Source organism: Ranitomeya imitator, chromosome 5, assembly GCF_032444005.1.
Source record: "Ranitomeya imitator isolate aRanImi1 chromosome 5, aRanImi1.pri, whole genome shotgun sequence".
Taxonomy (NCBI): domain Eukaryota; kingdom Metazoa; phylum Chordata; class Amphibia; order Anura; family Dendrobatidae; genus Ranitomeya; species Ranitomeya imitator.
Genome location: NC_091286.1, coordinates 117,429,456 through 117,501,544, shown reverse-complemented (window position 1 = coordinate 117,501,544; position 72,089 = coordinate 117,429,456).

The following is a 72,089-nucleotide window of genomic DNA, read 5'->3' as shown; positions in this document are numbered from 1 at the left end:
CCTCCCATCGACTACAAACCCTTTAGCCATGCTACATACCTCCCCCCTCTGCCTAAAGCCGTGGGGCTTGGCACTTTCCCCCACTAAACAAGGGATTCTCGATAGGGCATCCGCATTACCGTGCAGCTTTCCGGCCCTATGTTCCACATGGAAACTGAAGTCCTGCAGGGCTAAGAACCAACGGGTGACTCTAGCATTTCTTCCTTTCGTTTCTCTCATCCACCTAAGCGGGGCATGGTCAGATACCAGTCTAAATTTACGTCCCAGCAGATAGTACCGCAATGTGTCCACTGCCCATTTTATGGCCAAGCACTCCTTCTCAACGACTGAGTAGTTCTTTTCAGATGAGGACAGCTTCCTACTCAGATAGAGAACAGGATGCTCCTCCCCATGTAGTTCTTGGGAAAGGACTGCTCCCACCCCAACATCTGAGGCATCTGTCTGAAGAATAAACTCTTTCTTGAAGTTTGGGGCCATCAGAACGGGTTGCTTACACAAAGCGTTTTTCATTTCTTGGAAGGCTGACTCTGTTTCTTCGGACCACTTAACCATTACTGATTTTGTCCCTTTTAGCAGGTCAGTCAGAGGCGCAGCCATCGTGGCGAAGTTTGGGATGAACCTCCTGTAATATCCCACGATTCCCAGGAAGGCTTTAACTTGTTTCTTGGAAACTGGTTTTGGCCATGTTTGGATTGCCTCCACTTTATTGATTTGGGGTTTTATTTCTCCATGACCCACTATGTATCCAAGGTACTTAGCTTCTTCTTTACCCAAGGCGCACTTCTTCGGGTTTATAGTAAATCCGGCCTCTCTTATAGCATCCAACACCGCTTGGACTTTCTCCAGATGACTCTCCCAGTCCGGGCTAAAGATGACGATATCATCTAGGTACGCAGCAGCGTAGGCCTTATGGGGTGCAAGGACTCTATCCATAGCCCTCTGGAAGGTCGCCGGAGCTCCCTGTAGGCCAAACGGCATCCGGGCATATTGGAAGCATCCATCAGGTGTCGAAAAGGCCGTCTTCTCCTTGGCTTCCTGTGCCATGGGGATCTGCCAATACCCCTTTGTCAAATCCAAGGTGGATATATATCTGGCGTGCCCAAGCCTTTCGATGAGCTCATCAATACGGGGCATGGGATAAGCGTCGAACTTGGAGACTTCATTCAACTTCCGATAGTCGTTGCAAAACCTCCACTCTCCATCAGGTTTTGGGACCAGGACAATTGGGCTCGACCAACCACTCTTGGATTCCTCAATGACCCCAAGCCTCAACATACGCTCCACTTCCTTGGAGATAACTTCTCGACGAGCCTCAGGAATACGATAAGGTTTCACATTCACCCGCACATGTGGCTCTGTTAGGACCTCGTGCTCTATGACCTTCGTGTATCCTGGCAATTCTGAAAACAGGTCCCTGTTTTTCTGGAGTAACTCCCGGCACTGCTGTTTCTGGGTCTTTGATAGCGTCTCTGCTATAGTAACCGCTCCAACCTCACCTTCTGGGTTGCTTAACAATGACGGAGTTGCTGTCGGCTCTCTATCTTGCCATGGCTTGATGAGGTTGACATGGTAAACTTGGAATGGTTTCCGTCTTCCTGGTTGGAGAATTTTATAATTTACCTCACCAAATTTCTCGACAACCTCATATGGCCCTTGCCATTTGGCCAAGAACTTGCTTTCCACCGTTGGAACTAACACAAGAACTCGGTCTCCCGGATTGAACTGCCTCACTCTTGCAGACCGGTTGTAGACCCTGGCTTGAGCTTCTTGTGCTTGGAGAAGGTGTTCTTTCACGATAGGCATCACCTTTGCAATCCTCTGCTGCATCAGGGCCACATGCTCAATGACGCTTCTGTGGGGTGTGACTTCGGCCTCCCAGGTTTCCTTGGCTATATCCAGGAGTCCTCGTGGATGTCGGCCATATAGAAGCTCAAACGGTGAGAACCCTGTGGAGGCCTGTGGAACTTCACGAATGGAAAACATCAGATAGGGTAAGAGACAATCCCAGTCTCTACCGTCTTTCTCTATAGCTTTTCTCAGCATGCTCTTTAGTGTCTTGTTAAACCTCTCAACAAGGCCATCTGACTGGGGATGGTACACCGAGGTCCTCAACTGGGAGATCTTCAGGGCTTTGCATAACTCCCTCATCACCTTGCTCATGAAAGGTGTACCCTGGTCAGTCAGGATCTCCTTTGGCAGACCTGTCCGGGAAAAGACATGGACCAACTCGCGGGCTATGCTTTTTGAGGAAGAATTTCTCAAGGGAATTGTCTCAGGATAGCGTGTGGCATAGTCCAGGATGACTAATATATACTGATGGCCCCGAGCTGATTTAACTAAGGGACCGACCAAGTCCATGGCAATTCTCTCGAACGGTACCTCAATAATGGGCAGTGGCACAAGGGGGTTCCGGAAATGAGGAGTAGAAGCAGTTAGCTGACATGTAGGGCAGGACCTGCAATAGTTCACTATTTCCCGGTGACACCCAGGCCAATAGAACCTCTGCACAACTCGTTCCTGCGTTTTTTCCACCCCCAGGTGTCCACCCAAGATGTGTGAATGGGCCATGTCCAACACTTTCCGTCTATACGGACCCGGCACTATCAACTGCTCTACCAACTCCTCCCGTATTTTCGTGACACGGTACAACAACTCCCCCCTCAACAGAAAATGGGGAAATCTTGTGTCTGCCCCCGGCTCCTGTACCACCCCGTCAATAACTGTGACATTATTAAAGGCTTCCCTCAGAGTGGGGTCCCTATGTTGGGCAGTCCCAAAATTTTCACCGGTAACTTCTAACTCCAGAATGTCAGATGTAGGGGATACTTCCTCCTCATCCCCAACCAGAACACAAAAAGGAAAACTGTCTGCCTCTGGGTGTGGCGATACCCTTCCAGGGTTCACTGGTTCCCTGCCAGGCAGCTCAGAACCATTTCCCCACAAATCCCAAAACAAACAGAAATCCCGGCCAATAATTATAGGGTGCAACAAGTCCTGGACCACGCCGACTATGTGGGACTCAGTGCCACATGCCGTTTCAATGTCCACCCTGGCCATAGGGTAGTCCTTTGCATCACCATGTATGCACCGCACTCCGACCTTCTTTCCTGGGAGCAGGTGGAGAGGAAAAGTGGCCCTCACCAGGGTCACTAGGCTCCCCGAGTCTAATAGTGCCGTTACTGCTCGACCGTTCACCTTTATGGGACACGCTTGAGGTCCCTCGTTGGATGGAGAGTTCACACTACAGGCTGGATACGCATAGTATGAACAATGGCGTCCCATGCTGCAGTCCATCTGCTCAGTGGTTTGGGAACAACGGGCAGCTATATGTCCTGGCTTGTGGCACCCCCAACAAATAATATCACCCGTGGGGACCTTGGGCACCATCTCCCCCGCCCTTTGTGACCTTGGACGCACCACCCCTTTTTGGGACTCAGCTGCCTTCTGGGACCCCCAGTACGGCATGGGCTGCCTCCCGAAGGAGCCTTCCAACCCTTGGTATCTCTCAACCAGTCCGATCAGCTCGTCGGCATTCTGGGGATCACCCTGGGCAACCCAAGACTGTATAGGCCTCGGGAGGGAATGGACAAACCGATCCATCATCACCCGTTCTACCATCTGTGCAGGCGCAGAGGATTCTGGCTGCAGCCATTTCTGGACCAGGTGCAACAGATCAAACATTTGGGAACGAGGTGGTTTGTCCCGGTGATAGCCCCAGGAGTGAACTCGCTGTGCCCTGACAGTCAGTGTCACCCCCAAACGTGCGAGAATCTCGGCTTTCAATTTGTGATACTCTTTAGCATCCTGCAAGGTCAAATCATAGTACGCCTTCTGGGGTTCTCCCGTCAGGTATGGCGCAAGTACCTCTGCCCACTGCTCTGGCGGAAGTTTTTCCCTCTCAGCGACCCTCTCAAACACCGTCAGGAAGGCCTCAACATCATCCCCGGGAGTCATTTTCTGCAATGCGCGTCTTACCGTCTTCCGGACGTGGGTGTCATCAGCCAAACCTGGGGATGGGGCGCTCGCCTTGCCCTGGATGGCGGTTGCCAGAAGCTGCATCTGCTGCTGATGCTCCTGCTGGCTCTGCTGCATCTGCTGCCGTTGCTCCTGCTGGTTTTGCTGCATCTGCTGCCGTTGCTCCTGCTGGCTCTGTTGTATCTGCTGCATCAACAGCCTGTTGGTCTCTTGCTGCCTTTGCTCCTGCTGGCTCTGCCTTTTCTCCTGCTGTGACTGCATCTGGACCAAGTGTTTCAGCAGGTCCTCCATTTTCTCCGGCAATGCTTGCTGGCTTGCAACAGCCTTGACCCAGGACATTCAAAAATAAACTCACGTCTCCGCTGGGAACGCTGCCCGCATTCTCCACCAATTGTAAGGATTTCACTCACTCAGCTGTGACGGCTGACACTCAGGAGACGTGTTCCTTTAAAGTTCACTGGGTTTATTGCTTCATAAACCATGTGGCACATAACAGAAAGCAAAATGGGCCTTTGGTTCAGGCAAAGAAAAGCAAGTGTCCAGTTCTTCCGGCTCAGTCCTGAAGCCGTAACACACTCAGGAGGGTTTCACCTCCACACATATCTGCTGTGTAAAGGATTAGCCAGTCTTATAAAGAGCTAACCCCACCCAGTAACCCATCACATGATTAGCCATGTGGTCTGACATTACCACAGGTCCTGAAACACATATACCAGATTATGTGCAAGAAAGGAATACTCCGGGCTACATTACAGCAACCAGGCACTTATGTGGCACATACCTCCCATCGACTACAAACCCTTTAGCCATGCTACAATGTATATATATATATAGACTGTATATATGTTTTCATGAATATTTGAGCCCATGGATTCAATGTATGTCCGTTTTGCAGGCCGGAGAAAAAATCTCGCTGTACGGATACCATACGGATTACATACGGAGGATGACATGCGTAAAATACGCTGCCACACCCTGCCTATGGATGACATATGGATCAGTATTTTGGGAACATTTCTGCGTATTACGCATGTAAAATACGGACTGTATTTCCCTACGCTGAGTGTGACTCCGGCCTTACTCTACACATTTTTAGTCATTTGACTCTCACTGAATAACTGTTTTCAACTCTGATTGTAAACATTGACCAGAGTCAAAACATTTTAGCTCCACCGTGGTCAATGTGTAGTGGCCATTGTCTTGAACTCAGGTAAGCTCCTAATTATTTGAAGTGAGAGATAATTTAGTTCTTGAAATATGATATTGAATTAATAAATTAAGTTGCTACAATGCTACAGATCACAGTAAAATTGAAATCAGAATCTTTTACCCACATCGCTTATAATAAGTAGTTAGATATTCATTGAAATTCTATTCTGAATTACCCTGCATTTAATTACAATGTCATCCTGAATAAAACATGTTTAATCAGAATGTCATATGATGCATTGTTATTATAGGCTACTCAACTGAATGATTTACTAAAGCCGAATTAATCCTTAACTGAGAATTAATAATGCAAGAGAAATATATTGTCACTCATGATAAACACACACATCATGATACAATTCAAAGAACTTCAAAAGCATTCATTTAAAATAAAGACACATAAAAGAATCACATGATTTTTTTTTCTTTTTGCTCATGTCTTGGTTTAACTGGGATTAGTTAAAAGGCTGCTGATTGTACCATTAAGAATGATATTTTATATCCTGTTTTTGACCTTAATCAATCCCCTTAATTGATTTCTTATTAAAACACACATATTAACTTATATTCAGTTACCTAAAAAGTTCCAATAATAAGGATGCAATTTGTATATGATCATACATGAAAAATATTCCCATGTTTACTTACATGAAAACCTGACAGTAAGGGCACACTCACACTTGAGTATATCACAGCTGGCTATGTAGCAATGCAGATCTGCAACTATTTTCTCATGCAGATTCTGCAGGCAATATTGCATGTGTTGTGGCTGTCGAACAGCTGTGAGATATGCAGCCATGTGAACTTGAACATGATTTTTAAGCACTCCGAAGTCACTCAGTTAGCACACGGGCATGCTCGGATAACACCTTCTCTGAGCACGATCACTGATCACTAGGGTTGAGCGACTTTTAGTTTTTTAGCGTCGGGTCGGGTTTCGCGAAACCTGACAATCTCAAAAGTCGAGTCGAGTGGAATCGGCCGATTATCGCGAAAAGTCAGGGATCGACCGAAACACGAAACCCAATGCAAGTCAATGGGGGAGCATAGTCGGCAGTGAGTGGAGGCCAGGAAAACACCTACAGTGCCCATTTTAATGGCAAAAACATCCATTCTTGCTACTGAAGCTTGTCAATCTTAATTTACCTTATAATAATAGTAAGGCATTGGAAATTGGGGGTCATTTGGCTAAAGTTGTGGGGGGTAGGGCTGGTTCAAGTATTTAGTGGGCCCAGGAAATCAGGAGCACGTCACGGCAGTGGAGGAGGGAGAGGTAAGTATTTAAACTTTGCAAGTGCTGTGATCCTGAGCAAGCAGGGGGGGGCCCACTCATTGGCATTGGCACTGGCACAGGGCCCCTCAAAGTATGGCGGTGTGTTTGCATGGCGGGGGCGCCTCCCACCGGCAGCGACACTTTTGCGTACTATGAGGGGCCCTGTGCCAGTGACGTCACCAGCGAGTATTCTTCCCCCCACCTGATGAAGGAACCTGCACTTTCATCTGCACCTTCCTCTTTGTCCCCGTGTAAGGTGGTATGGTATGCGGGAAGGGGAACCTGACTTTCAGCAGGGTCACAATCTTGCTGTGTAGCGTGCACAGGGAATGTTGCGTTATGGGTCAATGTACCAGCAGACTCATCTATCACTGACTGGGCAATGGGCAGGATGAGGAGGAAACACAAATATAGGCCCAAAGAATAAAGTGGGCTAAATGCAGTTCAAAATTGGTAACAGGACTAACCAGGGGGCATTGCTTTGTTCAGTGGAGTACAACTGTAATGAGAGGCTGACACAGTAAGTAGGCCCAAATCAGTGAGTAGGCTAAATGCAGTTCAAAATTGGTAACAGAAGTAAACAAGCGTCACTGGTTTGTTCAGTAGAGGAGAACATCAAGGAGCGGCAGACACCGTTAGTAGGGCCAACAAAACAAGTAGGCCAAATGCTGTGTTTAATTAAAAACAATTTAACGAGAGCCTGAAGATAGAAGCTAGGGAAAGGCAACCTGGAGAACACCTTGGAGCGGAAGACACCGTTTGTAGAACCCAGACCCAACTTGTAGGCCTAATGCAGTGTTGTTTCAACAACTACTTAACGAAAGCTTCAAAGATAGAAGCTAGGGAGAGGCAACCTGGAGAACACCTTGGAGCGGCAGACACCATCCCTACAACCCAGACCCAACTTATAGGCCAAATGCAGTGTTGTTTCAACAACTACTTAACAAGAGCTTGAAGATAGAAGCTAGGGAGAGGCACCCTGGAGAACACCTTGGAGCGGCAGACACCGTCTCTACAACCCAGACCCAACTTGTAGGCCTAATGCAGTGTTGTTTCAACAACTACTTAACGAGAGCCTGAAAATGGAATTTCAGGACAGGAAACCTGGAGAACAGCACGGAGCGGCATACACCATTAGTACGCCCCAACCAAACTAGTAGTCCCACTGCAGTTGTTCGATTAAAAAAACTATTTAACAAGAGCCTGATGATTGAAGCTCAGGAAAGGCAACCAAGAGAACACCTTGGAGCGGCAGACACTGTTAGTAGGCCCCAACCAAACTTGTAGCCCCACTGCAGTTGTTTGATTAAAAAACTATTTAACAAGAGCCTGAAGATTGAAGCTCAGGAAAGGCAACCAGGAGAACACCTTGGAGCGGCAGACACTGTTAGTAGGCCCCAACCAAAGTAGTAGCCCCACTGCAGTTGTTTGATTAAAAAACTATTTAACAAGAGCCTGAAGATTGAAGCTCAGGAAAGGCAACCAGGAGAACACCTTGGAGCGGCAGACACTGTTAGTAGGCCCCAACCAAACTAGTAGCCCCACTGCAGTTGTTCGATTAAAAAACTATTTAACAAGAGCCTGAAGATAGAAGCTCAGGAAAGGCAACCAGGAGAACACCTTGGAGCGGCAGACACTGTTAGTAGGCCCCAACCAAACTAGTAGCCCCACTGCAGTTGTTTGATTAAAAAACTATTTAACAAGAGCCTGGAGATTGAAGATCAGGAAAGGCAACCAGGAGAACACCATGGAGCGGCAGACACCGTCTCTACAACCCAGACCCAACTTGTAGGCCTAATGCAGTGTTGTTTCAACAACTACCTAACAAGAGCTTCAAGATAGAAGCGAGGGAGAGGCAACAGAGAGAACACCTTGGAGTGGAAGACTCAGATTGTAGACCACAACGAAACTTGTGGCCCCAATGCAGTTTTATAATTCTGACAAGCTGAAAATCAGCCTTTTTTTTTTTTTTTAGAGGAGGACAGCTGTATTAAGTGGCGCAGACAGACACTGCTAGTAGGCCTTACACCACAAAGTAGGCTCACTGCAGAATGAAAAAAGTTACATGGGTACACGGTTGGCATTGGTGTGCTCAGCGGAGGACAATTGGAAGGAGGGACCGCAGACAGACTTAGTAGGCCTAAAATAAAAAAAATTAGGCTCAATGTAGTTTGAATTATCTTGCAGGGGTACACAGGCAGCATTGGTGTGGTCAGCGGAGGACGATTGGAAGTAGTGTCTGACACAGTTAGTACTCCCAAAACATAAATAGATGTTAATGTCTCGCAAAACAACAAAACCAAAAAACAAAAGGATGGCATACTTAGGTACAGGGGTGGGCTCCTCTGCTGAGTTTCAGACATAGTAATTTGGCGCTAAGTATTTACTGGTGTCAATATAGGACACTGACCCTGACTATTTTAACTAGCATCATACATGTCAACAAATTGGTATTGTCAGTGCCAGGCATTGAAGGATGTCAGCACATAGACTAAACATTGGTGGAGCTGTGAGAGATAATTTTGCAAGTGGTAGAACAGTGTTTGAGCTGGGGAACTCTCTTGTGGCCGGCGGTACAGGCCCAGGGCCCCTCATGTTACAACGGTGTGCCTGACGTTGGTTGCGCGCCACCACCGCCAGAGACACTTTATTGTACTATGAGGGACCCAGTGGCAGTGCTGTCGACCAAAAATGGGCACACCCACCTCTTCAGACAAACGGGTGCTTGCACCAAGTGGCGAGACCACGGCCCCGTGGGGTGAGTTAGCCCATTTAGGGAGGTGTAAACATGTCGTATGCTGGACAAACATCTGCTGCAAATTAAGAGATTGGAACAGTCAGTAAGACCAGTCCACTAGCTAGGTGTCAGCCGGGAAAGGTGGGGCAAAATAATTCAAAATCCATGAGTGGTTCATTTTAATGAAGGTTAGATCATCAACATTTTGGGTAGCCAGACGAGTCCTTTTTTCGGTCAATATTGAACCAGCAGCACTGAATACTCTTTCTGATAGCACACTAGCTGCTGGGCAAGCAAGCTCCTGCAATGCATATTCTGCCAATTCAGTCCAGGTGTCTATTTTGGATGCCCAGTAATCAAATGGGAATGACGGTTGAGGGAGAACATCGATAAGGGTTGAAAAATAGTTAGTAACCATACTGGACAAATGTTGTCTCCTGTCACTTTGAATTGATGCTGCAGTACCTGTCCTGTCTGCGGTCATTGCGAAATCACTCCACAACCTGGTCAGAAAACCCCTCTGTCCAACGCCACTTCTGATTTGTGCAACTCTAACACCTCTGCCCTGTTGCCCCCTGCAGCTCGTGTGAGAACCATCACCGGCGCTGTGTGCTGGGAATGCCTGAATCAAACAGTCTACAAGAGTTGCTTGTTTGGTTGCTAATATTTGTTCGAGGTTCTCATGTGGCATGATATTTTGCAATTTGCCTTTATAGCGAGGATCAATGTGGCAGGCCAACCAGTAATCGTCATCGGTCATCATTTTAATAATGCGTGGGTCCCTTTTGAGGATACATAAGACATAATCCGCCATGTGGGCCAAAGTTCCAGTTGTCAAATCAGCGGTTGAGCTGGGTTGAGGGGCAGTTTCAGGCAATTCTACGTCACTTGTCTCCCTCAAAAAATCTGAACCCGGCCTTGCAACGCCACCAGTTTCTATTGGCCCCGGAGAAGCTTCCCCATTCAAAAAATACTCATCTCCATCATCGTCCTCGTCCTCCTCCTCTTTGCCCACTACCTCGTCCTGTAGATTGCCCTGACCAGACAATGGCTGACTGTCATCAAGGCTATCCTCTTCCTTGGCTGCAGACGCCTGCTCCTTTATGTGCGTCAAACTTTGCATTAGCAGACGCATTGGGGGGATGCTCATGCTTATTATGGTGTTGTCTGCACTAACCAGCCGTGTGCATTCCTCAAAACACTGAAGGACTTGACGCAGGTCTTGTACCTTCGACCACTGCACACCTGACTACTCCATGTCTGCCATCCAACTGCCTGCCCGTGTATGTGTATCCTCCCACAAATACATAACAGTCCTCCTCTGTTCGCACAGTCTCTGAAGCATGTGCAGTGTGGAGTTCCACCTTCTTGCAACGTCGATGATTAGGCGATGCTGGGGAAGGTTCAAAGACCGCTGATGGTTCTGCATACGGCTGGAGTGTACAGGCGAACGGTGGATATGGGTGCAAAGTCTGCGCACTTTGAGGAGCAGGTCGGGTAACCCCGGATAACTTTTCAAGAAGCACTGCACCACCAGGTTTAAGGTGTGAGACAGGCAACGAATGTGTTTCAGTTGGGAAAGGGCTATGGCAGCCATAAAATTCCTTCCTTTATTACTCACTACATTGCCTGCCTCAAGATGTACAGTGCCCAGCCATGACTGAGCTTCTTGCTGCAAGAACTCGGACAGAACTTCCGCGGTGTGTCTGTTGTTGCCCAAACACTTCATTGCCAATACAGCCTGCTGACTCTTGCCACTAGCTGTCCCATAATGGGACACCTCGTGTGCAACAGTGGCAGCTGCGGATGGAGTGCTCGTGCGACTGCGGTCTGTGGACGAGCTCTCGCTTCTGCAGGAGGACGAGGAGGAGGAGGAGGGGGGGCGAACGCCTACAGCCAACTTTCCTAGACCGTGGGCTAGGCAGAACTGTCCCAATATTGCTGTCCCCTGTGGACCCTGCATCCACCACATTAACCCAGTGTGCCGTGATGGACACGTAACGTCCCTGGCCATGCCTACTGGTCCATGCATCTGTTGTCAGGTGCACCTTTGTACTCACAGATTGCCTGAGTGCATGGATGATGCGGTCTTTTACATGCTGGTGGAGGGCTGGGATGGCTTTTCTCGAAAAGAAGTGTCGACAGGGTAGCTCGTAGCGTGGTTCAGCGTAGTCCATTAGGGCTTTGAAAGCTTCGCTTTCAACTAACCGGTAGGGCATCATCTCTAATGAGATTAGTCTAACAATGTGGGCGTTCAAACCCTGTGTACACGGATGCGAGGATGAGTAATTCCTTTTCCTAACGAGAGTCTCATGTAAGGTGAGCTGGACTGGAGAGCTGCAGATCGTGGAACTAGCGGGGGTGCCGGTGGGCATGGCAGACTGAGAGAGGGTTGGAGATGGTATTCTGGCTGGTGCCCTACATGCAGTGTTTCCTACTACGAAACTGGTGATTCCCTGACTGCTTTGGCCTGGCGACGAAACCTGCAAATTTACTGCAGGTGGTGCGGGACATGGTGGGCTTACAGTGAGGGAAGGAATGTAGCGTTGCTGACTAGCTTCATTGGCCGAGGGTGCTACAACCTTAAGGGACGTTTGGTAGTTAGTCCAGGCTTGCAAATGCATGGTGGTTAAATGTCTACGCATGCAACTTGTATTTAGACTTTTAAGATTCTGACCTCTGCTTACGGTAGTTGAACATTTTTGACAGATGACTTTGCGATGATCATTTGGATGTTGTTTAAAAAAATGCCAGACTGCACTCTTTCTACTATCGGATACCTTTTCAGGCATTACAGACTGAGTTTCTTTAACCGGATGTCCACGCTGTCCTACAACTGGTTTTGGTTTTGCCACGCGTTTTTGGCCAGATACGGGCCTGGCAGATGGAACCTGTTGCGATGTTGATGCCTGCTGTGGCTCCTCCTCCTCCACTTCAGAGCTACTGCCGCCTGCACCCTGTTCCCCCAATGGCTGCCAATCGGGGTCAACAACTGAGTCATCTATAACCTCCTCTTCTATCTTGTGTGCAACTTCGTCTGTGTCACCATGTAAGCCTGTGGTATAGCGTTCGTGACGGAGCACCATAGTCTCATCAGGGTCTGATTCTGGATCAGTACACTGCGAGGGCAATGTTCTGGTCTGAGTCAAAGGAACAGCATAGTAATCTGGCTGTGGCTGTGCATCTGTGCACTCCATGTCCGATTCAACTTGTAATGGGCATGGCCTGTTAACTGTTTCACTTTCTAACCCAGGAACGGTATGTGTAAAGAGCTCCATGGAGTAACCCATTGTGTCGCCTGATGCATCCTTCTCTGTTGTTCTTGGTGAAGAAGACAAGGAAGCCACTTATCCCTGACCGTGAACATCCACTAACGACGCGCTGCTTTTACATTTAGCAGTTTCAGAAGAGGAGGCGAAAGAGCTAGAGGCTGAGTCAGCAAGGAAAGCCAAAACTTGTTCTTGCTGCTCCGGCTTTAAAAGCGGTTTTCCTACTCCCGGAAAAGGGAGCGTTCGAGGCCTTGTGTAGCCAGACGACGAACCTGGCTCAACAAGTCAAGACTTAGGTGCTATATTGCTTTTCCCACGACCACCTGATGCTCCACCACCACTACCATCATTACCAGCTGGCAATGACCGCCCACGGCCACGACCTCTTCCAACAGACTTCCTCATTGTTTGAAAAATGTAACCAAACTAACGGTATTTGTTACTGTAAAACCAGTTACAAGGTGAACTCAAACTTCTGTTGGATTTATATATCCCATTATAGGTGGGTGAGACTGCAGGAAAAATCAGGCCCAATGTATAACAGTACACAGCTTCAGTGGCAGACAGATATGCCACTAACAGGACTGACGCTGATGCAGACACTACCAATAAAAATTTCCCCCTTTTTATTTTTTCTGGGAGAATATTGAAGAAATGTGGCCCACTCTTATACAGTATATGTTCTGTGGCACAAAATTAGAGACAGATGCCACACACAGCACTGGCAATGAGGCAGAATTGCCAATCTTAATCTCCCACTACTTTTTTTTCCTGGGATAATTAAAAAAAAAATGGCCCAGTATTACACACTAGGTTTAATGTGGGACAAAATTAGAGACAGGTGGCACACACATGACTGGCACTGAAGCAGAGATGCCAATCTTAATCTCCCACTATTTTTTTTTCAGGGAGAATTTAAAAGAAATCTGGCCCAGTATTACACACTAGGTTTAATGTGGCACAAAATTTGAGACAAGTGGCACACACAGGACTGGCACTGAAGCAGAAATGCCAATCTTAATCTCCCACTATTTTTTTTTCAGGGAGAATTTAAAAGAAATCTGGCCCAGTATTACACACTAGGTTTAATGTGGCACAAAATTTGAGACAGGTGGCACGCACAGGAGTGGCACTGAAGCAGAAATGCCAATCTTAATCTCCCACTATTTTTTTTTTCATGGAGAATTTAAAAGAAATCTGGCCCAGTATTACACAGTAGGTTTATTGTGACAGAAAATTTAAGACAGGTGGCACACACAGGAGTGGCACTGAAGCAGAAATGCCAATCTTAATCTCCCACAATTTTTTTTTTCAGGGAGAATTGAAAAGAAATCTGGCCCAGTATTACACACTAGGTTTAATGTGGCACAAAATTTGAGACAGGTGGCACACACAGGACTGGCACTGAAGCAGAAATGCCAATCTTAATCTCCCACTATTTTTTTTTTTTCAGGGAGAATTTAAAAGAAATCTGGCCCAAGTATTACACACTAGGTTTAATGTGGCACAAAATTTGAGACAGGTGGCACACACAGGAGTGACACTGAAGCAGAAATGCCAATCTTAATCTCCCACAATTTTTTTTTTCAGGGAGAATTTAAAAGAAATCTGGCCCAGTATTACACACTAGGATTAATGTGGCACACAATTTGAGACAGGTGGCACACACAGCACTGGCAATGAGGCAGAATTGCCAATCTTAATCTCCCACTATTTTTATTTTTTCAGGGAGAATATAAAAGAAATCTGGCCCAGTATTACACACTAGGTTTAATGTGGCACAAAATTTGAGACAAGTGGCACACACAGGACTGGCACTGAAGCAGAAATGCCAATCTTAATCTCCCACTATTTTTTTTTCAGGGAGAATTTAAAAGAAATCTGGCCCAGTATTACACACTAGGTTTAATGTGGCACACAATTGGAGACAGATGCCACACACAGCACTGGCACTGAGGCAAAATTGCCAATCTTAATCTCCCACTATTTTTTTTTATTTATGGGAGAATTGGCAAGAAATCAGGCCCACTGTTAGACTGTATGTTTTCTGTGCCAGAAAATGAGATACAGATGCCACACACAGGACTGCCACTGATACAGATTTGCCAATTTTAATCTGCATCCTTTTTTTTTTTTCTTCAGGGAGACTAGTGAATATATCTGGGCCACTGTATTAGAGTATATTTTCTGTGGCAGAAAGTGGCTTGAAGAGATATAACGAAACAAAAAAAAAGGGACTGTCCTACAATTACTATCTCACTGCAGTAATCTCAGCAAAGTATGGCAGGCAGCACTAACAAGGAGTGGACTGCTGCACAAAAAAGTCAAAAGTGTGGACAAACAAACAAGATAGCTGTGCAGAAAGGATGGAGCAACAGGATTTGTGCTTTGAAAAAAGCAGTTGGTTTGCACAGCGGTGTACAAACAGCAATGCAGCTATCAGGGAGCCTTCTAGGGCAGCCCAATGAGCTACAGCGCTGAGGAAAAAAAATGTAGCCTCCACTGTCCCTGCAAACAAAAGGTGGTGTTGGACAGTGGAAATCGCTACAGCACAAGCAGTTTGGGGGTTAATGTACCCTGCCTAATGCTATTCCTGCTTCTGACGAAGCGGCAGCAACCTCTCCCTATGCTCAGATCAGCAGCAGTAAGATGGCGGTCGGCGGGAACGCCTCTTTATAGCCCCTGTGACGCCTCAGAAAGCAAGCCAATCACTGCAATGCCCTTCTCTAAGATGGTGGGGACTGAAACCTATGTCATCACACTGCCCACACTGTGCGTCCACCTTCATTAGCTGAGAAATGGCGCTTTTTGCGTCATTGAAACATGACCGCATGGCCGACCCCACACAGGGATCGGGTCGGGTTTCATGAAACCCGACTTTGCCAAAAGTCGGCGACTTATGAAAATGACCGACCCGTTTCGCTCAACCCTAGCTGCACTATGCTATGTGATAGGATTGTTACTAAACTGCTCATTGAGTGTGTAGCATAAGAGACATGGTACTGGGCTTTTTTTTCAATTGTCAACTGAATAACTACAGCAATTGTTACCATCCACCTCTCGTGTCTCCCCTTTTTCTCATAGTTTGTAAGCTTGCGAGCAGGGCCCTCATTCCTCCTGGTATCTGTTTTGAACTGTATTTCTGTTATGCTGTAATGTCTATTGTCTGTGCAAGTCCCCTCTATAATTTGTAAAGCGCTGCGGAATATGTTGGTGCTATATAAATAAAAATTATTATTATTATTATTAACTGTGAATCTTATCACTGGTTATTCAAATCACGGATTTCAGGAAATTCGACTTGAACTCAATCCTCAGCATATCAATTCGCTCATCTCTAGTTACCACTAGTTGGCTGTTTATGGATTTTACTCAGCTAACGGTAAACTAAATGTGAGCTCTAGTGAGCTACTCCTAGTCGTGGTTTCAAGCAAATAAAAACTATGGCTGGCTGAGATAAAACAATTTAGTGCCTTAGGCTTAATACAAGGAGCTGTCTTGTACCTTGTCTCTGTGGTAAATAAGTGTTGATAATGTATTACGGTATGAGGGGCAAACACCTGGAAACACGTCTGCTGTGACATCCGCACCTGTCCCATCTACTCCTGCTTTTCTCTCTGCCAATGCAGAGTGACTATTCAGTAGCCTTTATTAATCCCTGGGACTTGTGGAATTTGCCATTACAGTAGCTATGGAGTAAATTCTGTTAGACTGGGTTTTTTCCTACTGTCAGCACTTAGTGGGGCAGCTCTTTATTTAAGGAAATCTGTTCTCACTGCCAGGCAATTGTTTTAGCTTCCTGGGTTCCCTGTGTTCTGCCTACTGTATCTGTGTTTCCTTTCTGATTTATCCTGCTCCCTAATCGTAGTTCGTTTATTGATGTTTCTTCTGCCTGACAATTTTGTACCTCTCGTACCGAATGGATCTGACCACCTGGCTAAACGGCTACCCTTCTTGCCAACTTGCGCCACCAAACAGCAGCTGACTAGTTATTTTCCAGGGACTCTGTGTAAGTCCGGATATCTGTACAGGGGTTAAAGGCAAACCCTGGGTTCTGGGAAACAGAGTAGCTTGCACCAAGCCTGTTCTTGGTTTCATTGTTGGACTTGCCAGATGACTATGAACAGTGCCCATGTGGCAACTCCAAATGGAGTCTCTGGTTTGGCATGCTATGCCAAGTCAAATGGCAAGGCCTATTAAAAGGTTGATGTTGAATTTTTAGGATTGCTAATTCCAATAGGCTACACTAGAGTTTGTCTTCCTCCTCACTGAAGAGATTTACTTGCAGTTGTATATTTTTAAGTAAATAACATTTTTAACTGCACAAAGTACTAAAGGCATGTAAGACATGTAATTTATTGATAATAAAACTGATATTTTTTAAAAATTTGAAATGATTTATCTCCAAAAAATTGTTTTCATTTATATGCAAAAATATTTGTTTTGTAGATTGCGGATAAACACATTTTTAAATAATTTTCATCTTATGCAGGAATGGAAGCATGAAGATTTCTTTTGGAATTAACATTCCTTATTGTTGTAAGCATTATTTTATCACATTTTAGACTTGTTTCTATTATGATTACTATTCTTTGTGTTCGTTTACATTGGGAAACATTTGCATTGCCCTTTGGTTTGCTTGTTCTTTAGTCTCTGTGCTGAAATGGTGGGAATGAAGGTCATGCTTCAAGAGTATTTTAATATTCAGCAAAGCTTCATGCAGTAAGATTTGCTTTTTATTTATTTCATAGTTTGTAGAGAAAGGTTATCATTCTTATATTCAAATTTATACATGCGTTTAGGCTTTTTAAATGTCTTGAGGGTAAGGATAAGGGCTGCAGCAGCTGAGCACTCTTTCAATTTTATGTCTTACATTGAACACCCTTAGAATAGCCTGAATCACAGAAGTAAGGTACACATATTTCTTTTGAAAGGGGATGGAAGTTCTCTTTCATTCATGGAAAAATGTTAATCACTAAATGACTGAATCGGTCTACCATGAATTGACTTTGACTTGAATTTCATGAAATTTGCAGGTCCCAGCCATTAAGTGTGGGGTAAGATGTGAGCATGAAAGCCCACATTAAAAGCAGGGAAATGACCTTTGATGTATATATACGTCAAAGGTCATGAAGGGGTTAAATATAAGTACATATTTTGCTTCTTTGCATGAATGTTTTACAAGCCCAATTTAGCAACCATAGATACCCACAACAATGCTGAGGGTACCTGCTGCATGTTGTTGAAACCTCTTCACAATATATAATGTATATTTTTGTCATATGTTGGGTCCCCGATTTTGATGCGGGCACTGGCACTTAGCTTGAATCTTTCCTCTGCACATAACAGTTGATTTAATCAGCCTGCAAATCAGATAAATCTCACTGTCAATCACTGACAGCGGGATTTAAAACGTTCCAGCAGGATGCGAATCACAAATCCTGCCCATTGTTGCCTCATCACATGATGGTGGGGCGCTGATGGGTTACATTAACAGTCGGAGGTCTGCATGAGGTCCCTGTACCTGTCATTGCGAATATCCTGTGAACGCCTGCTTATGAGCAGAGTTCAAAGGAGATCGGAATTTCAGCTGCACATACCAATGCTGAAACAATGCTATATATTGCACAGGCGACCGGACTATCCCAGCTTCAAGTCTCCTAAGGGGATTTTTGAAGTTAGTTAAAAGTGTGAAATAAAGCATTAAAAATATGCTAAAAATAAAAAACTGAAAATTAAACTCCTTTTGCCCCATTGAAAAAAAAAACAATTAAAAAAACATATTTGGCATCACTGCTTTCAGAAATGTCCGATCTATCAAAATATAAAGTAATTGAATCGGTAAACGGCTGAACGAGAAAAAAAATTGAAAAGCCAGAAATACATTTTTGTGGCTGCAATAAAATGCAATGTAATAAAACATCAGCTCTACTCCAAAATGGTAGCAATAAAAATGTCAGCTTAGGGTGCAAAAAAGAAACCTCAGGCCCAGATTCCAAAAAATGAAAAAGCCACAGGTCTTGGAAGATGCAGAGAAGCGCAAAAACATTTTTTTTTCATGTGAATTGCATAATTTTTTTTCACCACATAAATAAAAAATAAACTATACATGTTTGATATCTGCATACTCATACTGACCAGGGTAGTCATAAGTGCTAGGTTAGTTTTACTATACAATGAACATAATAAATAATAATAATAATTTTGGAATTGCACCGCAATTCACAATTCACAATTCACCGCACTTGGAATTTTTTTCCTATTTTTCAGTACACTATATCGCAAAATCAATGGAGTCATTCAAAAGTACAACTTGTATTGAAGAAAAATTTAAAAAGCTATGGCTTTTGGAATAACAGCAGGGAAAAAAAAACAGAAAATGGCCATGACATGAAGGTGGTAAGGGAACTTTGTTGTAAATTGTTTGTCATGAAGGAAACTGAAAAAATAACTAAATAAAAAAAGATGAAAAAGAAGTCTAACTTTTTGCATACCATGGCTTTTTTTGTCAGTGGGGGAGGAGAAATACTGTTTAAAAAATAAAACTAGAAAAGTACACATGCATTAATCTTTGTGTACCTGTTTTATTTGTTCAGTTTTGTAACTGTACACCACACAACCATACGGTGGGCTGTTGCCGTGTCTGGAATAATAGTAAGGACATTTTTAGTGTTATCCTAGCCAGGCTAAATCTTAAGATATAAATAAGAAGGGCGGTATGGGGCGGGAGGGTGGGTCACAGAGCTCAGGCCACTTTCCACACAAAAGCAACTTTAAGATGAGTCAGTGACTTTCCCAACAGATGAATCTTTGGCAGCCTGCAGACTCTGCAATAGGAAAATAAGGCTTGCATAGACTAGTGTTAGGCACATGGAAGATCCCACGCCTCGCCTACATCTGCGGTCTCCCATTCTACTTTGGCCCCTGCTGAGCATAGACATCAGTCTCAGCGTCTTGCTTAGGCTCGCGCTGTTCATCTGGTTACTGCTGGCTCTTCATCAAACCCTATGGTAACCAGTGGTAGGCAGCGATGAGTGAACGTGCAGCGCCTCAGGGTCCTGGCCGTTGAAGTAATATCATTTCCCTCTAGGAGGAGGTGGTGTTACATTTGGAGGCAATAAAGGAGATCTCTTTACCAGGTAACACCAACACACAACACACTTCACACTCCAGTCCACCAGGGGGAGCTATGCTCCCATTTATTAAGGCACTCTTCACAATTAGGTAAAACTGGTGGTGTGGAAAGGAAGTAAGTCAGATGCTGGCTGGGCTTCTCCCAGTTAGCTGCTATCTGAGCTCCGCTCAGGTAGTTGGTCCCTGACAGGGGTGGGATCCTGTCAGAGGCCTAGACAGAAGGCCACGGAGCTGCGCCTGCCCCATATGCGGCAGCTTCCAGAAAGAGACACGAACAGAGAACTGTATTGTAGAGAGTGAGAAGAAGTCATAGCAAAGGGAGAGGAATCTAGAAGGAGTTCTGCCCTACACAGGCTGCCTCCTTCTGAGGTGCAGGATCCCGGTAGCCAGAACACTGAAGGAGTAAGGATCTCTACGCTTTACTTCAGAGACCGGCAGGACAGCTAATTCCACGTTACCTGCCCGCCCTACACCCAGGAGGCAAGGTGGCACCCACGAGAGGCTGGGGAATGATAGAGTCCCTGTAAAAAGCCTCACGCCACCGGTCATACGGGTTTGTCCTATCCATCTGGGGGACGGAGAGAGACACAACATCTAGAACACCAACAACAGTTGTGAGGACCTTATGAGAGGCTCAGCAATAAGGTACTACAACACCCAGGAGCTAGAGGAAGGCTACTGATTTCCACCTGGATAAGGGGACTCTGGATTTACCTCCAAACCGGCCGGACTCTCCCTGCCCTGAGATCTGGTGCTCTGGACTGTGGAAGCTGCAGTCTTCAGTAAAAAGGTAAAGAGACTGCAACCTTGTGTCCTCGTTCTTCACTGTACCTCACACCATTCACCATCTATACATTGGGAAGCCCTGGTGACACACTTCACCTGTGGGAAGGTATTCCATCTAGCTGCCATAACATCACGACAGCAGACCCCTAAGCAGCATCGGTCACCCTGACTGAATACCACAGGTGGCGTCACGAACATATCCCTTTAAAGACCTTCCCTTTTTATTAACGGACCTCCCGAGGGCCACGGACCGGGTCTGCCATCGTGACATCCCTCGTGAGAACCGAAGGACCCGGTAACGAGTACCCCACAGCCTTTGGGGCGCTCCAAACGCTCTGGAGACTAAGTCCAGAAATCACTCTACTGAGCATGCTCATGATGTGGCGACGTCTCATTGATGGTTGGTTGTCAGCTGCTCTAGTCATGTGGCAGCTTCGTATTGGCCCTCATGCAAGGTCCTGTCTGACTGGACATGACCTGAACATATAAAAGGGTCTCAGAGGCACACGTGGGTGCGCTATTGTCAACCTCTTTCCATGTGTGAATGAGTCATTGCAACAGTGTGGTCTTTGTCAGCATATGCTCGAGGTCGGCAGTAAGCCGTTAGAATTGCCGCACCTATGGAGAGGAGTTGGCTGTGTAATGGTTTGCCTGGGATGCTTAGGTCTGAAGCTGCTGGGGTTATTCTTGGGAGCCTCCCTTCTGTTTTAGCTAGGCTATTATAGCCTCTTTATGGTTCTAGGAGTTGTCTGTTATACTTTTGCCCTCGGCTGAGTATGTCGACCCCTGTGTGCCTGTGCTTTAGTGCCTGAGTCATCTTCTGTATGTTTGGTTTTGACCTGGTTTGTTCCCCGTTGTGATTTTGCCTACTGATTCTGTAACTCATCTGCTTCCCTGGTTTCTGACTTCGGCTGTGTTGTAGGGTTTTTGCTTCTTGTCTTCTGATTTGGTACTTCCTTGTCTGACCCGGCTTCCCTGATCCCGGCTTGCCTTGACTATTCTTCAATGTAGCCCTTCCCTCCCTGGTGTCCCGTGGTTACCATTCCCCTTTGAATCTTGGGATTTTGCTGTGCACTCCGCTGTCTCCTCTGGCAGCTTTGCGCTAGGCTCCGCCCCCATTCCTTGTGACCTGTGGTCAATTAATCGCAGGTCCTGTTCCTGCATTCTACTCTCTCCCGGCTGCTCTGCCTGCACTGTAGGCACCACTGTCACTGCCCTCAGTTCTTGGACAGAGTGGGAGCCGCCGTCCATCCTGGGGAATCTGTGACTCCGGCCTCCCGCAGCTGCCTCCCGCAGCTTGGACTGCTCATGCTCCTGGTGAGTGTTCACCTGGCAGGTCATGATAGAGTGCTTTTTGCTGACTGTGTGACCACTGTTTGCTATTTAACCCATTAGTGAGCTTTTTTCCTGTGAGGTTAACAGGGATCATATCTAGCATCATATCTACTTCGTTACTGTGTGCGAGTGGCACAGCTCTCTTGCTGAGTATCTACTTCATTACTGTGTGCGAGTGACACAGCTCTAATGCAGAGCACTGACTTCATTACTGTGTGCGAGTGACACAGCTCTATAGCAGAGTATCTATTCTGTGTTCTGTGTCAGCTTCCTGTGCTGTTCACTGAGTGACGTTTTAACTCACTGCAAGATAGCAATCTCTCTCTGTGTGTTCCACCATTGTACACATTAACTGCATTTTTACATCTGCACAGTGGACCCAAGGTTGCAATTGCACTTCTTTATTAAATTTATTTAGTGCAATCCACCAAACCCTAACAGTACACTAGCGCCAGGGTCTTGCTCGCAATGGCAGATGAGCTGGAGTTTTTGGCCTCACATTTCTCATCTGAGTGAGCAAACGTGGGATTTGTGGCATCCTTGTTAACGGACAGAGCTTTGGAGTGGGCTTCGCCACTGTGGGAACTCTTGGCACTCAGAAACAGGTCTTTCTTGGGCCCCAGGTTACCCATGATGCCGCGCTCCAACTCTTTGCATCAACTCAGGGTTCTTCCAAGGTCAGCCAATTCGCCATCCAGTTTCGGACTTTAGCAACTGAGCTGGAGTGGTTGGATAAGGTTCTAATCCCCGTATGTTGGAGGGGCCTTGCTGACCATGTAAAGGATGCACTGGCCACTAGGGAAATTCCTACCACACTGGAAGACTTAATAATGGTGTCCACTCACATCGATCTTTGGCATGCCGAGCAAAGTTTGGAGTGAACTCAGTGTAAGCAAAGGATTCGGCTAGCTCCAAATTTTTCCAATCCTTTGAAATGTCCAGCTCAGACTAGCGAACCTGTGGTATCAACGGAGGTATCTCTGCTGAAATTTAAATCCCATCCTGTATGTGTCCAACCAACCAGTTTTGCTTGCAAGCAGGCTGGACACTACGTTGATAAGCGACACAGACATCCTGAGAGACAACCGCATCCTGCAGCTGTCAGGGGAAGTTCTTTAGGCACGGCAGATATGTCCTCCCAGATAACCTTTAAAGTATCCCTATTCTATGGGTTGACTACCCTCTCTGCAGAGGCCTGTGTGGATTCTGGAGCTGAGGGCAATTTTGTGTCTGCTGCCTTTGTTTTGCAGCATGCCATTCCCTTGGTCAGTCTCTATAGCCCTGTAACCATTTGCATGGTAAATGGGTCCACACACCCCAATCAAATAACACATCAGAAGATACCTCTTACCCTTCAGGTGCCTCCTGAACATCAGGAGAACATCTCATTTATGGTGCTCTCTGAGGGCATAGATGAAGTACTTTGGGGTCTACCCTGGTAATGTCATTATTCCCGCCAAATCGATTGGGCAATGGGTACATACTGGGTTCAGGTAATTCATGCAAGGGACACTGTCATGAGGCCCAAGTTTCCATTGGGTCATCTGAGGTCACCGTAGATCTAACTTCTCTTCATAAGCACTATTGGCAATATGTGGACGTGTTTTCTGAAAATGCCAGAGAGATTCTACCCCCTCATCGCCCTTATGACTGCCCCATAGACCTAATTTCAGGGGCTGAGTTTCCTCTCCTCATGGGCATGTCTACCCTTTGTCCCTTCCAGAGACTGAGGCTTTGTCGGAGTATGCCAAGGAAAATCAGGCGAGGGTTTATTAGGAAATTGGTCTCTCCTACTGTGGCTGGGTTCTTTTTCATCTAGAAGAAGAATGGGGAACTTCGCCTTTGCATACATTACAGGGGTTTAAATGCTATCACCATTAAGAACAAATACCCTTTGCCACTTATTTCTGAGTTATTTGACAGACTACGTGGTGCTTGGATATTTTCTAAATTAGATCTGCGTGGTGCCTATAACTTAATACGTATCCGTGAGGGAAACTTATGGAAGACTGCATTTAATACTGGGGATGGACATATGAGTATTTGGTAATGCCGTTAGGTCTCTGTAATGCTTCTGCCATCTTTCAAGATTTCATCAATTACATTTTCCAGGAGATATCCTCCACATCCATAGTCGTATACGTGGATGACATACTTATTTTTTCTCCAGATCTGGATATTTACCGTAGAGATGTGGCCTGAGTCTTTGAACTCTTGTGCACCAACTCTCTCTACGCCAATTTAGAGTAGTGGGTGTTTGAGCAGGAGTCCTTATCATTCCTTGGGTACATCATTTCTGCCAAAGGTTTGGCTATAGATCCTGCCAAGGAGGAATCGATGTTGAACTGGCAGCAGTCTCATTCTCTTAAAGCGGCACAGCGCTTTATGGGGTTTATAAACTACTACTGGCAGCTCCCTTGGTAGAACTCACCAAGAAGAGAGCTAATCCTAAGCAATGGACTGAGGAGGTGTTCAAGGCCTTTGCTTCCTTGAAGTCCCACTTCGCTAGGGCCCCTGTACTACATCGCCCAGATGTGGATAAACATTTCATCCTGAAGGTGGATGCCTATTCCATTGGTACAGGAGCTGTCCTATATCAGAAGGATGCTCACGGACGGAAACATCCGTGTTTCTCTTTCATCAAAACCTTCTCGTTGGCGGAGAGGAATTATTCTATCAAGGACAGGGAGTTTCTGGCCATGAAGTTAGCCTTCTTGGAGTGGAGATATCTCCTAGAAGGAGTTTGGCACCCTTTTTAAATATTTACAGACCACAAAAATCTGCTCTATCTGCAGACGGCCCAAAAGGCTGAATTCTCGCCAGGTCAGGTGGTCCTAATTCTTCTACTGATTTAATTTCACTATTCATTTTCTTTCTGGGGAGAAGAATTTGTGTGACGCTCTATCCCATTCCGTAATCTCATTCAAGGAGGGGGACGAGCCACGGCTAATCGTGCCTGTTGGAGAGTCTTCGATGGTGGCTCTGGTCTCGCTCGAGCAGATACCTTTTGTATCAGCTAACCTGTGGCCGGAGGTTCTCTCTTGGGCTCACACTTCTAAGTTAGGTGGGCATTTGTTAGGTGTCGAGTTCCTGCCGCTGCACAGGGGGAATCTCGAACCATGTCCGCAGTGGAGCCTGCTCAGCGGAGACGTCGGTGCCAGCGCCTGGCTCGGACAGATACTGCACGTTTGGTTACTGCTGCCCTTCCAGGTTCAGCCATTATAACAGTAATGTTCAGCGGCGAGCAGGTGCTCCTGGAACTAAGTCCTGCTTTTCTCTTTCTAAGCATGCCCAAGGTAAGACCTCTCATTGGGGGTCGGGGGTCACACGCTCAGGTCCTGTAACAGATCCTATAGGTCCACTAGAAAGGTCCTAGAGAGCTACAACTATAAAAGGTTTGCATGGCCGCACGGCCATGCGCTAGTATCATTTGTGCTTGGCTTTTGTCAGTGGATACTCTACCACTCAGTTTATATGTGGTGTGAGTCTGTTTAGCTTTGGGGCTGTACACTCAGGCAGGCAGCTAGCGTTAGTGCGGGCAATTAGCCTTGGCTTAGCATCTGGTTCCTTCATGTGTGCGGTTAGCACAGAAGAGTTCCAGAGCAAGCACAACCCTAGTTAGGGTATTATATTCTGTGAACAGCGCGACTCTGTGAGGCAACAAAGCTTGCTTTCATTTCATACGGGGTGAAGTTTAACCCACGTGTGAGCTCAGTGTCCATCCGCCATTACTTTGCAGCAGGTATCTTTGCACGGTGGACCCTGGGCTGTGAACACACCTCGTATCAATCTCTATTACTTTGTGCTCCACTAGCCCTAACAGCATTTTGGCTTCAAGAGGACCTCTGAGCTTTTGGTGAGGTCTTACTGGTGGCTGCGGATGGTGCATGACATGAAGGACTACATTCAGGCTTGTGTTTCTTGTGCCTGGAATTGGCCTTCCCAGCTCAGACCCGTGGGTTTGATTCATCCCTTGCAGGCAGCAGATAGGCCCTGGGAGATGGTTGAGATGGACTTTGTCATTTGGGTAGTCACCGACCATTTCTCTAATATGGTACATCTGGTCCCCCTTACACGCGTACCATCGACACGGGCTCTGGCAGTACTCTTTGTGAAGCATGTTTTCCATCTTCACGGAATGCCTGATAAGATTGTCAGTGCCCGGGGTCTCCAGTTCGCCACTCAGTTCTGGAGAGAGGAGAGAGCTAGGTTGGTTGCTCAGTATTGAGCTCAATCTTTCTACCAAGTAACATCCCAAGACGAATGGGCTGGTGGAGATGGCAAATCAGCCTGGTCACGTACCTTCAGCATTTTGTCTCTGCCAGGCATGGTGACTGGGCATCCTTACTGCCTTGGGCAGAGTTTGTCCTACATAATGCCATCTCCAATTCCATTGGCCAGACGCCGTTCCCCCTTATCTACGGCCAGCATACTCATGTTCCCGTGCCTATGCCCATCTCGTGTTCTGACCCTATGGTGATGGACTGGGCAGTGGAGGCTCATGACATCTGGGACTGCACTCAGGATGCCATTAGGGATTCTAAGAAAAGAATGAGGGTCTCTACCGATGTGCATCATTGTCCAGCTCCGGTCTTTGCCCTTGTCGATTTAGTGTGGCTCTCAGCTCGTAACATCAGGTTGCATGTCTACTAAATTTGCTCCCCGCTATCTAGGTCCCTTCAAGGTCCTGGAACAGGTGAACCCTGTAGTCTATTGTCTAAGCCTTCCACCACATCTTAACATCACCGACAACTTCCATGTGTCTTTGTTGAAACCCGTATATATGAATCTGACTTCTGGGACTCTTGCCAAGAGCTGAGATACGTCATCATACGCATGCGTATTTTGAGGTCAATACCATTGTTGGGTCCAAGGTGGTACATGGCAAAAAATTTTTTGGGGTAGACTGGAAGGGTCATGGTCCTGAGGATAAGACCTAGGAGCACATAGAGCAGATTCATGCCCCCCCAGCTTGTTGCGGCTTTTGAGCATGCCGAACATAGATGGGGGATGCTAGCGGAGGGGTAATATTAGGTGCTGGGATTCTCCCACTGCACAGGGTAGATCCCAATCCTCACCTGCATCTGCGGTCTCCCTTTCTTTTTTTGCCTCTGCGGGTGCTGCTGAGCATAGAAGTCGGTCTCAGCGTCTTGCTCAGGCTCACATTGTTCATTTGGTTACTGCTGGCTCTTCAGCCAAGCCTAGGGTAACCAATAGTAGGCAGCAATGAGCGAATGCTCTGAAGACTAAGTCCAGAAATCACTATACTGAGCTTGCTCGTGATGTGGCAACATCTCAATGGTGGTCGGTCGTCAGTTGCTCTGGTGATTATTATTTATTATTATTATTATACATTTATATAGCGCAATTTATTCCATGGTGCTTTACATGTGAGAAGGAGTAAATATAGACAAGCACAATAAACATGAGCAATAAAAGACATGCCCAAGTACAGAAGGAGAGTGGTGATGTGGCAGCTCCGGATTGGTCCACAAGCAAGGTCCTGTCCGACTGGACATGAACTGAATACATAAAAGGGTCTCAGAGTCGCACGCAGGCGAGCTAGTGTCAACCTCTTTCTATGTGTGAATGAGACATTGCAACAGTGTGGTCTTTGCCAACGTGCTCAGGGTCGGCGGTAAGCCATTAAAATTCCAGCACCTCCGGAGAGGAGTTTGTCTGTATGGATTCAGGGCTGGCATCTAGCCATTAGAATTCCAGCACCTCTGGAGAGGAGATGGTTGAGTGCTTATGCTAACTGCATGACCACTGTTTGCTACTTACCCCGTGAAGTTAACTGGGATCATATCTAGCATAATATCTACTTTGTTACTGTGTGTGAGTGACACAGCTCTATTGCAGAGCATCAACTTTGTTACTGTGTGCGAGTGACACAGCTCTATAGCAAAGGATCTATTCTGTTTATGTGTGCGAGTGACACAGCCTCGTGTGGTGTTCACTTCGTGACGTTTTAACTCAGTGGAAGCTAGCAATGGCTCGCTGTGTTTTCTCCATTGTACACATTAACTGCAGTTTTACATCTCTGCACAGTGGACCCAGAGTTGCGATTGCACTTTTGCTTGTTGTACTAACAGTATTCCTCCCCCTTAACTGTTGCACTACCAGTTAGCCACACCTATTTTGTATTTAGTAAACAGGTATACATTCCAAGTCATTTGCTGTGTGCAAACCAAACTTCCATCAAGTAATGTTGCTGGTGGTGCAGGATATGCAAAATACCTCTACATAGGGGAACAATAATTTAACTCCTAGTGCCATCTACTGGAAATAGCAATCCCAAAAGTAAATACAAACCACTGATTCCTGTAGAATCCTAATGTTAACTGATCCAGTCAGAGTGTGTTCCATGATTAACCACCCTCTCTTACTATCATTGAGCCAGTTATCTCAATTACATATATTTTCAGTACTTCAGCGCTCTTATTTTAAGTACTAACCTTTTATGTGGTACTGTATTAAATGCCGTAAGAAAGTCCAGACAAATATTACCTATGACATTACCCTTGTCCAGTCCAGTTGAAGTCTCCTGTAATAATTACTTCTCCTTGATTTGATACCTCATCTATTTGCTTTACGAGGATATACTTGGAGCCTTATAAAAAAAACTTTATTAGTATTTTATTATTCTTCCTCCCTCCCCTTATCGTCACCCATAGGTACTGTACATTTTCACTTGCTTCACATGCATTATCATGCAGGGTAGGTTTGGGGAAACTTTTACATATAAGCATACCCCTGCCCCTTATTTGCGAGCCCTTAAAATAGTATAACCATGCAAATTAACATCATAATTTTCTTCCAACATTATTCATTTTAATGCTTCTGGCAATATTATACTTGTATTTTACTTATTTTTCTGTATCTCTATTATTAATAATATTATTTATTATTATTATAGCACTGTTTATTCCATGGCACTTTGCATGTGAAAAGGGGTATACATAGTAAAAAACAATACCAATAATCCTGAACAAAATGAGTCACCGACTGGTATAGGAGGAGAGAAGACCCTGCCCGCGAGGGCTCACAGTCTACAAGGGATGGATAAGGATACAGTAGGTGAGGGGACAGCTGGTCGTGCAGCAGTATGATGGAACAGACAAAAGGAAGAAAGGTAATGCCAGCTCACCATTGAAATAAGTAGAGATCCAGCATGTATGGAACCACTCATGTTAGCAGTGTAGGAAAAAGAGAAAAAGTTCCAGTTTCTGGTAAAATTTAAAATATAATGTATTCCATCGAAGTTTGTTTTAAAACAAATGTGGACAGCATGGTCAGCAAGTAACGCGTTTTCAACACGGTTGTTCTTTTTTCAAGCTTATTTGGAAATGACCAAACAGTCTTAAATACATACAGTTAGGTCCATATATATTTGGACAGAGACAACATATTTCTAATTTTGGTTATAGACATTACCACAATGAATTTTAAATAAAACAATTCAGATGCAGTTGAAGTTCAGACTTTCAGCTTTCATTTGAGGGAATCCACATTAAAATTGGATGAAGGGTTTAGGAGTTTCAGCTCTTTAACATGTGCCACCCTGTTTTTAAAGGGACCAAAAGTAATTGGACAATTGACTCCAAGGCTATTTCATGGACAGGTGTGGGCAATCCATTCGTTATGTCATTCTCAATTAAGCAGATAAAAGGCCTGGAGTTGATTTGAGGTGTGGTGCTTGCATTTGGAAGGTTTTGCTGTGAGTACACATGCGGTCAAAGGAGCTCTCCATGCAGGAGAAACAAGCCATCCTTAAGCTGCGATAACAGAAAAACCCATCCGAGAAATTGCTACAATATTAGGAGTGGCAAAATCTACAGTATGGTACATCCTGAGAAAGAAAGAAAGCACTGGTGAACTCATCAATGCAAAAAGACCTGGGCGCCCACGGAAGACAACAGTGGTGGATGATCGCAGAATTATCTCCATGGTGGAGAGAAACTCCTTCACAACAGCCAACCAAGTGACCAACACTCTCCAGGAGGTAGGCCTATCAATATCCAAATCTACCATAAAGACAAGACTGCATGAAAGTAAATACAGAGGGTTCACTGCACGGTGCAAGCCACTCATAAGCATCAAGAAGAAAAAGGCTAGACTGGACTTTGCTAAAAAAACATCTAGAAAAGCCAGCACAGTTCTGGAAGAACATTCTTTGGAGAGATGAAACCAAGATCAAGCTCTACCAGAATGATGGAAAGAGAAAAGTATGGCAAAGGCGTGGTACAGCTCATGATCCAAAGCATACCACATCATCTGTAAAACACGGCGGAAGCAGTGTGATGGCTTGGGCATGCATGGCTGCCAGTGGCACTGGGTCACTAGTGTTTATTGATGATGTGACATAGGACAGAAGCAACCGAATGAATTCTGAGGTATTCAGACACATACTGTGTGCTCAGATCCAGCCAGATGCAGCCAAACTGATTGGTCGTCATTTCATACTACAGGTGGACAATGACCCAAAACATTAAGCCAAAGCAACCCAGGAGTTTATTAAAGCAAAGAAGTGGAATATTCTTGAATGGCCAAGTCAGTCACCTGATCTCAACCCAATTGAGCAGCATTTCACTTGTTAAAGACTAAATTTCAGACAGAAAGTCCCACAAACAAACAGCAACTGAAAACCACCGCAGTGAAGGCCTGGCAGAGCTTCAAAAAGGAGGAAACACAGCGTCTGGTGATGTCCATGAGTTCAAGACTTCAGGCAGTCATTGCCAACAAAGGGTTTTCAACCAATTACTAAAAATGAACATTTTATTTAAAATTATTAAATCTGTCCAATTACTTTTGGTCCCTTTAAAAACAGGGTGGCACATGCTAAGGAGCTGAAACTCCTAAACCCTTCATCCAATTTTAATGTGGATACCCTCAAATGAAAGCTGAAAGTCTGAACTTCAACTGCATCTGAATTGTTTTGCTTAAAATTCATTGTGGTAATGTCTGTAACCAAAATTAGAAAAATGTTGTCTCTGTCCAAATATATATGGACCTAACTGTAGGTGAAATCAAACGTCATACATGAAAAATAATTAGCTAACTAAGAACAACAAATACTTTGAAAAAAGATATCAAAAAAGGGATTATCAAAATAAAATAACATTGCGAAAGAGTCAAATATACAAAACAAATGTGAATTAATATCAGAAGTAAAAAAGAGGGAGACAAGAAATAAGTGGCAAAATGTGAGAACATGAAAATATCCAAAATTCTAATAATGATAAGCTGTTTAATTTCTAAAATTTAATCCTAGAGGAAAACAGGTGCCCAAATTAAAGATCCAGAGCATTTCTCTCACCAATAAGCACCTTTGCATGTCACTATCTCCAGCCTGTCTAATAATTTTTTCAAAACCAAAAGTTTTTAGAGATGAAAGATTGCCACTGTGTGTATCAATAAAATGTTTAGATGCAGAAGATATCTGTCTGTTATTGTAATTGTTGTTAATAATATTATTGCTATGTTCATTAATACGAACTTTCAGCTTGCGAGACGTACGTCTAATGTACAGCTTGTTACAGGCTATACCTTCAAAGGCATAAATGATATGATCAATATTACAATTGATAAATTGTTCAATGCTAAAATTCTGACTATTGTCACAGTTGGAAAAAGAAGAGCACTGGCAGGCAATACTACATGTTCTGCATCGCCGGGCTCCACCACGATAAAAGCCTTTAAAATTGAGCCAGGTGCAACCTGCAGATTTGGCTCTAGAAAAGAGGCCAGGAGAAAGTCGATTAGCCAATGAAGGTGCATTTTTGGCAACCACTGGACATCCAGATTTTGAAAATAGAAGAGAGGATATCATCCTCAAAAAGTAAAGGCAGGTGTTTTAATACAATTAAATACAAAACTGTGGACTGTATTGTGTAGAAAAAAATGGTTTGTGTGAATAAGTGGTAGCGTTATCATTGGGCTTTTTGGAGCCAAATAATGAAGATCTAATTGTTTTAGTATCCAGGGGGGATATTCCCGTTTGGCGAGTCTGCAATTCAACTGATTGATTTGGAAACTGCAGTCAGTGGGATTGCTACAATTTTGTTTGATACAAATGTATTCATCAGTGGGAAGTGGGAATTGCATTAGCCACATGTTTAGGATGACTACTTTTGTAATGCATAATAGTATTGCCTGTTAATGGTTTTCTAAAAATAGAAGAGACAATAAATTCATTCATCACAACAGTGAATTCCAAGTTCAAAAAGGTTATCTTAGAGGGATCATGGATGATGGTGAACTGCAAATTGAATTCCTTTGAATTGATGTATTCACCAAAGAGTGGTATGGCATATACATCATAATAGAACAACCTCCAGCACTCTCATGAGAGAAAAAAAGATGTCTTGTATCAAATGTTCAATTCTTTATTATAGTCATTTGTTCTGGGAGTTCACAGCCATAACAACGGGATATAACAGAAAATTTTCCCAACGTTTCGACCATAAAATGGTCTTTGTCAAGGGTACAATCTGTATAAGAAACAAAGTTCCAGACGGCAGTCCCGGACCGCTCTGGGACTGCCGTCTGGAACTTTGTTTCTTATACAGATTGTACCCTTGACAAAGACCATTTTATGGTCGAAACGTTGGGAAAATTTTCTGTTATATCCCGTTGTTATGGCTGTGAACTCCCAGAACAAATGACTATAATAAAGAATTGAACATTTGATACAAGACCTCTTTTTTTCTCTCATGAGAGTGCTGGAGGTTGTTCTATTATATTGTACTATTTTTTCCTCTTAAGCACCAGGACTTTAAAGTGTGCGATTGACCCTGGTCATTTATAAATGGCATATACATCACCATCCCAAATGAGGAGTGTATCATCGATCGAAATATCTGCCATACCATGCAATATATTCCAAAAAAGGATTGTTAGGAGATTACAAAAATAATTTCTCCCAATAAGATATTACCAATTTTGCCAAAGAGAGGGAGAATTTAGCCCCCATCGACACTACTTGCTGTAAATAATAAGAACCATCAAATCAAAAGTAATTATGAGACATGAAAATCGTAGTAACTTGTCTAATAGAATTTTGAAGAGTTGGGTTGTAATTACTATATTTGTTAAGGTGGAAAGTTAAAGCCTCTAATGCTATGCATTGTGGATTGGAGGTACAGAGGGAAATTATGGAACGACCGCCAGGGCCATGAAGTACTGGGTACTGGGTTGGGTACTTAAAGGGATGTGTCACAGTGGCGGTGACCCGGTCCGTGGCCCTGGGCACCCAAGTAAAAGGGACGGTCTTTAAAGGAGTTTTTGAAATAAGAAATGTTCGTGATGCTGCCTATGGTACTCAGTCAGGGATGACCAATGCTGCATAAAGGTGTCCGCTGGGGTGATGTTATGGCAGCTGGGATGGTATGGCTTCCCACAGTTGAAGCTGGGTCCCCAGTGTTCCTGGTGTATTAGATAAAGATGGTAGGTGGTGTAGAAAGAAACAGAGGACACAAGTTGCAGTCTCTTTACCTCTTTACTGTAGAGTTCAGGCAACCACAGTCCAGGGTACCGGATCACAAGTACTGGTATGGTCCGGCTGGCTTGGAAGCAAATCTGGAATCTCCCTAACCAGGTGTGGTTGGAAGCCTTCCTTCTAGGACTGTGTTGTAGTCCCTTGCTGCCTTATGCCTCACACAAGGTCCTCACATTCTCCCTGTCCCCCTTTAGGTAGGACACTACCTGCATGACAGGTAACTCAAGCCTTTTTACAGGGTCTCTCAGATGATGCCAGGCTCTATCTGCTACTGCGGCTTTGGGTGTTAATGGTGGACAGGTGACTTGAAGTTCAGCTGTCTGCCGGTTTCTGCTGTGGGGCCTGAAGTTACCCCCACAACCTCGGTCTTCCGGCTACCGTAATTCTGCGTTTCAGCTTAGAAGGAGCGCTGTCACAGCTTCCTTCCAGCTCTTTACTCTCCTGCGCTCCACTTCCCCTCTCAGTCTCCTACAGACTGCTCTGTTCTCGTTCCTACTAGGAGCTGCAGCACCTCACTTGGTTGAACGGCCCCAGCTTTCCTCTCAGCCTCTCTCCATCTACTTCCACTCTGCTCTGTCAGACTCCTTTCTCTGCCTCTCCCTCCGACAGACTAACTCCTCCTCCAGACCATAATATATATTATCTAGGGAAGCTCCCTTGAAACCTGGTTCAGAGCTCCCCCTTCTGGCCTGGAGTAGAAACAGTATTGTATGTGCTGAATATCTGATAAAAGGATCCTTCCTCGCTTCCAGGCATGGCATCACTATTCCTGTGAGGAAAGCAATGCCACTGTAACAACCGGTTACCTGGGGTGTTACAATTACATCACTTGAAATCCAGAAAAATGTTGGTGACCACTTCATTTTAGAAAATATTTACAGAATGTCATTAGAATTTTTAATATACCCAGGAGAAGTTGGGTTAAAGGTTGCAAAAGGGAATCCAACCAGTCACCTAAAATTTCTTTGCAGAACCAATTCCATTTATAATGGGTCTCATAGGTGGTGGGTGGGCCCCCTTATGTATTTTGGGCAAGGCATGTAAAATTAGGGTGACAGGATATTTTACAATAAAAAGTCAGTCTGTTTTTTTATGAAATCCCTCAATGCAAAACCTTCATTAATCAAATCAACAGTATGTTGCAAGTAGTTAAAAGTGGGATCTGATAGCAATTTATGTAATTTAAGTAGAATAATCCTCCAACATACTGTTGAATTGAGACGCATAAAGTTCTTTGCCATTATATCCACCACACCTCCCTTGTCGAACATTTTAAATATTAAATCTTCCATAATAGACAATTCAGATAGTGCAGTTTTCAGAGACAATGAAAAGTTATGTCCTGAATTATTGTTATGGGTCACATCGTACAGAGTTATTAATTCTCTCTCCACTGTCTCCTGAAATTTGTCCATGCAACCTGCACAAGACTGAACTGGGTAAACAAAAGGGTTTTGGGGATCAATGCAGGCGCTATAAGAATATTATGGTTGAATGCATGGTTTTCACTTAAATCATCTAAACACAACACAGATATTTGTTCCTGAAACTTGAAACAGCAGTAATGATTAGGAATAACATTGTTCTCTGGTAATTTATTATTTAAATCATCTGTTTTTAAAAACAAACTTTGATAAAGATTGTATTTGAAATTTTACCAGAAGCTGGAACTTTTCCTATTTTTCTTAGTATGATGGAACGGGGGTTACTACAGATTGCACTGGATAAATCTTGTATGTGATTAAGGGAAGAGGAGACAAAAGGGGAGTAGAGGAGGAGATTTTGTTAGGATTGGAGGTGGCGTGCAGGTAAGTACTGGGACACTAGGTCACAGATGTATGGAGGAGACTGGTTGTGGATGGCTTTGCATGTCATGGTTAGGGTTTTAAACTAGAGTCTCTGGGCAATGGGGAGCCGGTAAAGGGAATGACAGAAAGGACAGGCTGTGGAATAGCTGGGGGACTAGTAGATTTGTCGGGAAGCGGAGTTTAGGGTAAACTGGAGGGGTACGAGAGTGTTAGAGGGGAGGCCACCAAGCCGGAGGTTGCAGTAGACAAGGCTCTAGATGATGAGGGCATGCACTCATGTTTTTGCAGATTTTTGGTTAAGTAATGTGCAGAACTTTGAAATATTTTTGAGTTGGATTCGGCAGCAAGTGAAAAGGACTTGGACATTTGGTTTGAAGGAGAGATCAGAGTCAAAGGTTACCCTGAAGAAGCGAGCTTATGGGACTGGGGAGAGTGAGCAGCCATTGATTGATAGGTCAGTTGGATTTGTTGAGTGAGATGGAGGAAAGATGATGCCATCTTACATTTTAGAAATTTAGCAGACAATAAAAATAAAATAGTTTCCAGACATTGTGGGATTTTGTTTAGTAAGGAGGTGATATTGGGTCAAGAGAGGTCTGTCATCAGCATAGAAATTATACTGAAAGCTATATGAGTTGTCCAAGGCCAAAGGTGTAGATGGAGGAGAGCAAGGGTCCAAAAACTGAACCTTGGGGGACACAAACAGATAGGGGGAGATACGGGGAGGTGGTGTGTGAGTGGGAGATGCTGACTGTCCAGTCTGTTAGGTACGAGGATATCCAAGAAAGGGCCAAATCTGTGATGCCAAGAGATGAGAGAATCTGTAGTAAGAGGGAAACTTCTTCCCTGTAATAACTGTTCTAATCCCTCCCCTCATGTCACCCCCACTTTTACTACATTGTCCCATGACACAACCTACACTATTTTCCTCTCTCATGCATTAATTGCTCTGTGCCCAGACCCTAACAAACACACCTCCAACTTTCTAGGTTTTCTTTTCTGCTGCACAATTAAATTCTCATAATTTTGGTGTAGGCCATCTCAAACATAGAGCTTGTAGCCAACAGAGAATTAAAATGAAGAGGTGATTGAAATAAAAAATAAGAAATAAAACATAAGAAACTGTTTTTCTACATTTTAATAACTGCTGATGGCACAGCGATGACAATACAGCTGACAAATCTTTTTTTTCTGGAAGAAAATCAGATGATTTTTTGTATGCTCATGTGAACTTAGCTTCATAAGAATGTGTAAATTCACATACTGCTTTTTTAGCATTTTATGTAGCAAGATATTCATTGTCTATTTATATAATTGTCTAAGGGTTTTTCCGTCTGTCTGTCTTTCTGTCTGTCTGTCTGTCTGTCTGTCCTGGAAATCCCGCGTCTCTGATTGGTCGAGGCCGCCAGGCCTCGACCAATCAGCGACGAGCACAGTATCGACGTAGAAATCCCGCGTCTCTGATTGGTCGAGGCCGCCAGGCCTCGACCAATCAGCGACGGGCACAGCGACGATGATGTCATAAAGGACGTAGAAATCCCACGTCTCTGATTCAGCGACGGGCACAGTATCAACGTAGATGTCATAATGGTTGCCATGGCGACGATGATGTCATAAAGGTTGCCTCGACCAATCAGCGACGGACACAGTCTGCCACGAATTCTGGAATCATCATTGTCCATATACTATGGGGACATGCATATTCTAGAATACCCGATGCGTTCGAATCGGGCCACAATCTAGTAGTTTATATTGCATTAAAAACACACTACCTACGATATGTTTTTCTTTGCATCAGTTTTGTGTTTTAATTTTTTTTTTCAAAACTCTGTGGGCTGAGAGAAAGCTCTTTTTCTGGTGTTCCCTCCATAAGCAACCTATAGGATTTGAAAAATGCAAAGAAAATGCATGTAATAAATGTAACAAATTATAAAAATCTTTAAAAGCATTTGCAAAGAAAACCTGCAATATATGCTTACATTTCATAGCTATCATTACAAGTAAAAATATGTAAATATAAATGTAATAATAGCAAAAAAAGCACTTGACCCCTTACTGACATGGTCCATGGAGCAGGCCCAGCATTCCCATCAAATTCCAGCTGTGTTACACACTTAACATCTGCCTCTAACAGCAGCAATCAGAGCTGGGCTCCAATTGATGCTGCTGTCACTACCATGCTTTTGAAGAGCAGGAAGGAGGTGTCATTCAATGCAATGCAGATAAAAGCTCGATGGCCAGATAAAATCGAAAGTTTTATTGGTTTACAGATCAACACGTTTCAAGGTCCCACTCTACCTCTCCCTCAGGTTTTTGTCTTGATGAAGAGCTCGCGTGGGACCTTTAAACGCATTGACCTGTAAACCAATAAAACTCCTTCGATTTTATCAGACTATTGAGCTTTTATCAGCAGCGCATTGAATGACACCTCCTTCCTGGTCTTCATTTTCCATGGGTCCTTTTGTGACCGGTGTCATGCACAGCTGTAATACATGCTTATCTCATGTTGTTAAATTGCAACTACACCAGGTGAGCGCTCTTACTTTTCTCACTCTTCCGTATTATCGGATAAGACCCTATTGCGCTCTTTTTCTCCTAGTTCATTCCTTTCCAATACCATGGTTTTGTCATACTTATAAAAAAGTTATGACTCTCGGAAGAAGGGAGAAGCAAAATCAAAAGTGCAGAACTGAAAACTGGTTGTATTATTAAAGGGTTTACAATTCTATTTAACTGAAAGAAGAAATCTTTTAAATTATCCATTCCTGACCAAAGAAAATCCAAGATTTTTTCAAGGTTTGTGCATTCTACTAAATTGTAAGAAACATAAAAGGCCTAAAGGTGCCTGTTCATATGGATTTTTCAATTTAGGTAATGGTCCCAGTGTGGCCCTTGTAAGACACAAAATTTCAAAAGCCTTGTGGCCATATGAAAGAAGTAGAGAAAGCTAATAAAGATTTTGGCTTACTTGTTCTTGATTCCCAACTGCTGAATCTTAATTGTGTTTGCTGTTCCAATTACTGCATCAAAGTAAAGTTTATCAGAGGAACTTATTTTTGCATTCACTTTGCTAAACAAAGTTTCTCTTGGGTAAACTACAAACCGATAACAGCATATCTCTATCTTTCCATGCCATGGTATTTTCATTAAATTCAACATTTAATTTAGCAGTTACATACAATATTTAGAAATAAATTGGCTTTATGTCTATAAGGATGTAAGTTGCATTATTCCAAATATTAACATAATTTATTTAACCCCATAAAAAGATGTTTTTTCAGTTTCATTTTTCTTTCTTTTTTTCCCAAGAATGATAACTTTTTATTTTTACCCCAACATGAGGGTTTTGTTTTTGTGGGACCAACTTGGGGTTTTAATGACGCCATTCATTTAACAATAAAATTAAATAAAATGTAAAAGTAATGAAGCAAGAATCTACAATATTTTTAATTGCAATTTTTTAGGAACGTGCAGCAACCAAAAAAGACATCAGGCATCTCAAATTAATTTTCTTTCTCATTTTCCATGTTATGGAAAATGGGAAAAAATTAAAAGTGTGGTGAAATTGCAAAACAAAAGTGCAATTCCACAATAGTTTTTTGCTTTGCTGTCTTATATTGTTCAGTCAATGCAAAAACTGAGCTGCTATTATGATTCTCCAGGTCATGACGAGTTCCTAGACACCAAACATGTATAGGTTTTTTTTATTTAAGTGGTAAAAAGATCCAAAGTTTCTTAAAAAAGAAAAAAAAGTTGCCATTTTCTGAGACCCATAGTGTCCTAATTTTTGGTGACGTGGGAATGAGTGAGGGCTTATTTTTTGCTCACTGAGCGGAATTTTTTTACTGATACCATTTTGGCTTTGATGCGATCTTTTGATCACCCATTATATCATTTTAATGCAAAGTTGCAGTGACCAAAAAAATGCAATTCTGGCGTTTTTAATTTTTTTCTCGTTACGCCGTTTACCGATCGGATTATTTATTTTTATATATATATTTTATATAACCTTTTTTCATTTTTTACTTGATTCAATAGTCTCCAAGGGAGACTGCAATCATCTGATCACTTGTGCTACACATAGCAAGGCTTCAGCCCTGCTCTATGTAGCAGAAATGCTCACTTGCTATGAGCGCCGAGCGCAGCTCCCTGAGGCATCATACAAGTAGCCCCTAACGGGACTCCAGCAATTTATATGAGAACGCCTCATCCTCTTGCTTTTCTATTATGAGTAAGGCTGGAGTCACACTACAGCGAGATACGGCCGAGTCTCGCAGGTTAAAAACAAGCTCTGGCACCGGCTCTCCAGAGCGGAGCGTGCAACTCCATGTATTGCTATGCGGCCGCACGCTCCGCTCTGGAGTGCCATGCCAGAGCTTGTTTTTAACCTGCGAGACTCGGCCGTATCTCGCTGTAGTGTGAATCCAGCCTAAGGTTTGATAAAGACCCAGCGGGTCGAAACGTAACCTTATACCACTGCGGTGAATAACTCACTTTGGTGTATTGAAAAATATCAAGCCACAATTTTTGCAACTTAAAGGAACTTTGAGTGCAACTGTTCATTTTCGAGATTAATCTCTGTAGTGTGTCACTAATCCCATCCTTCATTGGCCGTGTCACATAACCAAAAATCGCCAATGGGTTGGCATGACAACCCAGGGTCTGCACCAGACCCCTTTGGTTGTCATTGCCGGATTGCTATGAGTGCTGTCCAGGGGTCGGCGCTCAAAGCAAGTGAGCATTTCTGCTACACACAGGCGATCTGATCATAGCCTGTGTGTAAGGCCGGGATCACACATGTGAGAAACACGTCCGTGTCTCGCATGTGAAATCCAAGCTCTGGTGCCGGCACTCCAGAGCGGAGCGTGCAGCTCCATGTGTTTCTATGCGGCTGCACGCTCCGCTCCTCAGTGCCGGCGCCAGAGCTTGGATTTCACATGCGAGACACGGACGTGTTTCTTGCATGTGTGACTCCGGCCTAACAGAGGCGATCAGATAACTGCAGCTTCTAGTCTTCCACGGAGACTACTGAAGCATGTGAAAAGTAAAAGGAAAATGTTTTTAAAAATATTAAAAAAATAAGAAAACTATAAAAGTTCAAATCACCTCCCATTCGCCTCGTTCAAAATAAAACAATAAAAAAAAATTATTATACACATATTTGGTATTGTCACATTCAGAATCATCTAATCTATCAAGATATAAAAAGAATTAATTTGATTGGTAAACGGTGTAGCAAAAAAAAAAAAGTTAAAACATCAGAGTTACTTTTTTGGTCACCGGATCATTGCATTAAAATGCAATAACTGGTGATCAAATGATCATATCCACACCAAAATGATATCGCAGGCCTGCTAGGTTAATTGCTTTCTATTTTCTGCAAGATTACTTCAGTCAGAATTCTGAAACTCTAGGTATTCCTCTGGTATACAGTTGCTAGTAATTTCCAGTTGTTCATATATTTTTATGTTACAGGCATTTCGGTATAACAACTCCTTTTTGGGAATACCCCATATTCACATACCTGGGGCATGTGATTACAAGAGATGTTTTCTGTAAAAAAATTTCAAACGATATTGTAGATGAGATAGTTTTGTGTACTAACTTAGAAGGAAAATGTATCGCATCAATAAGATAAAAAAAACATGGAAAAATATAACAAAAGAGGAAATGTATGCTTATCTTGCCTTTATAGTTAAACTCATCCAGAATTCCATGCCAGCAAGAAGGACAAGAGATGTCTATTCTTGACCGAACTTTGTTATGAACTTTTAATGCCTATCATAATGGAGCAAAGCAACGCGAAATACTTGCCAAGGCAAACTACGGAAGCTATGATCCGATGTGGTATACATTTTCAGGAACATCCAGAGCCAAGAGAAAAAAAAAGAAAGCGTTGTTATATTTGTCCAGGAAAGGAAATCTGAGCGTATGTGTACGCTCCTTAGCTGGGGTCCCCAGGAGGTCAGATCCATTACGGATTCCATCCTGACGGAACCCAAGTGCCGCTAGTGGGAATGCATCCTTACTTTGCAATTTCAAATAAACTTAGAAAGTATTTTTATTTGAGTTATTCCATGTTATTTGCACACAGGCCTAAAAGGCCCCAGGTATGTGAAAGTGTAGATTTCTATATTCATGCATTCTAGGATATAACCAAATAAGGCCTATAAGATTCAGATTGACCACATATCTGTTCCCCAAAGATAGAGGTCACCATTAGGGTTGAGCGAAACGGGTCGTTCATTTTCAAAAGTCGCCGGCTTTTGGCAAAGTCGGGTTTCATGAAACCCGATCCGACCCCTGTGCGTGGTCGGCCATGCGGTACGCGACTTTCGCGCCAAAGTCGCGTTTCAATGACGCGAAAAGCGCCATTTCTCAGCCAATGAAGGTGAACACAGAGTGTGGGCAGCGTGATGACATAGGTCCTGGTCCCCAGCATCTTAGAGAAGGGCATTGCAGTGATTGGCTTGCTGTCTGCGGCGTCACAGGGGCTATAAAGGGGCGTTCCTGCCGACCGCCATCTTACTGCTGCTGATCTGAGCTTAGGGAGAGGTTGCTGCTGCTTCGTCAGAAGCAGGGATAGTGTTAGGCAGGGTCCATTAACCACCAAACCGCTTGTGCTGTAGCGATTTCCACTGTCCAACACCACCTTCGGTGTGCAGGGACAGTGGAAGCTACATTTTTTTTTTCTCAGCGCTGTAGCTCATTGGGCTGCCCTAGAAGGCTCCCTGATAGCTGCATTGCTGTGTGTACGCCGCTGTGCAAACCAACTGCTTTTTTCAAAGCACAAATCCTGTTGTTCTGCACAGCTATCTTGTTTGTTTGTCCACACTTTTTATTTAATTTGTGCATCGGTCCACTCCTTATTGCTGCCTGCCATACCTGGCTGAGATTACTGCAGGGAGATAGTAATTGTAGGACAGTCCCTGTTTTTTTTTTTTTTTTGTGGGAGATTAAGATTGGCATTTCTGCTAGAGTGCCATCCCTGTGTGTGCCATCTCTCACTCAGTGGGCCATAGAAAGCCTATTTATTTTTTTGCTTGATTTGGGTTCTAAAATCTACCTGAAAAAATCACTACATCAATCAGTGGGAGAAAAATATTGGCCTCAGGGCTTGTGTGCCACTCCTGACTCCTGTGTGTGCCATCTCTCACTCAGTGGGCCATAGAAAGCCTATTTATTTTTTTGCTTGATTTGGGTTCTAAAATCTACCTGAAAAAATCACTACATCAATCAGTGGGAGATAAATATTGGCCTCAGGGCTTGTGTGCCACTCGTGACTCCTGTGTGTGCCATCTCTCACTCAGTGGGCCATAGAAAGCCTATTGATTTTTTTGCTTGATTTGGGTTCTAAAATCTACCTGAAAAAATCACTACATCAATCAGTGGGAGAAAAATATTGGCCTCAGGGCTAGTGTGCCACTCCTGACTCCTGTGTGTGCCATCTCTCACTCAGTGGGCCATAGAAAGCCTATTTATTTTTTTTGCTTGATTTGGGTTCTAAAATCTACCTGAAAAAATCACTACATCAATCAGTGCGAGAAAAATATTGGCCTCAGGGCTTGTGTGCCACTCCTGACTCCTGTGTGTGCCATCTCTCACTCAGTGGGGCATAGAAAGCCTTTTTTTTTTTTTTTTTTTTTAATTTGGTTTCTAAATTGTCCTTGAAAAAATCATTTTATTTTATTTGGTTTCTAAATTCTTCCTGAAAAAATCATTTTATTTTATTTTGTTTCTAAAGTCTCCATGAAAAAAAAAATAAATAAAACAGTGGGAGATTAATATTGCCCTTTCTGCTTGTGTGCCAGTCTTGAATCCTGTGTGTGCCATCTCTCACTCAGTGGGGCATAGAAAGCCTTTTTTTTTTTTTTTTTATTTGGTTTCTAAATTGTACTTGAAAAAATCATTTCATTTTATTTTGTTTCCAAAGTCTCCCTGAAAAAAAAAAAATAAATAAAACAGTGGGAGATTAATATTGCCCTTTCTGCTTGTGTGCCAGTCTTGACTCCTGTGTGTGCCATCTCTCACTCAGTGGGGCATAGAAAGCCTTTTTTTTTTTTTTTTATTTGGTTTCTAAATTGGCCTTGAAAAAATCATTTTATTTTATTTGGCTTCTAAATTCTTCCTGAAAAAATCATTTTATTTTATTTTGTTTCTAAGGTCTCCCTGAAAAAAAATAAAAAAATAACACAGTGGGAGATTAATATTGCCCTTTCTGCTTGTGTGCCAGTCTTGACTCCTGGGTGTGGCATCTCTCTTTCTCTCTCTCAAATTGTGGGCCATAGAAAGCCTATTTATTTTTTTGCTTGATTTGGGTTCTAAAATCTACCTGAAAAAATCACTACATCAATCAGTGGGAGAAAAATATTGGCCTCTGGGCTTGTGTGCCACTCCTGACTCCTGTGTGTGCCATGTCTCACTCAGTGGGGCATAGAAAGCCTTTTTTTTTTTTTTTTTGGTTACTAAATTGTCCTTGAAAAAATCATTTTATTTTATTTGGTTTCTAAATTCTTCCTGAAAAAATCATTTCATTTTATTTTGTTTCTAAAGTCTCCCAGAAAAAAAAATAAATAAATAAAACAGTGGGAGATTAATATTGCCCTTTCTGCTTGTGTGCCAGTCTTGACTCCTGTGTGTGCCATCTCTCACTCAGTGGGGCATAGAAAGCCTTTTATTTTATTTTTTTTATTTGGTTTCTAAATTGGCCTTGAAAAAATCATTTTAATTTATTTGGCTTCTAAATTCTTCCTGAAAAAATCATTTTATTTTATTTTGTTTCTAAATTCTCCCTGAAAAAAAAAAAAAAAACTGTGGGAGATTAATATTGCCCTTTCTGCTTGTGTGCCAGTCTTGACTCCTGGGTGTGGCATCTCTCTCTCTCTCTCTCAAATTGTGGGCCATAGAAAGCCTATTTATTTTTTTGCTTGATTTGGGTTCCAAAATCTACCTTAAAAAATCACTACATCAATCAGTGGGAGAAAAATATTGGCCTCTGGGCTTGTGTGCCACTCCTGACTCCTGTGTGTGCCATCTCTCACTCAGTGGGCCATAGAAAGCCTATTTATTTTTTTGCTTGATTTGGGTTCTAAAATCTACCTGAAAAAATCACTACATCAATCAGTGGGAGATAAATATTGGCCTCAGGGCTTGTGTGCCACTCGTGACTCCTGTGTGTGCCATCTCTCACTCAGTGGGCCATAGAAAGCCTATTGATTTTTTTGCTTGATTTGGGTTCTAAAATCTACCTGAAAAAATCACTACATCAATCAGTGGGAGAAAAATATTGGCCTCAGGGCTAGTGTGCCACTCCTGACTCCTGTGTGTGCCATCTCTCACTCAGTGGGCCATAGAAAGCCTATTTATTTTTTTTGCTTGATTTGGGTTCTAAAATCTACCTGAAAAAATCACTACATCAATCAGTGGGAGAAAAATATTGGCCTCAGGGCTTGTGTGCCACTCCTGACTCCTGTGTGTGCCATCTCTCACTCAGTGGGGCATAGAAAGCCTTTTTTTTTTTTTTTTTTTTTAATTTGGTTTCTAAATTGTCCTTGAAAAAATCATTTTATTTTATTTGGTTTCTAAATTCTTCCTGAAAAAATCATTTCATTTTATTTTGTTTCCAAAGTCTCCCTGAAAAAAAATAAATAAATAAAACAGTGGGAGATTAATATTGCCCTTTCTGCTTGTGTGCCACTCCTGACTCCTGTGTGTGCCATCTCTCACTCAGTGGGCCATAGAAAGCCTATTTATTTTTTTGCTTGATTTGGGTTCTAAAATCTACCTGAAAAAATCACTACATCAATCAGTGGGAGATAAATATTGGCCTCAGGGCTTGTCTGCCACTCGTGACTTCTGTGTGTGCCATCTCTCACTCAGTGGGGCATAGAAAGCCTTTTTTTTTTTTTTTTTAATTTGGTTTCTAAATTGTCCTTGAAAAAATCATTTTATTTTATTTTGTTTCTAAAGTCTCCCTGAAAAAAAAAATAAAACAGTGGGAGATTAATATTGCCCTTTCTGCTTGTGTGCCAGTCTTGACTCCTGGGTGTGGCATATCTCTCTCTCTCTCTCAAATTGTGGGCCATAGAAAGCCTATTTATTTTTTTGCTTGATTTGGGTTCTAAAATCTACCTGAAAAAATCACTACATCATTCAGTGGGAGAAAAATATTGGCCTCTGGGCTTGTGTGCCACTCCTGACTCCTGTGTGTGCCATCTCTCACTCAGTGGGCCATAGAAAGCCTATTGATATTTTTGCTTGATTTGGGTTCTAAAATCTACCTGAAAAAATCACTACATCAATCAGTGGGAGAAAAATATTGGCCTCAGGGCTTGTGTGCCACTCCTGACTCCTGTGTGTGCCATCTCTCACTCAGTGGGCCATAGAAAGCCTATTTATTTTTTTGCTTGATTTGGGTTCTAAAATCTACCTGAAAAAATCACTACATCAATCAGTGGGAGAAAAATATTGGCCTCAGGGCTTGTGTGCCACTCCTGACTCCTGTGTGTGCCATCTCTCACTCAGTGGGCCATAGAAAGCCTATTTATTTTTTTGCTTGATTTGGGTTCTAAAATCTACCTGAAAAAATCACTACATCAAACAGTGGGAGATAAATATTGGCCTCAGGGCTTGTGTGCCACTCCTGACTCCTTTGTGTGCCATCTCTCACTCAGTGGGCCATAGAAAGCCTATTGATTTTTTTGCTTGATTTGGGTTCTAAAATCTACCTGAAAAAATCACTACATCAATCAGTGGGAGAAAAATATTGGCCTCTGGGCTTGTGTGCCACTCCTGACTCCTGTGTGTGCCATCTCTCACTCAGTGGGCCATAGAAAGCCTATTTATTATTTTGCTTGATTTGGGTTCTAAAATCTACCTGAAAAAATCACTACATCAAACAGTGGGAGATAAATATTGGCCTCGGGGCTTGTGTGCCACTCCTGACTCCTTTGTGTGCCATCTCTCACTCAGTGGGCCATAGAAAGCCTATTGATTTTTTTGCTTGATTTGGGTTCTAAAATCTACCTGAAAAAATCACTACATCAATCAGTGGGAGAAAAATATTGGCCTCTGGGCTTGTGTGCCACTCCTGACTCCTGTGTGTGCCATCTCTCACTCAGTGGGGCATAGAAAGCCTTTTTTTTTTTTTTTTTTTTTTTATTTGGTTTCTAAATTGTCCTTAAAAAATCATTTTATTTTATTTGGTTTCTAAATTCTTCCTGAAAAAATCATTTTATTTTATTTTAATTCTAAAGTCTCCCTGAAAAAAAAATAAAAATAAAAATAAAACAGTGGGAGATTAATATTGCCCTTTCTGCTTGTGTGCCAGTCTTGACTCCTGGGTGTGGCATCTCTCTCTCTCTCTCAAATTGTGGGCCATAGAAAGCCTATTTATTTTTTTGCTTGATTTGGGTTCCAAAATCTACCTGAAAAAATCACTACATCAATCAGTGGGAGAAAAATATTGGCCTCTGGGCTTGTGTGCCACTCCTGACTCCTGTGTGTGCCATCTCTCACTCAGTGGGGCATAGAAAGCCTTTATTTTTTTAATTTGGTTTCTAAATTGTCCTTGAAAAAATCATTTTATTTTATTTGGTTTCTAAATTCTTCCTGAAAAAATCATTTCATTTTATTTTGTTTCCAAAGTCTCCCTGAAAAAATAAATAAATAAATAAAACAGTGGGAGATTAATATTGCCCTTTCTGCTTGTGTGCCAGTCTTGACTCCTGTGTGTGCCATCTGTCACTCAGTGGGGCATAGAAAGCCTTTTTTTTTTTTAATTTGGTTTCTAAATTGGCCTTGAAAAAATCATTTTAATTTATTTGGCTTCTAAATTCTTCCTGAAAAAATCATTTTATTTTATTTTGTTTCTAAAGTCTCCCTGAAAAAAAAAATAAAACAGTGGGAGATTAATATTGCCCTTTCTGCTTGTGTGCCAGTCTTGATTCCTGGGTGTGGCATATCTCTCTCTCTCTCAAATTGTGGGCCATAGAAAGCCTATTTATTTTTTTGCTTGATTTGGGTTCCAAAATCTACCTGAAAAAATCACTACATCAATCAGTGGGAGAAAAATATTGGCCTCTGGGCTTGTGTGCCACTCCTGACTCCTGTGTGTGCCATCTCTCACTCAGTGGGCCATAGAAAGCCTATTGATTTTTTTGCTTGATTTGGGTTCTAAAATCTACCTGAAAAAAATCACTACATCAATCAGTGGGAGAAAAATATTGGCCTCAGGGCTTGTGTGCCACTCCTGACTCCTGTGTGTGCCATCTCTCACTCAGTGGGCCATAGAAAGCCTATTTATTTTTTTGCTTGATTTGGGTTCTAAAATCTACCTGAAAAAATCACTACATCAATCAGTGGGAGAAAAATATTGGCCTCAGGGCTTGTGTGCCACTCCTGACTCCTGTGTGTGCCATCTCTCACTCAGTGGGCCATAGAAAGCCTATTTATTTTTTTGCTTGATTTGGGTTCTAAAATCTACCTGAAAAAATCACTACATCAAACAGTGGGAGATAAATATTGGCCTCAGGGCTTGTGTGCCACTCCTGACTCCTTTGTGTGCCATCTCTCACTCAGTGGGCCATAGAAAGCCTATTGATTTTTTTGCTTGATTTGGGTTCTAAAATCTACCTGAAAAAATCACTACATCAATCAGTGGGAGAAAAATATTGGCCTCTGGGCTTGTGTGCCACTCCTGACTCCTGTGTGTGCCATCTCTCACTCAGTGGGCCATAGAAAGCCTATTTATTATTTTGCTTGATTTGGGTTCTAAAATCTACCTGAAAAAATCACTACATCAAACAGTGGGAGATAAATATTGGCCTCGGGGCTTGTGTGCCACTCCTCACTCCTTTGTGTGCCATCTCTCACTCAGTGGGCCATAGAAAGCCTATTGATTTTTTTGCTTGATTTGGGTTCTAAAATCTACCTGAAAAAATCACTACATCAATCAGTGGGAGAAAAATATTGGCCTCTGGGCTTGTGTGCCACTCCTGACTCCTGTGTGTGCCATCTCTCACTCAGTGGTGCATAGAAAGCCTTTTTTTTTTTTTTTTTTTTTTAATTTGGTTTCTAAATTGTCCTTGAAAAAATCATTTTATTTTATTTGGTTTCTAAATTCTTCCTGAAAAAATCATTTTATTTTATTTTGTTTCTAAAGTCTCCATGAAAAAAAAAATAAATAAAACAGTGGGAGATTAATATTGCCCTTTCTGCTTGTGTGCCAGTCTTGAATCCTGTGTGTGCCATCTCTCACTCAGTGGGGCATAGAAAGCCTTTTTTTTTTTTTTTTATTTGGTTTCTAAATTGTACTTGAAAAAATCATTTCATTTTATTTTGTTTCCAAAGTCTCCCTGAAAAAAAATAAATAAATAAAACAGTGGGAGATTAATATTGCCCTTTCTGCTTGTGTGCCAGTCTTGACTCCTGTGTGTGCCATCTCTCACTCAGTGGGGCATAGAAAGCCTTTTTTTTTTTTTTATTTGGTTTCTAAATTGGCCTTGAAAAAATCATTTTATTTTATTTGGCTTCTAAATTCTTCCTGAAAAAATCATTTTATTTTATTTTGTTTCTAAGGTCTCCCTGAAAAAAAATAAAAAAATAACACAGTGGGAGATTAATATTGCCCTTTCTGCTTGTGTGCCAGTCTTGACTCCTGGGTGTGGCATCTCTCTTTCTCTCTCTCAAATTGTGGGCCATAGAATGCCTATTTATTTTTTTGCTTGATTTGGGTTCTAAAATCTACCTGAAAAAATCACTACATCAATCAGTGGGAGATAAATATTGGCCTCAGGGCTTGTGTGCCACTCCTGACTCCTGTGTGTGCCATCTCTCACTCAGTGGGCCATAGAAAGCCTATTGATTTTTTTGCTTGATTTGGGTTCTAAAATCTAACTGAAAAAATCACTACATCAATCAGTGGGAGAAAAATATTGGCCTCTGGGCTTGTGTGCCACTCCTGACTCCTGTGTGTGCCATGTCTCACTCAGTGGGGCATAGAAAGCCTTTTTTTTTTTTTTTTGGTTACTAAATTGTCCTTGAAAAAATCATTTTATTTTATTTGGTTTCTAAATTCTTCCTGAAAAAATCATTTCATTTTATTTTGTTTCTAAAGTCTCCCAGAAAAAAAAATAAATAAATAAAACAGTGGAAGATTAATATTGCCCTTTCTGCTTGTGTGCCAGTCTTGACTCCTGTGTGTGCCATCTCTCACTCAGTGGGGCATAGAAAGCCTTTTATTTTATTTTTTTTATTTGGTTTCTAAATTGGCCTTGAAAAAATCATTTTAATTTATTTGGCTTCTAAATTCTTCCTGAAAAAATCATTTTATTTTATTTTGTTTCTAAATTCTCCCTGAAAAAAAAAAAAAACTGTGGGAGATTAATATTGCCCTTTCTGCTTGTGTGCCAGTCTTGACTCCTGGGTGTGGCATCTCTCTCTCTCTCTCTCAAATTGTGGGCCATAGAAAGCCTATTTATTTTTTTGCTTGATTTGGGTTCCAAAATCTACCTTAAAAAATCACTACATCAATCAGTGGGAGAAAAATATTGGCCTCTGGGCTTGTGTGCCACTCCTGACTCCTGTGTGTGCCATCTCTCACTCAGTGGGCCATAGAAAGCCTATTTATTTTTTTGCTTGATTTGGGTTCTAAAATCTACCTGAAAAAATCACTACATCAATCAGTGGGAGATAAATATTGGCCTCAGGGCTAGTGTGCCACTCCTGACTCCTGTGTGTGCCATCTCTCACTCAGTGGGCCATAGAAAGCCTATTTATTTTTTTTGCTTGATTTGGGTTCTAAAATCTACCTGAAAAAATCACTACATCAATCAGTGGGAGAAAAATATTGGCCTCAGGGCTTGTGTGCCACTCCTGACTCCTGTGTGTGCCATCTCTCACTCAGTGGGGCATAGAAAGCCTTTTTTTTTTTTTTTTTTTTTAATTTGGTTTCTAAATTGTCCTTGAAAAAATCATTTTATTTTATTTGGTTTCTAAATTCTTCCTGAAAAAATCATTTTATTTTATTTTGTTTCTAAAGTCTCCATGAAAAAAAAAATAAATAAAACAGTGGGAGATTAATATTGCCCTTTCTGCTTGTGTGCCAGTCTTGAATCCTGTGTGTGCCATCTCTCACTCAGTGGGGCATAGAAAGCCTTTTTTTTTTTTTTTTTATTTGGTTTCTAAATTGTACTTGAAAAAATCATTTCATTTTATTTTGTTTCCAAAGTCTCCCTGAAAAAAAATAAATAAATAAAACAGTGGGAGATTAATATTGCCCTTTCTGCTTGTGTGCCACTCCTGACTCCTGTGTGTGCCATCTCTCACTCAGTGGGCCATAGAAAGCCTATTTATTTTTTTGCTTGATTTGGGTTCTAAAATCTACCTGAAAAAATCACTACATCAATCAGTGGGAGATAAATATTGGCCTCAGGGCTTGTCTGCCACTCGTGACTTCTGTGTGTGCCATCTCTCACTCAGTGGGGCATAGAAAGCCTTTTTTTTTTTTTTTTTAATTTGGTTTCTAAATTGTCCTTGAAAAAATCATTTTATTTTATTTTGTTTCTAAAGTCTCCCTGAAAAAAAAAATAAAACAGTGGGAGATTAATATTGCCCTTTCTGCTTGTGTGCCAGTCTTGACTCCTGGGTGTGGCATATCTCTCTCTCTCTCTCAAATTGTGGGCCATAGAAAGCCTATTTATTTTTTTGCTTGATTTGGGTTCCAAAATCTACCTGAAAAAATCACTACATCATTCAGTGGGAGAAAAATATTGGCCTCTGGGCTTGTGTGCCACTCCTGACTCCTGTGTGTGCCATCTCTCACTCAGTGGGCCATAGAAAGCCTATTGATATTTTTGCTTGATTTGGGTTCTAAAATCTACCTGAAAAAATCACTACATCAATCAGTGGGAGAAAAATATTGGCCTCAGGGCTTGTGTGCCACTCCTGACTCCTGTGTGTGCCATCTCTCACTCAGTGGGCCATAGAAAGCCTATTTATTTTTTTGCTTGATTTGGGTTCTAAAATCTACCTGAAAAAATCACTACATCAATCAGTGGGAGAAAAATATTGGCCTCAGGGCTTGTGTGCCACTCCTGACTCCTGTGTGTGCCATCTCTCACTCAGTGGGCCATAGAAAGCCTATTTATTTTTTTGCTTGATTTGGGTTCTAAAATCTACCTGAAAAAATCACTACATCAAACAGTGGGAGATAAATATTGGCGTCAGGGCTTGTGTGCCACTCCTGACTCCTTTGTGTGCCATCTCTCACTCAGTGGGCCATAGAAAGCCTATTGATTTTTTTGCTTGATTTGGGTTCTAAAATCTACCTGAAAAAATCACTACATCAATCAGTGGGAGAAAAATATTGGCCTCTGGGCTTGTGTGCCACTCCTGACTCCTGTGTGTGCCATCTCTCACTCAGTGGGCCATAGAAAGCCTATTTATTATTTTGCTTGATTTGGGTTCTAAAATCTACCTGAAAAAATCACTACATCAAACAGTGGGAGATAAATATTGGCCTCGGGGCTTGTGTGCCACTCCTGACTCCTTTGTGTGCCATCTCTCACTCAGTGGGCCATAGAAAGCCTATTGATTTTTTTGCTTGATTTGGGTTCTAAAATCTACCTGAAAAAATCACTACATCAATCAGTGGGAGAAAAATATTGGCCTCTGGGCTTGTGTGCCACTCCTGACTCCTGTGTGTGCCATCTCTCACTCAGTGGGGCATAGAAAGCCTTTTTTTTTTTTTTTTTTATTTGGTTTCTAAATTGTCCTTAAAAAATAATTTTATTTTATTTGGTTTCTAAATTCTTCCTGAAAAAATCATTTTATTTTATTTTGTTTCTAAAGTCTCCCTGAAAAAAAAATAAAAATAAAAATAAAACAGTGGGAGATTAATATTGCCCTTTCTGCTTGTGTGCCAGTCTTGACTCCTGGGTGTGGCATCTTTCTCTCTCTCTCAAATTGTGGGCCATAGAAAGCCTATTTATTTTTTTGCTTGATTTGGGTTCCAAAATCTACCTGAAAAAATCACTACATCAATCAGTGGGAGAAAAATATTGGCCTCTGGGCTTGTGTGCCACTCCTGACTCCTGTGTGTGCCATCTCTCACTCAGTGGGGCATAGAAAGCCTTTATTTTTTTAATTTGGTTTCTAAATTGTCCTTGAAAAAATCATTTTATTTTATTTGGTTTCTAAATTCTTCCTGAAAAAATCATTTCATTTTATTTTGTTTCCAAAGTCTCCCTGAAAAAATAAATAAATAAATAAAACAGTGGGAGATTAATATTGCCCTTTCTGCTTGTGTGCCAGTCTTGACTCCTGTGTGTGCCATCTGTCACTCAGTGGGGCATAGAAAGCCTTTTTTTTTTTAATTTGGTTTCTAAATTGGCCTTGAAAAAATCATTTTAATTTATTTGGCTTCTAAATTCTTCCTGAAAAAATCATTTTATTTTATTTTGTTTCTAAAGTCTCCCTGAAAAAAAAAAATAAAACAGTGGGAGATTAATATTGCCCTTTCTGCTTGTGTGCCAGTCTTGATTCCTGGGTGTGGCATATCTCTCTCTCTCTCAAATTGTGGGCCATAGAAAGCCTATTTATTTTTTTGCTTGATTTGGGTTCCAAAATCTACCTGAAAAAATCACTACATCAATCAGTGGGAGAAAAATATTGGCCTCTGGGCTTGTGTGCCACTCCTGACTCCTGTGTGTGCCATCTCTCACTCAGTGGGCCATAGAAAGCCTATTGATTTTTTTGCTTGATTTGGGTTCTAAAATCTACCTGAAAAAAATCACTACATCAATCAGTGGGAGAAAAATATTGGCCTCAGGGCTTGTGTGCCACTCCTGACTCCTGTGTGTGCCATCTCTCACTCAGTGGGCCATAGAAAGCCTATTTATTTTTTTGCTTGATTTGGGTTCTAAAATCTACCTGAAAAAATCACTACATCAATCAGTGGGAGAAAAATATTGGCCTCAGGGCTTGTGTGCCACTCCTGACTCCTGTGTGTGCCATCTCTCACTCAGTGGGCCATAGAAAGCCTATTTATTTTTTTGCTTGATTTGGGTTCTAAAATCTACCTGAAAAAATCACTACATCAAACAGTGGGAGATAAATATTGGCCTCAGGGCTTGTGTGCCACTCCTGACTCCTTTGTGTGCCATCTCTCACTCAGTGGGCCATAGAAAGCCTATTGATTTTTTTGCTTGATTTGGGTTCTAAAATCTACCTGAAAAAATCACTACATCAATCAGTGGGAGAAAAATATTGGCCTCTGGGCTTGTGTGCCACTCCTGACTCCTGTGTGTGCCATCTCTCACTCAGTGGGCCATAGAAAGCCTATTTATTATTTTGCTTGATTTGGGTTCTAAAATCTACCTGAAAAAATCACTACATCAAACAGTGGGAGATAAATATTGGCCTCGGGGCTTGTGTGCCACTCCTCACTCCTTTGTGTGCCATCTCTCACTCAGTGGGCCATAGAAAGCCTATTGATTTTTTTGCTTGATTTGGGTTCTAAAATCTACCTGAAAAAATCACTACATCAATCAGTGGGAGAAAAATATTGGCCTCTGGGCTTGTGTGCCACTCCTGACTCCTGTGTGTGCCATCTCTCACTCAGTGGGGCATAGAAAGCCTTTTTTTTTTTTTTTTTTTTTTTAATTTGGTTTCTAAATTGTCCTTGAAAAAATCATTTTATTTTATTTGGTTTCTAAATTCTTCCTGAAAAAATCATTTTATTTTATTTTGTTTCTAAAGTCTCCATGAAAAAAAAAATAAATAAAACAGTGGGAGATTAATATTGCCCTTTCTGCTTGTGTGCCAGTCTTGAATCCTGTGTGTGCCATCTCTCACTCAGTGGGGCATAGAAAGCCTTTTTTTTTTTTTTTTTATTTGGTTTCTAAATTGTACTTGAAAAAATCATTTCATTTTATTTTGTTTCCAAAGTCTCCCTGAAAAAAAATAAATAAATAAAACAGTGGGAGATTAATATTGCCCTTTCTGCTTGTGTGCCAGTCTTGACTCCTGTGTGTGCCATCTCTCACTCAGTGGGGCATAGAAAGCCTTTTTTTTTTTTTTATTTGGTTTCTAAATTGGCCTTGAAAAAATCATTTTATTTTATTTGGCTTCTAAATTCTTCCTGAAAAAATCATTTTATTTTATTTTGTTTCTAAGGTCTCCCTGAAAAAAAATAAAAAAATAACACAGTGGGAGATTAATATTGCCCTTTCTGCTTGTGTGCCAGTCTTGACTCCTGGGTGTGGCATCTCTCTTTCTCTCTCTCAAATTGTGGGCCATAGAAAGCCTATTTATTTTTTTGCTTGATTTGGGTTCTAAAATCTACCTGAAAAAATCACTACATCAATCAGTGGGAGATAAATATTGGCCTCAGGGCTTGTGTGCCACTCCTGACTCCTGTGTGTGCCATCTCTCACTCAGTGGGCCATAGAAAGCCTATTGATTTTTTTGCTTGATTTGGGTTCTAAAATGTAACTGAAAAAATCACTACATCAATCAGTGGGAGAAAAATATTGGCCTCTGGGCTTGTGTGCCACTCCCGACTCCTGTGTGTGCCATGTCTCACTCAGTGGGGCATAGAAAGCCTTTTTTTTTTTTTTTTTGGTTACTAAATTGTCCTTGAAAAAATCATTTTATTTTATTTGGTTTCTAAATTCTTCCTGAAAAAATCATTTCATTTTATTTTGTTTCTAAAGTCTCCCAGAAAAAAAAATAAATAAATAAAACAGTGGGAGATTAATATTGCCCTTTCTGCTTGTGTGCCAGTCTTGACTCCTGTGTGTGCCATCTCTCACTCAGTGGGGCATAGAAAGCCTTTTATTTTATTTTTTTTATTTGGTTTCTAAATTGGCCTTGAAAAAATCATTTTAATTTATTTGGCTTCTAAATTCTTCCTGAAAAAATCATTTTATTTTATTTTGTTTCTAAATTCTCCCTGAAAAAAAAAAAAAAACTGTGGGAGATTAATATTGCCCTTTCTGCTTGTGTGCCAGTCTTGACTCCTGGGTGTGGCATCTCTCTCTCTCTCTCTCAAATTGTGGGCCATAGAAAGCCTATTTATTTTTTTGCTTGATTTGGGTTCCAAAATCTACCTTAAAAAATCACTACATCAATCAGTGGGAGAAAAATATTGGCCTCTGGGCTTGTGTGCCACTCCTGACTCCTGTGTGTGCCATCTCTCACTCAGTGGGCCATAGAAAGCCTATTTATTTTTTTGCTTGATTTGGGTTCTAAAATCTACCTGAAAAAATCACTACATCAATCAGTGGGAGATAAATATTGGCCTCAGGGCTTGTGTGCCACTCGTGACTCCTGTGTGTGCCATCTCTCACTCAGTGGGCCATAGAAAGCCTATTGATTTTTTTGCTTGATTTGGGTTCTCAAATCTACCTGAAAAAATCACTACATCAATCAGTGGGAGAAAAATATTGGCCTCAGGGCTAGTGTGCCACTCCTGACTCCTGTGTGTGCCATCTCTCACTCAGTGGGCCATAGAAAGCCTATTTATTTTTTTTGCTTGATTTGGGTTCTAAAATCTACCTGAAAAAATCACTACATCAATCAGTGGGAGAAAAATATTGGCCTCAGGGCTTGTGTGCCACTCCTGACTCCTGTGTGTGCCATCTCTCACTCAGTGGGGCATAGAAAGCCTTTTTTTTTTTTTTTTTTTTTTAATTTGGTTTCTAAATTGTCCTTGAAAAAATCATTTTATTTTATTTGGTTTCTAAATTCTTCCTGAAAAAATCATTTTATTTTATTTTGTTTCTAAAGTCTCCATGAAAAAAAAAATAAATAAAACAGTGGGAGATTAATATTGCCCTTTCTGCTTGTGTGCCAGTCTTGAATCCTGTGTGTGCCATCTCTCACTCAGTGGGGCATAGAACGCCTTTTTTTTTTTTTTTTTATTTGGTTTCTAAATTGTACTTGAAAAAATCATTTCATTTTATTTTGTTTCCAAAGTCTCCCTGAAAAAAAATAAATAAATAAAACAGTGGGAGATTAATATTGCCCTTTCTGCTTGTGTGCCACTCCTGACTCCTGTGTGTGCCATCTCTCACTCAGTGGGCCATAGAAAGCCTATTTATTTTTTTGCTTGATTTGGGTTCTAAAATCTACCTGAAAAAATCACTACATCAATCAGTGGGAGATAAATATTGGCCTCAGGGCTTGTGTGCCACTCGTGACTTCTGTGTGTGCCATCTCTCACTCAGTGGGGCATAGAAAGCCTTTTTTTTTTTTTTTTTAATTTGGTTTCTAAATTGTCCTTGAAAAAATCATTTTATTTTATTTTGTTTCTAAAGTCTCCCTGAAAAAAAAAATAAAACAGTGGGAGATTAATATTGCCCTTTCTGCTTGTGTGCCAGTCTTGACTCCTGGGTGTGGCATATCTCTCTCTCTCTCTCAAATTGTGGGCCATAGAAAGCCTATTTATTTTTTTGCTTGATTTGGGTTCCAAAATCTACCTGAAAAAATCACTACATCATTCAGTGGGAGAAAAATATTGGCCTCTGGGCTTGTGTGCCACTCCTGACTCCTGTGTGTGCCATCTCTCACTCAGTGGGCCATAGAAAGCCTATTGATATTTTTGCTTGATTTGGGTTCTAAAATCTACCTGAAAAAATCACTACATCAATCAGTGGGAGAAAAATATTGGCCTCAGGGCTTGTGTGCCACTCCTGACTCCTGTGTGTGCCATCTCTCACTCAGTGGGCCATAGAAAGCCTATTTATTTTTTTGCTTGATTTGGGTTCTAAAATCTACCTGAAAAAATCACTACATCAATCAGTGGGAGAAAAATATTGGCCTCAGGGCTTGTGTGCCACTCCTGACTCCTGTGTGTGCCATCTCTCACTCAGTGGGCCATAGAAAGCCTATTTATTTTTTTGCTTGATTTGGGTTCTAAAATCTACCTGAAAAAATCACTACATCAAACAGTGGGAGATAAATATTGGCCTCAGGGCTTGTGTGCCACTCCTGACTCCTTTGTGTGCCATCTCTCACTCAGTGGGCCATAGAAAGCCTATTGATTTTTTTGCTTGATTTGGGTTCTAAAATCTACCTGAAAAAATCACTACATCAATCAGTGGGAGAAAAATATTGGCCTCTGGGCTTGTGTGCCACTCCTGACTCCTGTGTGTGCCATCTCTCACTCAGTGGGCCATAGAAAGCCTATTTATTATTTTGCTTGATTTGGGTTCTAAAATCTACCTGAAAAAATCACTACATCAAACAGTGGGAGATAAATATTGGCCTCGGGGCTTGTGTGCCACTCCTGACTCCTTTGTGTGCCATCTCTCACTCAGTGGGCCATAGAAAGCCTATTGATTTTTTTGCTTGATTTGGGTTCTAAAATCTACCTGAAAAAATCACTACATCAATCAGTGGGAGAAAAATATTGGCCTCTGGGCTTGTGTGCCACTCCTGACTCCTGTGTGTGCCATCTCTCACTCAGTGGGGCATAGAAAGCCTTTTTTTTTTTTTTTTTTTTTTTTATTTGGTTTCTAAATTGTCCTTAAAAAATCATTTTATTTTATTTGGTTTCTAAATTCTTCCTGAAAAAATCATTTTATTTTATTTTGTTTCTAAAGTCTCCCTGAAAAAAAAATAAAAATAAAAATAAAACAGTGGGAGATTAATATTGCCCTTTCTGCTTGTGTGCCAGTCTTGACTCCTGGGTGTGGCATCTCTCTCTCTCTCTCAAATTGTGGGCCATAGAAAGCCTATTTATTTTTTTGCTTGATTTGGGTTCCAAAATCTACCTGAAAAAATCACTACATCAATCAGTGGGAGAAAAATATTGGCCTCTGGGCTTGTGTGCCACTCCTGACTCCTGTGTGTGCCATCTCTCACTCAGTGGGGCATAGAAAGCCTTTATTTTTTTAATTTGGTTTCTAAATTGTCCTTGAAAAAATCATTTTATTTTATTTGGTTTCTAAATTCTTCCTGAAAAAATCATTTCATTTTATTTTGTTTCCAAAGTCTCCCTGAAAAAATAAATAAATAAATAAAACAGTGGGAGATTAATATTGCCCTTTCTGCTTGTGTGCCAGTCTTGACTCCTGTGTGTGCCATCTGTCACTCAGTGGGGCATAGAAAGCCTTTTTTTTTTTTTAATTTGGTTTCTAAATTGGCCTTGAAAAAATCATTTTAATTTATTTGGCTTCTAAATTCTTCCTGAAAAAATCATTTTATTTTATTTTGTTTCTAAAGTCTCCCTGAAAAAAAAAAATAAAACAGTGGGAGATTAATATTGCCCTTTCTGCTTGTGTGCCAGTCTTGATTCCTGGGTGTGGCATATCTCTCTCTCTCTCAAATTGTGGGCCATAGAAAGCCTATTTATTTTTTTGCTTGATTTGGGTTCCAAAATCTACCTGAAAAAATCACTACATCAATCAGTGGGAGAAAAATATTGGCCTCTGGGCTTGTGTGCCACTCCTGACTCCTGTGTGTGCCATCTCTCACTCAGTGGGCCATAGAAAGCCTATTGATTTTTTTGCTTGATTTGGGTTCTAAAATCTACCTGAAAAAATCACTACATCAATCAGTGGGAGAAAAATATTGGCCTCAGGGCTTGTGTGCCACTCCTGACTCCTGTGTGTGCCATCTCTCACTCAGTGGGCCATAGAAAGCCTATTTATTTTTTTGCTTGATTTGGGTTCTAAAATCTACCTGAAAAAATCACTACATCAAACAGTGGGAGATAAATATTGGCCTCAGGGCTTGTGTGCCACTCCTGACTCCTTTGTGTGCCATCTCTCACTCAGTGGGCCATAGAAAGCCTATTGATTTTTTTGCTTGATTTGGGTTCTAAAATCTACCTGAAAAAATCACTACATCAATCAGTGGGAGAAAAATATTGGCCTCTGGGCTTGTGTGCCACTCCTGACTCCTGTGTGTGCCATCTCTCACTCAGTGGGCCATAGAAAGCCTATTTATTATTTTGCTTGATTTGGGTTCTAAAATCTACCTGAAAAAATCACTACATCAAACAGTGGGAGATAAATATTGGCCTCGGGGCTTGTGTGCCACTCCTCACTCCTTTGTGTGCCATCTCTCACTCAGTGGGCCATAGAAAGCCTATTGATTTTTTTGCTTGATTTGGGTTCTAAAATCTACCTGAAAAAATCACTACATCAATCAGTGGGAGAAAAATATTGGCCTCTGGGCTTGTGTGCCACTCCTGACTCCTGTGTGTGCCATCTCTCACTCAGTGGGGCATAGAAAGCCTTTTTTTTTTTTTTTTTTTTTTTTTATTTGGTTTCTAAATTGTCCTTAAAAAATCATTTTATTTTATTTGGTTTCTAAATTCTTCCTGAAAAAATCATTTTATTTTATTTTCTTTCTAAAGTCTCCCTGAAAAAAAAATAAAAATAAAAATAAAACAGTGGGAGATTAATATTGCCCTTTCTGCTTGTGTGCCAGTCTTGACTCCTGGGTGTGGCATCTCTCTCTCTCTCTCAAATTGTGGGCCATAGAAAGCCTATTTATTTTTTTGCTTGATTTGGGTTCCAAAATCTACCTGAAAAAATCACTACATCAATCAGTGGGAGAAAAATATTGGCCTCTGGGCTTGTGTGCCACTCCTGACTCCTGTGTGTGCCATCTCTCACTCAATGGGGCATAGAAAGCTTTTATTTTTTTTAATTTGGTTTCTAAATTGTCCTTGAAAAAATCATTTTATTTTATTTGGTTTCTAAATTCTTCCTGAAAAAATCATTTCATTTTATTTTGCTTCCAAAGTCTCCCTGAAAAAATAAATAAATAAATAAAACAGTGGGAGATTAATATTGCCCTTTCTGCTTGTGTGCCAGTCTTGACTCCTGTGTGTGCCATCTGTCACTCAGTGGGGCATAGAAAGCCTTTTTTTTTTTTAATTTGGTTTCTAAATTGGCCTTGAAAAAATCATTTTATTTTATTTGGCTTCTAAATTCTTCCTGAAAAAATCATTTTATTTTATTTTCTTTCTAAAGTCTCCCTGAAAAAAAAATAAAAATAAAAATAAAACAGTGGGAGATTAATATTGCCCTTTCTGCTTGTGTGCCAGTCTTGACTCCTGGGTGTGGCATCTCTCTCTCTCTCTCAAATTGTGGGCCATAGAAAGCTTATTTATTTTTTTGCTTGATTTGGGTTCCAAAATCTACCTGAAAAAATCACTACATCAATCAGTGGGAGAAAAATATTGGCCTCTGGGCTTGTGTGCCACTCCTGACTCCTGTGTGTGCCATCTCTCACTCAATGGGGCATAGAAAGCTTTTATTTTTTTTAATTTGGTTTCTAAATTGTCCTTGAAAAAATCATTTTATTTTATTTGGTTTCTAAATTCTTCCTGAAAAAATCATTTCATTTTATTTTGCTTCCAAAGTCTCCCTGAAAAAATAAATAAATAAATAAAACAGTGGGAGATTAATATTGCCCTTTCTGCTTGTGTGCCAGTCTTGACTCCTGTGTGTGCCATCTGTCACTCAGTGGGGCATAGAAAGCCTTTTTTTTTTTTAATTTGGTTTCTAAATTGGCCTTGAAAAAATCATTTTATTTTATTTGGCTTCTAAATTCTTCCTGAAAAAATCATTTTATTTTATTTTGTTTCTAAAGTCTCCCTGAAAAAAAAATAAAAATAAAACAGTGGGAGATTAATATTGCCCTTTCTGCTTGTGTGCCAGTCTTGACTCCTGGGTGTGGCATCTGTCTCTCTCTCTCTCAAATTGTGGGCCATAGAAAGCCTATTTATTTTTTTGCTTGATTTAAGTTCTAAAATCTACCTGAAAAAATCACTACATCAATCAGTGGGAGAAAAATATTGGCCTCTGGGCTTGTGTGCCACTCCTGACTCCTGTGTGTGCCATCTCTCACTCAGTGGGCCATTAAATGCCTTTTTTTGTTTTTTTATTTGGTTTCTAAAATGTCCCTGAAAAAATCATTTTATTTTATTTGGTTTCTAAATTCTTCCTGAAAAAATCATTTTATTTTAATTTGTTTCTAAAGTCTCCCTGAAAAAAAAAATAAAATAGGTGGGAGATTAATATTGCCCTTTCTGCTTGTGTGCCAGTCTTGACTCCTGGGTGTGCCATCTCTCTCTCTCTCTCTCAAATTGTGGGCCATAGAAAGCCTATTTTTTTTTGCTTGATTTGGGTTCCAAAATCTACCTGAAAAAATCACTACATCAGTCAGTGGGAGAAAAATATTGGCCTCTGGGCTTGTGTGCCACTCCTGACTCCTGTGTGTGCCATCTCTCACTCAGTGGGCCATAGAAAGCCTTTTTTTGTTTTTTTATTTGGTTTCTAAATTCTTCCTGAAAAATCATTTTTTTAATTTTGTTTCTAAAGTCTCCCTGAAAAAAAATAAATAAATAAAACAGTGGGAGATTAATATTGACATTTGTGCTTGAGTGACAGTCCTGCGTGTGTGGCATCTCTGTGATTTGGTGCCACAGAAAACAGAGTGTGTAACATTGTGCCTGATTTTCCTTGTGGTCTCACCAACCTGTAAAGGGATATTGAAATCATATTGAAGTTATAGGTCACCGTGTAAGTTGTTTGACAGCAACAAATAAAGTTACTTTGGTTAAGTTTTTAAAACAATGAGGAAGTCTGGTGCAAGAGGTCGTGGCCGTGGGCGTTCATTGTCAGCTGGTAATGATGGTAGTGGTAGTGGAGTGTTGTGAATTCTGTGGCTGAATTCACTCCTGTGGTCACAAGTGGTACTGCAGCTTCTGAGCTTCCTCCCTCAGGTGTTCTGGTGAGCTCGTTAACTGCTTCATTACTTAACTCCGCCTGATGCTGCTATCCTTGCTCCTTGTCAATGTTTCAGTGTTGGATCTGACCTTCTCCTGATTGTTCCTGTGACCTGCTGCTCTGTATAGCTAAGTGCTTTTTGCTTTTTTGTTGCTTTTTTTCTGTCCAGCTTGTCTTTTTTTTGCTGGAAGCTCTGAGACGCAAAGGGTGTACCGCCGTGCCGTTAGTTCGGCACGGTGGTTTTTTTTTGCCCCCTTTGCGTGGTTTTGCTTTAGGGTTTTTTGTAGACTGCAAAGTTCGCTTTACTGTCCTCGCTCTGTCCTAGAATATTGGGCCCCACTTTGCTGAATCTATTTCATCCCTACGTTTTGTCTTTTCATCTTACTCACAGTCATTATATGTGGGGGGCTGCCTTTTCCTTTGGGGAATTTCTCTGGGGCAAGTCAGGCCTATTTTTCTATCTTCAGGCTAGCTAGTTTCTTAGGCTGTGCCGAGTTGCCTAGGTAGTTGTTAGGCGCAATCCACAGCCGCTTTTAGTTGTGTTTAGGATAGGATCAGGTGTGCAGTCTACAGAGTTTCCACGTCTCAGAGCTCGTTCTTGTATTTTTGGGTATTTGTCAGATCACTGTGTGCGCTCTGATCGCTAAGCACACTGTGTTTCTGGATTGCCTTCATAACACCTGTCATTAGCAAACATAACAGTACAAGGAGCCAAACTAATGATTCTCAATAGAGGGAAAGAAAAAGTTCTGACATCTTTTTTTTTTTTTTTTTTCTGCTCTGTGTTCATTTTTTTTTTCCCCTAGACATTTGGGTGATTCTGGACACAGGTGTGGACATGGATATTCAGGGTCTGTGCTCTTCAATGGATAATCTCGTTATAAATGTACAAAAAATTCAAGATACTATTGATCAGAAATCTATGTTAGAACCAAGAATTCCTATTCCTGATTTGTTTTTTGGAGATAATACTAAGTTTCTAAGTTTCAAAAATAATTGTAAGCTATTTCTGGCCTTAAAACCTCATTCTTCTGGTAATCCTATTCAACAGGTTTTGATTATTATTTCTTTTTTGCGCGGCGACCCTCAAGACTGGGCATTTTCTCTTGCGCCAGGAGACCCTGCATTGAGTAGTGTCGATGCGTTTTTCCTGGCGCTCGGATTGCTGTACGATGAGCCTAATTCAGTGGATCAGGCTGAGAAAAATTTGCTGGCTTTGTGCCAGGGTCAGGATGATATAGAAGTATATTGTCAGAAATTTAGGAAATGGTCAGTACTCACTCAGTGGAATGAATCTGCGCTGGCAGCTTTGTTCAGAAAGGGTCTCTCTGAGGCTCTTAAGGATGTCATGGTGGGATTTCCTATGCCTGCTGGTTTGAATGAGTCTTTGTCTTTGGCCATTCAGATCGGTCGACGCTTGCGCGAGCGTAAATCTGTGCACCATTTGGCGGTACTGCCTGAGGTTAAACCTGAGCCTATGCAGTGCGATAGGACTATGACTAGAGTTGAACGGCAGGAATACAGACGTCTGAATGGTCTGTGTTTCTACTGTGGTGATTCCACTCACGCTATTTCTGATTGTCCTAAGCGCACTAAGCGGTCCGCTAGGTCTGCCGTCATTGGTACTGTACAGTCCAAATTCCTTCTGTCCATTACCTTGATATGCTCTTTGTCGTCGTTTTCTGTCATGGCGTTTGTGGATTCGGGCGCTGCCCTGAATCTGATGGATTTGGATTATGCTAAACGTTGTGGGTTTTTCTTGGAGCCTTTGCGGTGTCCTGTTCCATTGGGAGGAATTGATGCTGCACCTTTGGCCAAGAGTAAACCTCGGTACTGGGCCCGGCAGACCGTGTGCATGGCTCCTGCACATCAGGAAGTTATTCGCTTTCTGGTGTTGCATAATCTGCATGATGTGGTCGTGTTGGGGTTGCCATGGCTACAAACCCATAATCCAGTATTGGATTGGAATTCCATGTCGGTATCCAGCTGGGGTTGTCAGGGGGTACATGGTGATGTTCCATTTTTGTCGATTTCGTCATCCACCCCTTCTGAGGTCCCAGAGTTCTTGTCTGATTATCAGGATGTATTTGAAGAGCCCAAGTCCGATGCTCTACCTCCGCATAGGGATTGTGATTGTGCTATCAATTTGATTCCTGGTAGTAAATTCCCTAAAGGTCGATTATTTAATTTATCCGTGCCCGAACACGCCGCTATGCGCAGTTATGTGAAGGAATCCCTGGAGAAGGGACATATTCGCCCATCGTCATCACCACTGGGAGCAGGGTTCTTCTTTGTAGCCAAGAAGGATGGTTCGCTGAGACCGTGTATTGATTACCGCCTTCTTAATAAGATCACTGTTAAATTTCAGTATCCCTTGCCATTGTTATCTGACTTGTTTGCTCGGATTAAGGGGGCTAGTTGGTTCACTAAGATAGATCTTCGTGGTGCGTATAATCTGGTGAGAACCAGGCAAGGAGATGAATGGAAAACTGCATTCAATACGCCCGAGGGTCATTTTGAGTATCTAGTGATGCCGTTCGGACTTGCCAATGCTCCATCTGTGTTTCAGTCTTTTATGCATGACATCTTCCGTGAGTATCTGGATAAATTCCTGATTGTTTACTTGGATGACATTTTGATCTTCTCAGATGATTGGGAGTCTCATGTGAAGCAGGTCAGAATGGTTTTTCAGGTCCTGCGTGCTAACTCTTTGTTTGTGAAGGGATCAAAGTGTCTCTTCGGTGTGCAGAAAGTTTCATTTTTGGGGTTCATCTTTACCCCTTCTACTATCGAGATGGATCCAGTTAAGGTCCAAGCCATCCAGGATTGGATTCAGCCGACATCTCTGAAAAGTCTGCAAAAGTTCCTGGGCTTTGCTAATTTTTATCGTCGCTTCATCTGTAATTTTTCTAGCATTGCCAAACCATTGACCGATTTGACCAAGAAGGGTGCTGATTTGGTTAATTGGTCTTCTGCTGCTGATGAAGCTTTTCAGGAGTTGAAGCGTCGTTTTTGTTCTGCCCCTGTGTTGTGTCAGCCAGATGTTTCTCTTCCGTTCCAGGTCGAGGTTGATGCTTCTGAGATTGGAGCAGGGGCGGTTTTGTCACAGAGAGGTTCTGATTGCTCAGTGATGAAACCATGTGCTTTCTTTTCCAGGAAGTTTTTGCCCGCTGAGCGTAATTATGATGTGGGCAATTGAGAGTTGCTGGCCATGAAGTGGGCATTCGAGGAGTGGCGTCATTGGCTTGAAGGAGCTAAGCATCGCATGGTGGTATTGACTGATCATAAGAACTTGACTTATCTCGAGTCTGCCAAGCGCTTGAATCCTAGACAGGCCCGTTGGTCGTTATTTTTTGCCCGCTTCGACTTTGTGATTTCGTACCTTCCGGGCTCTAAAAATGTGAAGGCGGATGCTCTGTCTAGGAGTTTTGTGCCCGACTCTCCGGGTTTATCTGAGCCAGCGGGTATCCTCAAGGAAGGAGTCATTGTGTCTGCCATCTCCCCTGATTTGCGGCGGGTGCTGCAAAAATTTCAGGCGAATAAACCTGATCGTTGTCCAGCAGAGAAACTGTTCGTCCCTGATAGGTGGACTAATAAACTTATCTCTGAACTTCATTGTTCGGTGTTGGCTGGTCATCCTGGAATCTTTGGTACCAGAGAGTTAGTGGCTAGATCCTTCTGGTGGCCATCTCTGTCACGGGATGTACGTACTTTTGTGCAGTCCTGTGGGATTTGTGCTAGGGCTAAGCCCTGCTGTTCTCGTGCCAGTGGGTTGCTTTTGCCCTTGCCGGTCCCAAAGAGGCCTTGGACACATATTTCGATGGATTTCATTTCTGACCTTCCCGTTTCTCAAAAGATGTCAGTCATTTGGGTGGTCTGTGATCGCTTTTCTAAAATGGTCCATCTGGTGCCCTTGGCTAAATTGCCTTCCTCCTCTGATTTGGTACCTTTGTTCTTTCAGCATGTGGTTCGGTTGCATGGCATTCCTGAGAATATTGTTTCTGACAGAGGTTCCCAGTTTGTTTCAAGGTTTTGGCGAGCCTTTTGTGGTAGGATGGGCATTGACCTATCCTTTTCCTCGGCTTTCCATCCTCAGACTAATGGCCAGACCGAACGAACCAATCAGACCTTGGAAACATATCTGAGATGTTTTGTTTCTGCAGACCAGGATGATTGGGTGTCCTTTTTGCCGTTGGCTGAGTTCGCCCTTAATAATCGGGCCAGCTCGGCTACCTTGGTTTCTCCTTTTTTTTGCAATTCTGGGTTCCATCCTCGTTTCTCTTCAGGACAGGTTGAGTCTTCGGACTGTCCTGGTGTGGATTCTGTGGTGGATAGGTTGCAGCAGATCTGGACTCAGGTAGTGGACAATTTGATCTTGTCCCAGGAGAAAGCTCAACTTTTCGCTAATCGCAGACGCCGTGTGGGTCCCCGACTTCGTGTTGGGGATCTGGTTTGGTTATCTTCTCGTCATATTCCTATGAAGGTTTCCTCTCCTAAATTTAAACCTCGTTTTATTGGTCCGTATAGGATTTCTGAGGTTCTCAATCCTGTGTCTTTTCGTTTGACCCTCCCAGACTCCTTTTCCATACATAATGTATTCCATAGGTCGTTGTTGCGGAGATACGTGGCACCTATGGTTCCATCTGTTGAGCCTCCTGCCCCGGTTTTGGTGGAGGGGGAATTGGAGTATATTGTTGAGAAGATTTTGGATTCTCGTGTTTCTAGACGGAAACTCCAGTATCTGGTTAAATGGAAGGGTTATGCTCAGGAAGATAATTCCTGGGTTTTTGCCTCTGATGTTCATGCTTCCGATCTTGTTCGTGCCTTTCATGCGGCTCATCCTGGTCGGCCTGGGGGCTCTGGTGAGGGTTCGGTGACCCCTCCTCAAGGGGGGGGTACTGTTGTGAATTCTGTGGCTGAATTCACTCCTGTGGTCACAAGTGGTACTGCAGCTTCTGAGCTTCCTCCCTCAGGTGTTCTGGTGAGCTCGTTAACTGCTTCATTACTTAACTCCGCCTGATGCTGCTATCCTTGCTCCTTGTCAATGTTTCAGTGTTGGATCTGACCTTCTCCTGATTGTTCCTGTGACCTGCTGCTCTGTATAGCTAAGTGCTTTTTGCTTTTTTGTTGCTTTTTTTCTGTCCAGCTTGTCTTTTGTTTTGCTGGAAGCTCTGAGACGCAAAGGGTGTACCGCCGTGCCGTTATTTCGGCACGGTGGGTTTTTTTTGCCCCCTTTGCGTGGTTTTGCTTTAGGGTTTTTTGTAGACTGCAAAGTTCGCTTTACTGTCCTCGCTCTGTCCTAGAATATCGGGCCCCACTTTGCTGAATCTATTTCATCCCTACGTTTTGTCTTTTCATCTTACTCACAGTCATTATATGTGGGGGGCTGCCTTTTCCTTTGGGGAATTTCTCTGGGGCAAGTCAGGCCTATTTTTCTATCTTCAGGCTAGCTAGTTTCTTAGGCTGTGCCGAGTTGCCTAGGTAGTTGTTAGGCGCAATCCACAGCCGCTTTTAGTTGTGTTTAGGATAGGATCAGGTGTGCAGTCTACAGAGTTTCCACGTCTCAGAGCTCGTTCTTGTATTTTTGGGTATTTGTCAGATCACTGTGTGCGCTCTGATCGCTAAGCACACTGTGTTTCTGGATTGCCTTCATAACACCTGTCATTAGCAAACATAACAGTGGAGCATCAGGTGGTCGTGGGAAAAAAAATATTCCACCTAAGTCTGGAGCTGTGGAGCCAGGTTCGTCGTCTGGCTACACAAGGCCTCGAACGCTCTCTTTTCTGGGAGTAGGAAAACCGCTTTTAAAGCCGGAACAGCAACAGCAAGTTTTGGCTTACCTTGCAGACTCAGCCTCTAGCTCTTTTGCCTCCTCTTCTGAAACTGGTAAATGTAAAAGCAGCGCGTCTCTTGTGGCTGTTCATGGTCAGGGACAAGTCGCTTCCTTGTCCTCTTCAGCAAAAACAACAACAAGAGAGAAGGATGCAGCAGGCGACACAACGGGTTACTCCATGGAGCTCTTTACACATACTGTCCCTGGCTTAGAAAGTGAAACACTTAACAGGCCATGCCCATTACAAGTAGATTCTGACATGGAGTGCACTGATGCACAGCCACAGCCTGACTACTATGCTGGTCCTTTGATTCAGACCACAACATTGCCCTCTCAGGGTACTGATCCACAATCAGACCCTGATGAGACTATGTTGCCCCATCACGAACTCTATACCACCGACCGACACGGTGACACAGACGAAGTTGCACACGAGCTAGAAGAGGAGGTAATAGATGACCCAGTTGTTGACCCCGATTGGCAGCCATTGGGGGAACAGGGTGCAGGCGGCAGTAGTTCAGAAGCGGAGGTGGAGGAGGGGCCGCAGCAGGCATCAACATCGCAACAGGTTCCATCTGCCGGGCCCGTATCTGGCCCAAAACGCGTGTCAAAGCCAAAACCTGTTGGAGGACAGCGTGGCCATCCGGTTAAAGCTCAGTCTGCAATCCCTGAAAAGGGATCCGATGCTAGGAAGAGTGCAGTCTGGCATTTTTTTAAACAACATCCAATTGATCAGCGCAAAGTCATCTGTCAAAAATGTTCAACTAGCTTAAGCAGAGGTCAGAATCTGAAAAGTCTCAATACAAGTTGCATGCATAGACATTTAACCACCATGCATTTTCAAGCCTGGAATAACTACCAAACGTCCCTTAAGGTTGTAGCACCCTCGGCCAATGAAGCTAGTCATCAACGCAACATCCCTTCCGTCACTGTAAGGCCACCATTTTCCGCACCACCGGCAGTATCTGTGCAGGTTTCTTTGCCAGCCAAAAGCAGTCAGGGTCGGGGAATCACCAGTTTTGTAGGAGGAAATATTGCATCTAGGGCACCGGCGGAAACAATACCATCTCCAACCGTCTCTCAGTCTGCCATGTCCACCGGCACACCCGCAAGTTCCACGATCTCCAGCTCTCCAGTCCAGCTCACCCTACATGAGACTCTGGTTAGAAAAAGGAAGTACTTATCCTTGCATCCGCATACACAGGGTTTTAACGCCCACATAGCTAGACTAATCTCGTTAGAGATGATGCCCTACCGGTTAGTTGAAAGTGAAGCTTTCAAAGCCCTGATGGAGTACGCTGAACCACGCTACGAGCTACCCAGTCGACACTTTTTTTCCAGAAAAGCCATCCCAGCCCTGCACCAGCATGTTAAACAGCGCATCGTCCATGCACTCAGGCAATCTGTGAGTACAAAGGTGCACCTGACTACAGATGCATGGACCAGTAGGCATGGCCAGGGACGTTACGTGTCCATCATGGCACACTGGGTGAATGTGGTGGATGCAGGGTCCACAGGGGACATCAATTTCGGGACAGTTGTGCCTAGCCCACGGTCTAGGAAACAGTTGGCTGTAGGCATTCGCACCCCCTCCTCCTCGTCCTCCTGCAGAAGCGACAGCTCTTCCACAGACCGCAGTCGGCCAACCACTCCATCGGCAGCTGACACTGTTGCACACCAGTTGTCCCATTATGGGCCAGCTACTGGCAAGCGTCAGCAGGCTGTATTGGCTATGAAGTGTTTGGGCGACAACAGACACACCGCGGAAGTTCTGTCCGAGTTCTTGCAACAAGAAACGCAGTCGTGGCTGGGCACAGTAGATCTTGAGGCAGGCAAGGTAGTGAGTGATAACGGAAGGAATTTCATGGCTGCCATCTCCCTTTCCCAACTGAAACACATTCCTTGCCTGGCTCACACCTTAAACCTGGTGGTGCAGTGCTTATTGAAAACTTATCCTGGGTTCTCCGACCTGCTCCTCAATGTGCGTGGACTTTGCTCACATATCCGACGTTCGCCTGTACACTCCAGCCGTATGCAGACCTATCAGCGGTCTTTGAACCTTCCCCAGCATCGCCTAATCATAGACGTTGCAACAAGGTGGAACTCAACACTGCACATGCTTCAGAGACTGTGCCAACAGAGGCGGGCTGTTATGTTTTTGTGGGAGGATACACATACACGGGCAGGCAGTAGGATGGCAGACATGGAGTTGTCAGGTGTGCAGTGGTCGAAGATACAAGACATGTGTCAAGTCCTTCAGTGTTTTGAGGAAAGCACACGGCTGGTTAGTGCAGACAACGCCATAATAAGCATGAGCATCCCCCTAATGTGTCTGCTGATGCAAAGTTTGACGCACATAAAGGATCAGGCGTCTGCACCAGAGGAAGAGGAAAGCCTTGATAACAGTCAGCCATTGTCTGGTCAGGGCAGTGTACAGGACAAGGTAGCGGGCGAAGAGGAGGTGGAGGACGAGGAGGATGATGGGGATGAGTATATTTTTAATGAGGAAGCTTTCCCGGGGGCACTGGAAAGTGGTTGCGTGGCAAGGCCGGGTTCTGGTTTTTTGAGGGACACAAGTGACGTAGATTTTCCTGAAACTGCCCCTCAACCAATCACAACCGCAGATTTGACAACTGGAACTTTGGCCCACATGGCGGATTATGCCTTACGTATCCTCAAAAGGGACACACGCATTACTAAAATGATGAACGATGATGATTACTGGTTGGCCTGCCTCCTTGATCCTCGCTATAAAGGCAAATTGCTAAATATTATGCCACATGAGAACTTGGAACTAATATTAGCAACCAAACAATCAACTCTTGTTGACCGTTTGCTTCAGGCATTCCCAGCACACAGCGCCCGTGATCGTTCTCACACGAGCTCCAGGGGGCAGCAGACCAGGAGTGTTAGGGGTGCACACATCAGAAGTGGCGTTGGACAGAGGGGTTTTCTGACCAGGTTGTGGAGTGATTTTGCTATGACCGCAGACAGGACAGGTACTGCTGCATCAATTGAAAGTGACAGGAGACAACATTTGTCCAGTATGGTTACTAACTATTTTTCATCCCTTATCGATGTTCTCCCTCAACCGTCATTCCCATTTGATTACTGGGCATCAAAATTAGACACCTGGCCAGAATTGGCAGAATATGCATTGCAGGAGCTTGCTTGCCCGGCAGCTAGTGTCCTATCAGAAAGAGTATTCAGTGCTGCAGGTTCAATATTAATCGAAAAAAGGACTTGTCTGGCTACCCAAAATGTTGATGATCTAACATTCATTAAAATGAACCACAACTGGATTTCGAATTCTTTTGCCCCACCTTGCCTGGCAGACACCTAGCTTTCCTACGAAAAACTCTTGCCTGTGGACTACTGTGAATTACTTTTCGAATGTCTAATTTGCTGCAGCTGATTGTCCAGCATACGACATGTTTACACCTCCCTAAATGGCCAAACTCCCCACACGGGGCCGTGGTATCGCGACTTGGCGCAAGCACCCGTGAGAGTGCTGTTTGTCTGAAGAGGTGGGTGTGCCCGCTTTTGGTCGACGGCACTGCCACTGGGTCCCTCATAGTACAATAAAGTGTCTCTGGCGGTGGTGGTGCGCACCCAACGTCAGACACACTGTTGTAACATGAGGGGCCCTGGGCCTGTACCGCCGGCCACAAGAGAGTTCACCCAACCCCAGGTCAAACATTGCTCTACCACTTCCACAGTTATCTCTCACACTTCCACCAATGTTTAGTCTATGCGCTGACATCCTTCCATTCCTGCCACTGACAATACCATTGTGTTGACATGTATGATGGTACTTAATATAGTCAGGGGCAGTGTCCTCTATTTACCACAGTAAATACTTTGCGCTAAATTAGTAGGTCTGAAACTACGCAGAGGATCCCACCCCTGAACCTAATGATTGCACCCTTTAGTATTTTCGTTTTGTTTTAATGCGAGACATTCACATTTATTTATTGTTTTGGACTACTAACTGGCAGACACTCATTACAATCGGCCTCCGCTAACCAGACCACTGCTGCCCGTCTACCCCTGGAACCAATTTTAAATTGCCTACAGCCAGCCCATTTTATTATGTTAGGCCTTCGAAGCCTGTCTGCGGCCCGTTCTTTCAACTACTACTACACTGACCTGTCTACTGCTGCCCGTGTACTCCTGGAACCAATTATAAAGTGCCTACAGCCTGTCCAATTTTTTTATGTTAGGCCTTCGAAGCCTGTCTGCGGTCCCTCCTTCCACTAGGACTCCACTGACCATTCTACTGCTGCCCGTGTACCCCTGGAACCAATTTTAAATTGCCTACAGCCCAATTTTTTTATGTTAGGCCTTTGAAGCCTGTCTGCGGTCCCTCCTTCCACTTGGCCTCCACTGACCATTCTACTGCTGCCCGTGTACCCCTGGAACCAATTTTAAATTGCCTACAGCCAGCCCATTTTTTTTATGTTAGGCATTCGAAGCCTGT